General features: G+C 42.8%; 2 protein-coding genes across 2 annotated transcripts; both read right to left on the bottom strand.

Moving 5' to 3' along the window:
• Window positions 1-16,539: 16,539 nt before the first annotated feature.
• On the bottom strand, window positions 16,540-18,485 carry LOC117813348 (tripartite motif-containing protein 16-like). Its single transcript, XM_034684513.1, has one exon. It carries the CDS (start codon window positions 18,455-18,457, stop codon window positions 16,781-16,783), a length of 1,677 nt encoding a protein of 558 aa, XP_034540404.1. The 5' UTR covers window positions 18,458-18,485; the 3' UTR covers window positions 16,540-16,780.
• Window positions 18,486-19,102: 617 nt separating this feature from the next.
• Window positions 19,103-22,953, bottom strand: LOC117813347 (tripartite motif-containing protein 16-like). Its single transcript, XM_034684512.1, has one exon. The coding sequence runs from the start codon at window positions 22,730-22,732 to the stop codon at window positions 21,044-21,046; it is 1,689 nt and encodes a 562-aa protein (XP_034540403.1). The 5' UTR covers window positions 22,733-22,953; the 3' UTR covers window positions 19,103-21,043.
• Between the last annotated feature and the right edge of the window lie 49,136 nt (window positions 22,954-72,089).

A 72,089-nucleotide genomic window follows, 5' to 3' on the forward strand; every position in this document is an offset into this window, starting at 1 on the left:
CGGCTCCTGTAGGCGGCGGCCGCGGGTGTGCGAGGGCCCGTTCATCGCCGCTTGTGGCTTTAATTGTGCTTTGTTTTTTTGTGCACATGCGCCAACCATGCATTAGAGGGTGACACGGGAGCGGATGTTCACTCCTTAGACTTTATTTATTTGTTTTTCTCATATTCTTATTCACATATACTCAATTGAATGATCATGGAATAATTGGACACCCCCCCCCCTCCCCCTCCCTAGTCCCCCCCCCCTTCCCCCTCCCTAGTCCCCCCCCCCCCCCCCCCCCCATCAGGATGTAAAGTCAGGGTTCAAAATATATCACTGAAATCAAAAACAACAGTACCAACCTATCACAACCATTGAAAAGAAAAAAGAAAAGACTGCCTAGTTGACCAAAACCTCATCTAGAGGCAGGTACCCCCTTATCCGTGTCAACATATATCTGCCTGCACAGACATGCACAAGCACAGGCACGTCCACACAAGTGCACACATATACATGCCCCAGAGACACACAAGCATACATACATATACATCTACACGGGCGCACACATTGACCCACATGTCAAAATACACACCAACAATACAAAATTGACCAAACACAATTGGAGGGGAGCCGCTATACACAAACTTCTGTCGAGTCAACACAGCGTCATGAAAAGGTGAGCAAAATGTTACAGCACGCAGTCTCTTACTGTTACTGATGCAATACACAGCTACATAAGTACAAAAATAGCCACACCCCTTATGGTAGCACTACGCTTTGGACATGTGAAAGAAATAGTGACCAAGTTTTGTTGTATTTCTCAACTGACCCTCGTAGGGAGTGCCTCATTTTTTCTAGTTTTAGGAACATAATCAGGTCATGAATCCACCGAGATAAGGCCGGGGGGGTCTTACTCTTCCAATTGAGCAGAATGAGACGGCGGGCTTTCAGAGATGCAAAAGCAATTGCATCTCTGTAAGGCTGAAAGATCTTTATACCTGCTTCCACCACACCAAAAATCGCAGTTAGAAAGTTGGGGTGAATAGCTTCTCCACCAATTGCTGAGAGTGAACTGAAGACTGAAGTCCAAAAATTGGCTAATGATGGACATGACCAAAACATGTGGCCCAGGGTGACTGGAGAGAATTGACATCTGGGACACACTGGGTCCACGTTTGTATAAAACTTTGCAAGTTTATCATTTGAGTAGTGAAGCCGGTGCACTACTTTGAACTGTATTACTCCATGCCGGATACAGAAAGATGAGGTATGTATACGTGAAATTATGTCTCCCCAAGTTTTGTCCGAAATTAGTTCTCCAATGTCTGTCTCCCAGGCAGTTTTTGTTTTGGATGTTCACTCCTGTCCCATCCCACTCCCACAGAAAAAAATCTTGTCCAGTCCCACTCCCATTCAGAATGACTCCCGCTCCTGTACCGCTCCCTGTTTTTAAAAAATTAGTCTTTAGGCTATACATACCTCAACGAACAAAAGTGCATAAAGGCATTACCTTCACAGTTCACATACTGTACCTGAGTTTTGGAAACTAAGACCCGAGCTTAGGTGTACGCTCCACAATGATTTTTTTAAGTGGTGTTATTCAGAAACGACACAAAGTGAAAGTATGTGAAATGACGGGTTAATACATATCCCCCATGGTTTCATTTAAGCCAAATGACAAGCCTTTATTACAGCCTCTCTTTTAAATATTGGTTTCCATTTTTTATGTGCTCTATTATGCCCTACAGAAAAAAATCAACGGACGTAATGGGATTCTAGAAACTGCCAAAAGCATAAATATATAGCCTCTGAAAGAATCAGATGGAGTGGCAGCTGACTGAAAACTTGGAGAAACTAACCGACCAAAGAAAAGTATAGAAATTAAAGGAAAAAAGCAGGTGGTAGAAAAAGCTGTGTGGCTTACTTACTGACTCACAGAACTATTATTAAACTGTGGCGATGCTTTGTTGGACTTTCGTCCCCTCCCTCCTCGAGATGATGGAGGAGAAAAGCTCACTCTGAGGGAATTGTTGCCTTGGCACTCTTAGCCTCCATAATTACCTCCAGTAGCCACATATTCACCAGCTGATTGCACCTTAAGAGTCTTTGTGGAGGAGGTGTAGAAGTTGGTGAAGGCTCATTTTATCAAAGTGCAAGACTTAACTTTAACTTCTCAATACTCGAAGTCCCTGCAACATTTTTTACTACCTGGCTTTCTTACTGATCTTCCAGCTCTCTAAAATGCTTAATTCTGATTGGTCAAAACCCCTTGACAGCGGTTATTAACTTTCACCAACATTAGCAACGCCAGAGACAAACTGATCACACGTCATGTCAAATGAATCCACAGAAAAGAGTGGGAGAAACTTTAGGTTAGCGATCTCTACAGAGAAACTGAAACCGTGAGCGGTGGTGATGATAGCAGCAGGGTTCAAAGATGTGACATTAGTTTCTTTTTAAAGGTGTGTGAACCGCAGAGCTCAGAGAAGAAGGAGAGCTGGATGAGGACAGGCAGAGAAGAATCCATCACCATGGAACGCTGACTGACGAGGAATCACTGGGACCAGGACGTAGACGAGTCTGCTTACAGACAGGAGGTGGAACAGCTGGCTCTCTGGTGTAGTCAGAACCATCTGGAGCTGAACCCGCTCAAGACGGTAGAGATGACAGTGGACTTCAGGAGAAGCCCCCCCCCCACTCCCCCCCCTCACCATCCTGAACAGCACTGTGTCTACTGTGGACTCTTTCAGGTTCGGGATCCACTATTTCCCGGGACCTGAGGTGGACCTCCCACATAGACACAATCAGAAAAAAGGCCCAGCAGAGGATGTACTTCCTGCGTCAGCTCAGGAAGTTCAACCTGCCCCAGGAGCTGCTGATCATGTTCTACACCTCCATCATCCAGTCTGTTCTGTGTACCTCCATCACTGTCTGGTTTGGCTCTGCAACCAAACTAGACAAACACAGACTGCAACGGACTATAAGGACTGCAGAAAAAATCATCGGTGCCGACCTGCCCCCCATCCAGGACTTGTACCGGTCCCGGGCCAGGAAACGGGCAGGTAGCATCACCGCTGACCCCTCACACCCTGGACACAAATTCTTTAAACTCCCCCCCTCCGGCAGGCGCTACAGATCACTGTGCGCCAAAACAACCCGCCATAAGAACAGTTTCTTCCCCCAGGCTGTCACTCTGATGAACACTAAACCATAACAGTGTCATACCTGTCAGATAAATACTCTCTGTAAATATACATGTAGATACACAATGCAACAATTCTCAAAGCAGAATTCCATATTTCTATTTTTTGTATTATTTAACTTCTATTTTATAATGTAAAACTACCTCTGCAACTCACCACTGCACTATCATATTATTTTAGCCTGTACATATTAGTCAAGCCTATTTGTTGTTTCTTTGTATTTATAGCTAAGGTTATTGTTATTATATTTTTATTTTATTTTTTATTGTAGTTCTTATTCTTATTCCTATTCTTATGCCTTGTACAAAGAGAGCACAGTTTACTAAAGTCAAATTCCTTGTGTGTTCAAGCATACTTGGCGAATAAAGCTGATTCTGATTCTGATTCTATTTTTAAAAAACTGCAAACATAAATGATTGAAATCAATTAAATAATCTTTAATTAATGTTTTCGTCAACGTGTTTGTATCTTAAGTTAGTAGTAGTAGTAATGAGCGGGTTAATGTATGGTTAGCAGGTAGTTATGGGAAATAGAATCCCAACAGGGTGCGAGAAGACCCTGACGTGACGTAAATTGACATGGGAGGACTCAAAGAAAGATTTAAATCTGAAGCTACCAGAAGGAACGCATTGGTGCTGTAAACTCTGTACATCTGTTTATTCAAAGGGTTTAAGTTTCAATCACTTTCTGACCTTTAAATAATCTTTAATGCTGACAGTTGGATTCAGGACTTACTCACATAGTAGCGCCTGGACTCTGTGATCAGTCAGTGTTACACTACAGCAGCAATCACAACCAGTGCATGGTTTAATCTTTATTCTGTGTCAGTACTGCCCCTGACAGACACACCATTGATTGTATATTAGTATGGACGCCTCCACACGCCTCCATCTCCTCCCATTGTAAATAAGTGAAGCCAAAATGCTGCCTTGTTAAGCTCTGACTTATTACGCTGGTGACATATTTTTGATGTAGACTGTAAGAAACATGGTTGTAGTCCTCTTGATGAGTTTTGAAGCCTATTAACGGTGGTCGCCATATTGGAAATGCTGACTCAACCTAACTTTCGGTTGACCTAGCATGAGGCAAAGAGGTGGAGTCGAGGTGGGAAGTCAGCTTCCTTGCTAACAGCTACAGTACACCCGCCTGTCAGTCAAGTCACACCTTAATAATAAGAATTAGAATTTGCTGTAAAGATGGGCTCTTTTGAATGGGTGTGTATGTGGTTTCTGGTGCCAGCATCTAGTGGACAATTGAGGAACTGCAGTTTTACACACTTCTGCATTAGCTTCATATTTTATAACTGGAGGTTGCTGCTTAGATTTTGGAGCCAGCCAGTCACCAGGGGGAGCTCTCAAAGTTCTGCCTTCACTTGTAACAGTCGGAGTGTGAATATTGTAATGCTTGGTAGCGCCACAAGGTGACGCCACCTTTCTGTGACAGCCGGTTACATGCAGAGAAGTTGCTCCCCTCTGAGCCTGCAGAGTTTTTGTATTATATTCAGACCGAGACGCACCCTCTTACTGTCCTTCCCGTAACGAGTTGGTGTAGGTTATGCTACCCCATAGGAAAATACATTTAGAGAGGAGATCTCAAAAGTGTTTCATTTCTGTCTCCTATAGATAACAATGAGATCTGTTTGAAAGCAAAATGAGACTATAGCTTATGTCTCCTGTTTCTCATTCTGGCCTTCAGAAAAAAAGTTGTAAAAAGTCTCAGCTTAGTCTCCCTTTCAGTTCAAAAGGAGATCTGGTCCAAATCTGAAATGATTCTCAGGTATTTCTCAGGTGTTGTGACTCCTTTTGAGCTCAGGTGGAGAAATCAGGGAGCTCTCTCAATCTAACCTCATCCATTTGTTTTTGTCAGACTCAGTTTTTGTGTCTCAGGTTGAGCTCAGATGGAGCAAAGAAAGAGCCTGAGCTCATCTTTTCATGAACATTTATGGTGCCCTGCAAAATTAAGATTTCAATGTAATTGTCCACAAAGTTACAATTCTCATTAAAACATTTGAACCACTTCAAGATGAGATATTTAGATGTGAAATGATCTCTTCTTTGACTTCACAATATGGTCCTTCCTTTGGAACAAAACAACTTCACAAAGATTTAGTGGATTTGAGAGAAATTGCAACAGATAGAGATTTCATATCTCCAGGTATGACAGACCATTTATTTAAAATATGGGCCGCAAAAGGGCTGACCAGATTTATCCAGATTATTACAATTAAAGGGGTGGACTCTTTTGGGCGCTGGTGGCCTAGTGGTCTAAGCGCCCCACATACAGAGGCTACAGTTCTCGTAGCAGGGGTCGCCGGTTCAATTCCCGGCCGGTCGACCATTTCCTGCATGTCTTCCCCCGCTCACTACTCCCCATATTTCCTGTCTCTCTTCAGCTGTCCTGTCAAATAAAGGCAAAAAGGCCAAAAATATATTTAAAGAAAGAGAAGAAAATGAGCCATTAATGAGATCTCTCATTTAAGTCTCAAATAAGACTCATGTCATGGTCTCAACTATTTCTCCTAGTGAATTTTAGGAGAAACTAATGAGAACTATTTGAAACTTGAATGAGGCTGAAGTGAGAATCTCAATTTGGTCTCCAGAAACTTAGAAGAGAAAGCCTTGAGCAGTAAAATTTTCCTCTGGGACTGTTCATATTCTCCTGTAGGATTGTGCAACATGGCGCCGTCGAGACCGGGCATTGCATGGTCAATGTTTGGTAGAGCAAATAAAGATAACGTGGGAAACCTCCGTTCTTTTCTCTGTCGAGTCTCTGAGCTAACTGGCTATCCGGAGCAGCTAGCTCTCTCCACCTACACCTACAGGTTACACACTTTGTGGAAGCTGTTGTGCCGTCCATTGTTTTAAAAAGTGCATTCGCTCTACAGAAAAAAGTAGAGGTGGTAGGTCAAAGAAGAAGCCACAGCAACCTTACATTGAAGAAGTTCACACAGAACATTCTCTGGTACACGTGGGCTTAAAATATTCAAACATTTGCATTTCCCTGAGCCTTAATAGCCTTACACAGTTGTCTTACAGAGGAGGTGTGACACTGGCTGCTAAATGTGCTGATGGCTGGTACACAGCAGGTGTTCGCAGGCAGCCTTTTACCATCTGTATAACACATTAGAATCCATGGTGTTGTGTATTAGCTGGACAGAGACAGAACCCATCTTCCATTGGTGATTACCCAAACCATGCTCATGATATTTGATCTGCAGTACGAGGACTAAAACCACTTCCAGAGTCGTTGGAATTGGCTGGTGTTGTTGAAATTAAATATGTGTTTTATTTTAAGTGTACATGATTGAATACATGACGTTTCAGCACCGTATAAGCACTTTAATTCCAGCGGGAGCATTAGGGAGGAGCAGTGCAGAGTGAATAACAAGCCCTCGTGCTTTCTTATCAAAGCTGATTAATTAAATTAATGAACAAAAAAAGTTTGGCATCACAGGAGAGGAGAGGAGAGGAGAGGAGAGGAGAGGAGAGGAGAGGAGAGGAGAGGAGAGGAGAGGAGAGGAGAGGCAGAAAGACAGGAGGGAGGGAAAGAGAGAGAGGAAGATGCGGTGAAGCTTTCATTTAGTAGTTCCTTCTTCAAAGAATTGATTCCCCGCGGAGAACTAATCGCCGTAAGCTTCTGTAAAAATCAGGATACTGCAAGTGTTTTGATGACACACACAGCGGCCTGAGGTTAGACGACGAGAAGTAAGTAATTACACTCAACTGCAGAGAAGAAGAACATGTTAGGGCAAAGAGAATCACAAGATTCAGCAGCTTGTGTGCATGTTACTCTAATCCCAAGGTTTGCACACACATTTTAGGGCTATTTCATGATCTGTAAGGGACAAAAATACTGATCTTTTTTTTTGCAGAAACAGCCAAGGAACATTCAGGAGACAGAATAAGTGCAAGGTAGTAAGAAGAGGTCAGTCTAAACTCCTTTCAGTGCAGGTTTAGTTGAAGAGAAAGCTCCACTCCTCTGTTAATTAAACTGCTGAACACACAGTTTATAAATATCATAACAGCATCCTCCTACGGACTCGGAGTGCCTCCGCTAAGTGAGAGATATGTCCAAATACGCTAACAGACAAAAGTGTTGGTGAGTGCTTTTTCTGCCGGGTAAATGAGACTCATATTCTGAGCATATTAAATCAATTAAAGCTGGGGTTGGTAGTCTCGGAAAACTAGCATGAATTTGAATGTAGCATGTTTTCAGGACTCCGTCTAACCCCTACCCCCTCCCCTCGGAGCTCCTCCAAAACGACACCCCCGCTCACATGCATGAGCATCGCTGATTCATGACCATATGATGGTGACTGATTCCAAACCGGTCCTCACCAAAACATTCTCATTAAGTTAATCAGCTGTTCTTTCATTCCACTACATGGAAGTTACTATGTGACTTGGCACATTCACAAATAACTACTGTACCCATCTGAATCCTACTGTTCTTCATACTGTGTATGTTTGCTTTTAAATAACCTGGTGCAATTTTTATCGTGCAATAACTTACATATCTATTTATGTACATAGTGTGTGTATATATCTGTAATAGTTGCCATATTTTATTTAATTTTTTACTTTATTTTATTTTATTCCATTTTATTCTACTGTATCTTATTTTTATTTTATTTTTTACTTTATTTTATTCTATTTTATCTTATTTTTATTTTATTTTATTCTATTTTATCTTATTTTTTACTTTATTTTATTTTATTCTATTTTATTCTATTTTTTTATATTTGATCTTATTTTTATTTTATTTTTTACTTTATTTTATTTTATTTTATTTTATTCTATTTTATTCTATTTTATTCTATTTTATCTTATTTTTTATTTTATTTCATTTTATTTTATTTTACCCTTGTCATTGCTATTATTACTGTTATTATATTTTTTAACTATGTTAGTACATTGTTGTATTCCTCTGTCCCGTGTTGTAAGCTGCTGGAACAAAAGAAATTTCCCCCTGCCGGGCGACCAATAAAGTATATCTTATCTTATCTTAAAACACAAACAAACATGGCTGCTGTTAGCACTCACAACTGTCATGCTAGCATTATCCAGTTGTCCTGGTGACACGATATCAGGAGAAAAGTTATAACACATATATAACACTGTAACAGCTCTACTGTTTGTTAAACCTGTTCAGTGTAGATGGTCTTAATTCCTACAGTGTTGACGGTCAGTGAAGGCATCAGGAGAGGTGTAGAGTGTGTGAGCGGGAGAGAGGAGAGACAAGAGGAGAAGTTCTTCATTCATTCAAACATTGATTGTTGTTTTGTTGGTTGGCGTGATCACGGCCGACAGTGACCGGTTATTAAAGATCAACGTGTTCTGTAGGACTTACTAAATGTCATTAATTCTTCTGCTTGTCAGAGCCCCCGTGGTGAGAGCTTTTTAGACTCTGATCCGGACTACAGTCCTGAGCAAAGCCCCTCATCGGGTCAGAGGGGACAGGCCCGAGGTGGAGTGAGAGGGGCAGTCAGTAGAGTCAGGGGAAGCAGAGGCAGGAGACGGGGAGTGAACGCCGGGGTAATGTACGCTCTGCAGGAGGAGGGCAGAACGGCAGGACGGGATTTGATTGGTTTAAAATGTTGGGACCCAAAAACGGTGATTGGTTGGTGTTTTCCCAGGTTTACTCCGGCTGTAGATAGCAGCTTTTTTCCTCTTTTTTAAGAACACATTATGTATTGATTACCATCAGGACATAAAGATCATTTTAACCAGTATAACAAAAAGTGGATCTAAATCTGAACACCAACCCCAGCTCTAAGGAAATCTCTCTCCTGGTGTTGCTTATCAAAGATGAAGCTACATGTAACTCTGATGGCTGACCAGGTGAGCATTATTGTTGCGTTCTCACATTGAGAAGCAATAATTTACAACAACATACTAAAAAAAGAGGCTGTTCTTCTGTTATATAAATGCTTTGATGCAGTTAGAAAATAATAATTTACAAAGAACAATCAGGGGTATTTTTAAGGGAACTTTCTGTTTAGTTTTCTTTTAAAAAAAACCACAAAATAAAACAAGCATTTCACGACTTCCTGTGACTTAATGCAGTTGTCAACAGCACTTGATCTCTGTATGTAAATGAGACTCTCTGATGTCAGTGGATGGAGGAGAGCTCAGGGGAGACAGTGCCTTGATCAGGTTTGTTTTCTCATCTCAGCCTCGGGGCTCATGCTATGATACGCTGGAAGGCTGTTAGTGCACTTGACAGCTTACTTTGGAGAGCCAATGGCTCACTTTGGTTTTTATGACAAGTTGTCAGAGGTAAAATGTTGGCTGCTTGTAAGTCCATCATTGAAGAACTTCCACAATGCAACAACTGGAGTCAGTGTTGTAGTCCAGTCACCAAACCTTGAGTCTGAGCAGAGTCTTGAGACCCAGTTTGAGTCACCCATGAAGAGGCTAAGTGTGAGTCCTAGTGAAGTCCTCATTATCATTACTATTTCATAAAAGGAAGATGGCTGTTTGCACTCTAAACTCATTGTTTCTGGTGTGGCAGCAACCTCCATTCTTAAAATATGAAGCTTATGCTGAAGTGCTAAAAACTGCAGTTCATTGAGCGTCCACTAGAGGCTGGCTGCAGAAACACAGGAAACCACATACACACCCATTCAAAGAAGACAATCTTTGCAGCAGAAATAAACATGTTTACATTTCTCTTTTAACTCTGTATTTTCAAAGATATCAAGATTACAAGTTTTCCATAATAAGAGGCATAGCTGACTTGATTGGCAGGCTGTTAGCAAAGAGGCTAAAGGTCAAATTCAACCAGATCTGTGTCCGGTCCGCCTCTGATCCGTCATGGCACCAGATCTGATAGGTTTCCATTCAAGTCAATGTGTTAACTTCCACTGGATCCGCTCCGTTGCATTCCAGCTGCGTCTCTGATCCGGCAGGTCTGAGTCCTCCGGATCAGATACACAAGACTTCTATTGTTGCCGGATGCCGGAGCACGACGCATCAATCTCAACAGAGCAGATGGAGCGGGACAGGAAGTCGGGTTTCACCAAAACAAAATGAAAACATCCGGTTAATTTTCAGAATAAAACACTCTGTGTTATCACCAGATCGTATTTCACTTAACTACAACAACAAACCAAAGTCATGATGAGCGGAGCCAGGCCTGGAGTCAACAGGTCAGAGGTTTTCAGAGGACCAGAAAGACAACATTGATGAGGAGAGGAGGAGGAGGAGAATCCTTGATTCAGTGAGGGGAAACCTCGGTCACATGACTCCGTGCTGCGTTCTGAAAACTCATCCGTTGGGTGTTGACGGAGAGACACAGATCTGGTGGAAGTCCCGGGTTCTGCCTAATTTATACAGGGAGCATGTGCACCGTGGATTTGCTCTGCTCTGCTCTGAGCACTGATGCCTAACACCAGATGCTCCAAGTTGCAGATCCAGGCTCAAAAGCAGAGGGGAACTGAGCCTTTGTGGTGGCTGCTTCAAATCAGTGGAACAGTCTAACTTGACGTATTAGAATTGCTCGGTCCCTTGAAAGTGATCGCTTTTGCGTTGGCTTTCAAATCCAGTTGAATTTGGCATCCAGTTATGTGGCTACTTTAGCTCTTATTCCTTGCGTTTCATTCCTTGAGTGTTTTTATTCCTCATTTTACTCTGATTTGTTCGTGATATAATGTTCTCAGGCTCGCAAAGCACTTTTGTTAACTTTGGGTGTTTAAAATGTGATTTATAGATAATTCTGGAATGACTAGACTCTTAAAGAGACATTTTTTATGACCATCTATCACCTCAACATTTGTCCGGTCAACACAATCTGGACATAAATGACGGCTACATGTTGCTGTTATGTTTCTTATCAGGGAAAGTTCTTCACTGAATTTAAATTCAGGCAAAGGAAGCTCTGGGTTGTGAAAACTGAAGCAAATGGAGAAATAGTTTGTTAGAAAAAAAAACAGTCTTCTTTTGCACAGACTTAAAGGTGACATATCATGCAAAATCAACTTTTTAATGGTTCTCTACCTGAAATATGTGTCCCTGTCTACAAACCCCCTGAGAATGAAAAGAATCCATTCTGCCCCTGTTCTGATTTCTCCACCTTTCTGTAAATGTGTACTGAAACCAGCCGTTTCAGTTTTCAGTGTTTTCATACGTCACAACGCCATCCGGTCTGTAACAGGAAGTCAGAGCTCGGAGCTTGTTCAGCCCATAGACTGTATAAAATACAACTCAACCCCTCCTCCGTTTTTCATTCCCTGCACATGTGTGCTAACAAGGAGCTTAGGAGGGAGGCATGCTAGTTGTAGGCTGTCTTAAAGGTGACATATTACGCTCTTTTTCATCAATATATATTGGTCATAGAGGTCCCCAAAACATGTCTTTAAAGTTTATTGCTCATGAAAACACTTTGAAATCAGTTTTTGGTCTGCCTGTAAACCCCTCTTTTTCAGCCCTGCTCAGAACAGGCTGTTTTCTGTGTCTGTGCCTTTAAATGAGAATGAGCTCTCCGACCACGCCCCCTCAGGAAGTGGGTGTGGCCTCGGCTGTGATCTAATGTTTGCATGTTGACTGAATATGCACGGCTGCTCACAGACCCGCGTTACTTCAACCCTCTGAATCTGATCCAGAGTCTGATCCTGACGGAGAGGTGCCTGCAGCAGGACCTTTCTGAACCATTGGTCACAGATTTAGTGTTTCTTGTTGTTTTATTTGTTGGTTTAAAAGGTCGGTTTTACTCCCCACGTCTGCAGATTTGAAGATCTAGTGGATGATTTTTATTTATCATTGAAAAGTGCTAGCGCTAGTTAGCATGGCCTCATAGCTACATGTTCATAGCTGTGTACCAAGACACACGTCTACATACTGACAAATAAAACAACAAGAAACACTAAATCTGTGACCAATGGTTCAGAAAGGTCCTGCTGCAGGCGCCTCTCCGTCAGGATCACATTCTGGATCAGATTCAGAGGGTTGAAGTAACGCGGGTCTGTGAGCAGCCGTGTATATTCAGCCAACATGTAAACATTAGATCAACGTGCTGGACAGCCGAGGCCACACCCACTTCCTGAGGGGGGCGTGGTCAGAGAGCTCATTCTCATTTAAAGGCACAGACACAGAAAACAGCCTGTTCTGAGCAGGGCTGAAAAAGAGGGGTTTACAGGCAGACCAGAATCTGATTTCAAAGTGTTTTTATGAGCATAAACTTTAAAGACATGTTTTGAGGACCTCTTAGACCAATATATGTTGAAGAAAAAGAGCAGAATATGTCACCTTTAAGATCTCCAGCTCTGAGCCGTGAGCCTCAGTAACACTCACATTAACCTCTCTGCTATTAAAACACTAACATTACTCACACTGTGTAATGAACAAGGTCAGTGCCACATCAAAATGCTGCTTCCATATGACTCTGAATCAAAACGCTGAACATATCAGCTGCTCTACTGTCGCTGCACTGTCTCAGTACACCTCTGCTTTAATCAATCGCAGCACACAGCTTTAATAGCTGCAATCAGGTTTTTTTAAGAGGAGGTAAATTGGTTTGGAATCAATACGCAGCATGCTAGTTATTCTTTGGCAAGCATCGGGGACTTTTCAATCAGATCGATCAGGTTTGTCGCTCTCTCTTGGGCTCTCAAGTGCTCACAAAACGGAGGCTTGCTGAGAAGAAAGGGGCAGTGAAAAAATGTAATGACGAAGGGGGAAGAAGAAAACGGAGATAGATGGACGGATACATGCTGATAGGATGGAGGGTGGAGGAAGAAGGGAGAGAGGAGTCATGTGTTGAGTCGGGTCATTCAGAATAATTGGCTGTTGGAAGCTCTCATTAAAACATCTCATGTTTGATGCCTTTTGATCAGCTGATAGACCAAACCTATAGATGAGCAAACATATAGAAAGCAGAGAAATAAACAAGACATGTTTGTAATTTCATGTCTTGAGCTGCAACTTGATTTACTACGTGTTTGGATTCATGGTCAGATTGTTCCTGCAGTTTTTAAAAAGGTATGATATATATAAGTGCAGTTATTTTTTAACTTTCAATCCTTACTCTCAAGCAAAGAATTAAAGAGGCATATTTTGACATTAAGTCCTTTTTAGAAACATTTAAACAGCCTTCAAACTGACAGGAAGTTTGTTCCTCGCAGATTTAACAGCAGTCAAGCCCTCAGGTTGCTCGCAGGTGTTTACAGCATGTGTCTGCTGTTTGTGTGTTTATTTATTAAAAACACTTACTGTGCATGCTATGATTAATGGAGAGGTAGCTTCTGTTTTTCATGTAAGGTAATGAGCGCTTATGCTGCAACTACTAAATGAATCTAACTGGATACAAAAAACAATCCTTCAGCTGTCAGATGTCAGACTGTAAGATGCTGCTTATGTGCAGTTAGCATTAGCATATCCCCAGAGTTGATACAAACGATCTGCTCCAGCCTGTCATGTAGCACTGGAGTCCAGGACTCGAGTCCAACTCCTAACTGGACTTGGACTGTAGCACTGATGACTCAGACTTGGACTCCTGATGCACAGAAGGACTGTGCTGAAGACTGTTTCATTGGTTTTGTTAGTGTGTGTGTGTTATTTAAAGACCAAATAATTGGGTGACTCATCTTCACCTGCATGTACGATCATGTTTGCTGTGTTAATGTTTGTTGTCATAGGTTTTGCAGGAAATGCAAGCAAGAGCAGGGAGACATATTTGGTATCTAAAAAAATAACATTGAGGAGAAGACGAGGGGAAACCACAGACTGTGTATAAATGGACGTAGGTTCCGTGATGTCACCCATATGGTCCTGACGCCCTGTTTTGAAGCAGATTGTCGGTGGGTGCCTGATTGGAAATACTGAACTCAACCTAATGTCTGTCGAGCTAGTGTGAGATAGAGAGGCAGCCCTCAGATGGGACTTCCACCAGATCCGGGTCCAGTCGGTCTCTGATCCGCTGCGGTCCGGCTCGGTGCTCTCTCATCCGTCAACACCCAACCGAAAATTTTAAAAGAATCCATTCTGCCCCTGTTCTGATTTCTCCACCTTTCTGTAAATGTGTGCTGAAACGAGCCGTTTCAGTTTTCAGTGTTTTTCATACGTCACAACGCCATCCGGTCTGTAACAGGAAGTCAGAGCTCGGAGCTTGTTCAGCCCATAGACTGTATAAAATACAACTCAACCCCTCCTCCGTTTTTCATTCCCTGCACACATGTGTGCTAACAAGGAGCTTAGGAGGGAGGCATGCTAGTTGTAGGCTGTCTTAAAGGTGACATATTCTGCTATTTTCATCAACATATATTGGTCTAAGAGGTCCCCAAAACATGTCTTTAAAGTTTATGCTCATAAAAACACTTTGAAATCAGATTTTGTTCTGCCTGAAAACCACTCTTTTTCAGCCCTGCTCAGAACAGGCTGTTTTCTGTGTCTGTGCCTTTAAATGAGAATGAGCTCTCTGACCACGCCCCCTCAGGAAGTGTGTGTGGCCTCGGCTGTCCAGCGCGTTGATCTTATGTTTACATGTTGGCTGAATATTTTGTCGGTTTAAAAAGGTCTGTTTTACTCCCCACGTCTGCAGATTTGAAGATCTAGTGGATGATTTTTAGTTTTCATGGAAAAGTGCTAGCGCTAGTTAGCATAGCCACATAGCTACATGTTGGTAGCTGTGTACCAAGACGCACGTCGACATACTGACAAATAAAACAACAAGAAACACTAAATCTGTGACCAATGGTTCAGAAAGGTCCTGCTGCAGGCGCCTCTCCGTCAGGATCAGATTCTGGATCAGATTCAGAGGGTTGAAGTAACGCGGGTCTGTGAGCAGCCGTGTATATTCAGCGAACATGTAAACATTAGATCAACGTGCTGGAGAACCGAGGCCACACCCACTTCCGGAGGGGGCGTGGTCAGAGAGCTCATTCTCATTTAAAGGCACAGACAGAAAACAGCCTGTTCTGAGCAGGGCTGAAAAAGAGGGGTTTACAGGCAGACCAGAATCTGATTTCAAAGTGTTTTTATGAGCAATAAACTTTAAAGACATGTTTTGGGGACCTCTTAGACCAATATATGTTGATGAAAAAGAGCAGAATATGTCACCTTTAACACATATCACTTTCCTATGTCTTTAGTGAAGCACTTTGTGCTGCGTGCTTGAATGTATGAAAGGTGCTATATCAATTAAAATGAGTTGAGTATTTCCTTAGAGCTTGGAGCCAAAACCACAACGGAGCAACGACATGTGAACACGGATCTGTTGCAGGAGTTTGCTAACATAACCTGTTGGACTGGTTCCTGGTTCCTGGTGTTGAGAATTCTTCTTCCAGTGCCAACTAAAAGAAATGTGCTTCATTGAAAAACAAAGTAAACTACAGCAGCCTGTCACAACACAGTCTGAAAAGTTAAATGTAACATTAAATCCCACCTCTGACGAGCCACATGATCAACCATTGAGTAGGATTTTGAAGTTGCACCTCGGACTATCAGTTAGATTTAAAGAGGGGCCCCTGCGTCCCCCTCTGGACACGCCCCTGCTCTATTCACAGCAGCTGTACATTACCTGGACACTTTTCTTCTGACTGCTTTGACCCTTTAGTGTATTTATAAATAGATAAAGATGGACAATGCATCTCCTCCTCTTGTTCTGAATACCATCAAACACACATCTTACTCAGGTGACGTTTTTTATCTGCATTTATTAAAGCTTCACAAAAATTACAACAGTCTCAAATAATCCACCACCAAAATAAAAGAGCTTTTACAAATCCATGTGATTATTAATACACTTCTATCAAACCTCACTGAACCTCATCTGTACATCCATTTGTGGAAAAAACAACATTTGGATCACCACAAAAAAAAAGAGTGAGTGTAGACGTCTTTCCAAATCCACTGATCCAAAAGAAGCAGACAGGAATATCTGCTGCAGTTAGCTCAATCAGCAACAAACCTGAAGTCAGAAAGTTCATCTGTACAATCTAAGAGAAGTCCAACAATCCTAATTATTGATGTGAGTATTAAAGTCTTCATCAGTTGAACAAAGAATGAAAAGGACTTGTTTGATCAGCTGATTGGACTCAATAAAAACAGGATCCTGAATGTAGAAACATGAACATCATGACATGTTAGAGATGATATTTTCATCTGCAGACTTTACATCCTTTGATTCAGGATCAGAAAGAAGCTCCTGCTTTTCACTTTGTCATGTTTTCAAGTCTTTTCTAACGCTTCATACCAGCAAAACCTGCCCCACACACTGAAACCCTTTCAAAATAAAAGTCTCTACAAAATAAAACAAACATCATTTTAACCATTTTAACGAAATTCGTGAAGCATGATCAACAAGCAAACAACAAATAAAGATCTTCCCATCCTGTGGAACACAAACATTTCACACAGAGCTGTTTTTTTTCTCTTATTTTGAAGCTTCATCAAAAATAGAAACCCAACTGTTGCAAATAATCCAGCATCACTGTCCTCATCCCTTAAAGCGTCTACAAAAGCAGCAGCTCCAAAAAGACTCACAAAGCCGGCATGAAGACCTGAAGCACAGAGAGTCCTTGGAGGGAGAACCATCAGACCAGAACCATGCAGCTTTGAAATCCTCTTGTTGCTCACATTTGGTCTGAATGGACTTGAAGGTTTTTAGTGGAGTTCACAGAACTCAGCAGTGTCTTCAATACAGTACAACCTTAGTCCAGCATAGAGGGGCTGAGTGAATGTGGTCTGGACTCTGTGGAGGAGAGTCATGGTATCAGAGACGCTGTAGAAGGACAGAATACCTGCTCTGTGATCCAGGTACACTCCTAATCTGGAGGACCGAGGACCTGAGACAGGAGTCTCCACATTGTTGTACCAAAAGTTATAACTGTTGTTGTTACAAAATAAAGACCAAGATTTATCATTGAATCCAAATCTACAATCATCTGAGTCTCCTGCTCTGCTGATATTCTTGTATGCGACTGCTACCTCAACTCCGCCCCCTCTCCGCTCCACCTCCCAGTAACAACGTCCGCTCAGACTCTCTCTACTCAGGATCTGAAACCGACCTGTGCATCTGTCTGGGTGACTAGAATAAGACTGTTCTGGTTGTTTCAGTGTTGCTCTTCTGTTCCCATCAGATAATAACAGCCATGTGTGTGCTGTGTTTGGATCCAGTGTGACTCCACATGAGTATCTTAAGAACCCAGCTCTGGTCTTGGGCTCTGGTGGTTCTGACAGTAAAGCATCCACTTCAGTCGCAGCCTGTGAGACGTTAGTCCACTTCTCTCTCAGGACCTCCTGTAGTTGATCTCTGACTTCTGACACAGCTGCTGTCACATCCTCAAAGTACCTGAGAGGACGGGTCTTGATGCTGGATGAGTCTGCAGGTCCACTGAGTCCTGACAGTGAGGGGTAGTCCTGTAGAAACTGGTTGTGGTCCTCTGTGTGTGCCAGCTTCTGCAGCTCAGCGTCTCTCCTCTTCAGCTCAGTGATCTCCTGCTCCAGCTTCTCCTGAAGCTCTCTGACTCGACTCACTTCAGTTTCCTGCTGGGATCTGACCCGCTGCCTCACGTCAGAGCGTCGTTCCTCCATGAGACGGATCAGCTGGGTGAACATCTCCTCACTGTGCTCCACTGCTTTATCAGCGGAGCCGTTGATAGCCTCCACCTCCTGTTGAAGCTGCTCCACATCTTTCTCTCTGTCCTGGATTCTCTGCTGGATGTTCAGTCGACTCTCCTCCAGCTCTCTCTGCTTCTCAGTCCGCTCTGCTGCAGCTGAGACCGTGTCGTGGCCTTTGTGTTCGTCCACAGAGCAGAGATAACAGATAGACTGCTGATCAGTACGACAGAACATCTTCATCACCTCATCATGACGAGAGCAGACGTTCTCCTGGAGCTTCTTGGAGGGCTCCACCAGCTTGTGTTTCTTCAATGGAGCTGCTTCAAAATGAGGCTGAAGGTGTTTCTGGCAGTAAGAAGCCAGACACTGCAGACAGGACTTACTGGCTTTGAGTTTCCTCCCGGTGCAGATGTCACAGGCCACATCTTCAGGTCCAGCATAAGAGGGATCCTCACGAGCAGCTAGGAGTCCGGTCTTCTTCAGTTCCTGTAGTATCGTCTCCAGCATGGTGTTTCTCAGCAGGGCAGGCCTCGGGGTGAAGGTGTGCCTACACTGAGGGCAGCTGTAGCTCTCCTTCTCCTCCTCTGTATCCCAGTGGGCTTTAATACAGTCCATGCAGTAGCTGTGTCCACAGGGAACAGTCACCGGATCCTTCAGTAGATCCAAACAGACGGAACAAGAGAAGGATTCCCGGTCCAGCTGAACTCCTTTCTGCGCCATTTCAACACTCGCTGTCGACGACTGACTGAGGCTCACTACCTGAGAAGTGAAACTAGTCTGAGCTCTGATCTCAACAGCATGTGTTTAAGCAGGATCAGAGGCCTGTCAGCTCACCACCAGGATGGTTACACCCATCCTGCAACTATAGATCTGAAGGGGAGGGAACAAGAGTTCATGTGCAGAGTGGAGCTGGCTGTGTGAGAGACGAGGGAGGGGTTATCAAGCTTTTCTACATTCCAGGAAGAGGAGCAGCGCTGTAAACTTAAGGCTTTGTCTTTCACAGTGAACTGATATCAAACACTTTTTAACTACTTGTTGTTTATTATTTGTTGACTCAGTTTTTTTAATATTTGTATTGACTTTATTTGATCTTCAGTTTTGATCCTGACCCTTTTTTATGATTGATTTTAAATATTGATGTTCTTCTTGTTATTTTGATGCTGTCTCTTATTTTGAAGGACATATATTTGATTGTTGTGGGTGTGCATTAGCATTCCTGTTTTTGAAGATGTGGTATGTTTGGACATTTCTTTCCTTCTGCTTCTTGTTTTCAGCGGCTATAAAGAACTTTGATTCATTTGATTTGTATGAAAGGTGTTCTATAAATAAAGCTTGATGGATTGAAAGTGAGGACAGACACGGTGCTGTTAAAGACACACTTTGATTTATTGGATGATTTTTAGGTACAGGTTGATTTCACTTACACAATCAGTTCACTTCAGCAGAATCTCAGCTGAGTCCCCAAAAGAAAAGAGCTTTTACAAATCCATGTGATTATTTAATACACTTCTATCAAACCTCACTGAACCTCATCTGTACATCCATTTGTGGAAAACAACATTTGGATCACCACAAAAAAAAAGTGTGAGTGTAGACGTCTTTACAAATCCACTGATCCAAAAGAAGCAGACAGGAATATCTGCTGCAGTTAGCTCAATCAGCAACAAACCTGAAGTCAGAAAGTTCATCTGTACAATCTAAGAGAAGTCCAACAATCCTAATTATTGATGTGAGTATTAAAGTCTTCATCAGTTGAACAAAGAATGAAAAGGACTTGTTTGATCAGCTGATTGGACTCAATAAAAACAGGATCCTGAATGTAGAAACATGAACATCATGACATGTTAGAGATGATATTTTCATCTGCAGACTTTACATCCTTTGATTCAGGATCAGAAAGAAGCTCCTGCTTTTCACTTTGTCATGTTTTCAAGTCTTTTCTAACACTTCATACCTGCAAAACCTGCCCCACACACTGATGCCCTTTCAAAATAAAAGCCTCTACAAAATAAAACAAACATCATTGGCTCAAAATTTATGAAGCGTGATCAACAAGCAAACAACAAATAAAGATCTTCCCATCCTGTGGAACACAAACATTTCACACAGAGCTGTTTTTTTTCTTCTTATTTTGAAGCTTCATCAAAATTAGAAACCCAACTGTTGCAAATAATCCAGCATCACTGTCCTCATCCCTTAAAGCGTCTACAAAAGCAGCAGCTCCAAAAAGACTCACAAAGCCGGCAGGAAGACCTGAAGCACAGAGAGTTCTTGGAGGGAGAACCATCAGACCAGAACCATGCAGCTTTGAAATCCTCTTGTTGCTCATATTTGGTCTGAATGGACTTGATGGTTTTTAGTGGAGTTCACAGAACTCAGCAGTGTCTTCATTATTGACAAACCTTAGTCCAGCATAGAGGGGCTGAGTGAATGTGGTCTGGACTCTGTGGAGGAGAGTCATGGTTTCAGAGACGCTGTAGAAGGACAGAATACCTGCTCTGTGATCCAGGTACACTCCTACTCTGGAGGACCGAGGACCTGAGACAGGAGTGCTGACTTTGTTGTACCAAAAGTTATAACTGTTGTTGTAACAAAATAAAGACCAAGATTTATCATTGAATCCAAATACACAATCATGTGAGCCTCCTGCTCTGCTGATATTCTTGTATGCGACTGCTACCTCAACTCCTCTCCCTCTCCACTCCACCTCCCAGTAACAACGTCCGCTCAGACTCTCTCTACTCAGGACCTGACACCCACCTGTGAATCTGTCTGTGTGACTAGAATAAGACTGTTCTTGTATTGGATCCAGTGTTACACCCATCATGCAACTATAGATCTGAAGGGGAGGGAACAAGAGTTCATGTGCAGAGTGGAGCTGGCTGTGTGAGAGACGAGGGAGGGGTTATCAAGCTCTTCTACATTCCAGGAAGAGGAGCAGTGCTGTAAACTTTGTGCTTTGTCTGTCACAGTGGACTGATATCAAACACTTTTTAACTACTTGTTGTTTATTATTTGTTGCCTCAGTTGTTTTAATATTTGTATTGACTTTATTTTATCTTCAGTTTTGATCCTGACCCTATTTTATGATTGATTTTAAATATTGAGGTTCTTCTTGTTATTTTGATGCTGTCTCTTATTTTGAAGGACATATATTTGATTGTTGTGGGTGTGCATTAGCATTCCTGTTTTTGAAGATGTGGTATGTTTGGACATTTCTTTCCTTCTGCTTCTTGTTTTCAGCGGCTGTAAAGAACTTTGATTCATTTGATTTGTATGAAAGGTCTTGAATGGACTTGAAGGTTTTTAGTGGAGTTCACAAAACTCAGCAGTGTCTTCAGGGGCTGCAAAAATCGAGTTAAACCCAAGTCCAGCATAGAGGGGCTGAGTGAATGTGGTCTGGACTCTGTGGAGGAGAGTCATGGTATCAGAGACGCTGTAGAAGGACAGAATACCTGCTCTGTGATCCAGGTACACTCCTACTCTGGAGGACCGAGGACCTGAGACAGGAGTCTCCACATTGTTGTACCAAAAGTTATAACTGTTGTTGTCACAAAATAAAGACCAAGATTTATCATTGGATCCAAATCCACAATCATCTGAGTCTCCTGCTCTGCTGATATTCTTGTATGCGACTGCTACATCAACTCCTCTCCCTCTCCACTCCACCTCCCAGTAACAACGTCCGCTCAGACTCTCTCTACTCAGGACCTGACACCAACCTGTGAATCTGTCTGTGTGACTAGAATAAGACTGTTCTTGTTGTTTCCGTGTTGCTCTTCTGTTCCCATCAGATAATAACAGCCGTGTGTTTGCTGTGTTTGGATCCAGTGTGACTCCACGTGAGTATCTTAAGAACCCAGCTCTGGTCTTGGGCTCTGGTGGTTCTGACAGTAAAGCCTCCACTTCAGTCGTTGCCTGTGAGACGTTGGTCCACTTCTCTCTCAGAACCTCCTGTAGTTGATCTCTGACTTCTGACACAGCTGCTGTCACATCCTCAAAGTACCTGAGAGAACGGGTCTTGATCCTGGATGGGTCTGCAGGTCCACTGAGTCCTGACAGTGAGGGGTAGTCCTGTAGAAACTGGTTGTGGTCCTCTGTGTGTGCCAGCTTCTGCAGCTCAGCGTCTCTCCTCTTCAGCTCAGTGATCTCCTGCTCCAGCTTCTCCTGAAGCTCTCTGACTCGACTCACTTCAGTTTCCTGCTGGGATCTGACCCGCTGCCTCACGTCAGAGCGTCGTTCCTCCATGAGACGGATCAGCTGGGTGAACATCTCCTCACTGTGCTCCACTGCTTTATCAGCGGAGCCGTTGATAGCCTCCACCTCCTGTTGAAGCTGCTCCACATCTTTCTCTCTGTCCTGGATTCTCTGCTGGATGTTTAGTCGACTCTCCTCCAGCTCTCTCTGCTTCTCAGTCCACTCTGCTGCAGCTGAGACCGTGTCGTGGCCTTTGTGTTCGTCCACAGAGCAGAGATAACAGATAGACTGCTGATCAGTACGACAGAACATCTTCATCACCTCATCATGACGAGAGCAGACGTTCTCCTGGAGCTTCTTGGAGGGCTCCACCAGCTTGTGTTTCCTCAATGGAGCTGCTTCAAAATGAGGCTGAAGGTGTTTCTGGCAGTAAGAAGCCAGACACTGCAGACAGGACTTACTGGCTTTGAGTTTCCTCCCGGTGCAGATGTCACAGGCCACATCTTCAGGTCCAGCATAAGAGGGATCCTCAGGAGCAGCTAGGAGTCCGGTCTTCTTCAGTTCCTGCAGTATCGTCTCCAGCATGGTGTTTTTCAGCAGGGCAGGCCTCGGGGTGAAGGTGTGCCTACACTGAGGGCAGCTGTAGCTCTCCTTCTCCTCCTCTATATCCCAGTGGGCTTTAATACAGTCCATGCAGTAGCTGTGTCCACAGGGAACAGTCACCGGATCCTTCAGTAGATCCAAACAGACGGAACAAGAGAAGGATTCCCGGTCCAGCTGAACTCCTTTCTGCGCCATTTCAACACTCGCTGTCGACGACTGACTGAGGCTCACTTCCTGAGAAGTGAAACTAGTCTGAGCTCTGATCTCAACAGCATGTGTTTGAGCAGGATCAGAGGCCTGTCAGCTCACCACCATGTTGGTTACACCCATCCTGCAACTATAGATCTGAAGGGGAGGGAACAAGAGTTCATGTGCAGAGTGGAGCTGGCTGTGTGAGAGACGAGGGAGGGGTTATCAAGCTTTTCTACATTCCAGGAAGAGGAGCAGCGCTGTAAACTTTGTGCTCTGAATGAACGAGGAAGGAAAGGTTCAACTTTGATCACTGTGTGTAAACATTTAACTATTACACAAGTGTTGATCAATGTGTCATAGTTTTCCTTCTTTGCTTCAGTGAGCTTCAGCTGCATTACCAGAGAAACCTGCATCTCTGCCTTATTTCCTCTCTGTAAGACGAAGCGGCTCTGGTGACGTCTGGTCCATCCAGTCAGACTCATGCAGATTTGATCCCTTAAACTGTTTTCCCTTCACAAAACAAGCGCACAAAGAATGTCAACAGAAAGCACATGCTTTTACTGTAACAGCCACAGGTTCTCTCATTATTCCTCTTAGTGTGCAAAGTTAAATTCAAAATAAATGCTGCACATCTTCTAAATTATATTAAACTTCCACAAGATCCATGTTCAGTCCTGCTCCGTGTTTTCTCGCAGCACGGAGCAGGACCACCGGACAGCTGGAGTCATGTGATCGAGGTTTTCCTGCAGTAATCACTGAATCAAGGATTCTCCTCCTCCTCCTCTCCTCATCCATGTTGTCTTTCTGGTCCTCTGAAAACCTCTGACCTGTTGACTCCAGGCCTGGCTCCGCTCATCATGACTTTGGTTTGTTGTTGTAGTTAAGTGAAATACGATCTGGTGATAACACAGAGTGTTTTATTCTGAAAATTAACCGGATGTTTTCATTTTGTTTTTGGTGAAACCTGACTTCCTGTCCCGCTCCATCTGCTCTGTTGAGATTGATCAGTCCCTCCAGGATTTCGCTGGATTTTTTAATAATAATAATAATAATAATACCTAAGTTTTATATAGCGCTTTTAAATAACTCAAAGACGCTTTACAAATAAATAAATAAATACAAATAAAGACATACAAGACAAGCAGACGACAAGGGAAGAGGTGGAATAATTCATGTGAGGGGAATGCCTGTTTGAAAAGGTAAGTTTTTAACTGTTTCTTAAATGAATGAAGTGAGTCAGAAGCACGGATGTGTGGGGGGAGAGAGTTCCAGAGGGTGGGGGCGGCTATGGCAAAGGCCCGGTCCCCCAAGGTACGGTGCTTGGATTTAGTGATGGGAGTGAGGAGGTTGGAGTCAGAGGATCGGAGACGGCGGGAGGGGTGGTAGTACCGGAGAAGGTCAGTGAGGTATGGGGGGGGCCAGGTTATTGAGGGATTTGTACGTGGTGAGCAGGATCTTGAAATGGATGCGCTGTTTTACGGGGAGCCAGTGGAGCTGTTGAAGGACAGGGGTGATGTGGTCTCTGGAGCGGGAGTAGGTGAGTAGCCGGGCAGCAGAGTTCTGTACGTATTGTAGTTTTTGTAGATGGTAGGAGGGAAGACCATACAGGAGGCTATTGCAGTAGTCAAGTCGTGAGGATATAAAAGCATGAATTAGGGTTTCAGCAGCGGATTTGGAGAGAGTGGGACGGAGGCGGGCGATGTTGCGGAGGTGAAATAAGGCAGTTTTGGTGATGTGACGGATGTGGGGTTGGAAGGAGAGAGTCTGATCGAAGATGACGCCAAGGTTCTTGATCTGAGGGGAGGGGGTGACTGAGTGACCGTCTATGGAGAGCTTGAAGTCCTGGGCGGAGGGGAGGAGGGATTTGGGGCCGATGATGATGATTTCAGATTTGATACTATTGAGTTTTAGAAAATTGCCGGTCATCCATGATTTTATTGCAGATAGGCAGGTGGTGAGGGTGGAAACAGTGGCAGCGCTGATTGTTTTGGTGGAAAGGTAGAGTTGGGTGTCGTCGGCGTAACAGTGAAATTGGAGTCCATGATGGCGAATGATGTGACCAAGGGGTAGGATGTACAGAATGAAAAGGAGGGGACCAAGCACCGAGCCTTGAGGGTTAATGTGATTGTTGCGGCCCATAAAGCCTGATTTTGTGACAGCTTTTTGAAAAAATTGCGGTGAAGTTGCGTTTTGTTTTTTTTGTTTTTCCCCCCCCCAATAACATTTTAGGGCCAAGTAAATACGCTAAATTACAATTCTTACAAAACATTCTCTCTGTGACCACTGTGACTGTATTTTGATTCTCTTGATTCACAGTAAAATGCCATGAAAGGACTGTATTGCACATTTACAACGGTCCCTGAATGCACCTTGCAGTAACAGGCGCACTGGACAGACGGTCAGTTCACGGCACTCTGAAATGCATCTGCATCTTTCAACAAGGAGTTGATCCAAACTTACTAAATGTGTCTGATGTTTCACCAAACTGGATTAAATCAAGCTGTAGACGCCAAGCTTTTGACGGTAACCACGGCAACAACGTCAAACATCACATGTTAAACAGACGTCCCCCCGGTTGTGTCTTTGTCACTAGCGCACACCGGGGGGTAAAAATCCTCAATGAAGATGAGACAGATGCATGGAGGTGAGGAGAGCTGGTTCATAAAGCACACCTGCTGCAGGTAGAGACCAAGGAAGAGGTTCCGGTGGCTGGTGGTGAGGCTTTCAGCAGTGTGTCTGCCCCCTGGTGGCTGGCTGCAGTATAGGTCAAAAAATCCGTCTCCCCCATTCATTTGAATGGAGCTGCAGTCAAACTTTAAAAAATAAATACATGTCGTACGAATGTTTCTCTCATCCGTATGCTGTGGTGATATGTAGTTAGTATCTGAGTGTTTTGTGTTCAAGGCCTCTTTTTCCTGAAAAGTTTCTTCTTCGTTGGTTATTAGAGTTTAAAAAACGGGGTTTTACTTCCTGTTTCCTTTGATTCACAGCTGCTGTAGAGAGAAACTTCAAAGGACACACAGCGTCTTGTGACGTCACGCTGTAGGGCGGAGCTTATTACAGTGGCTTCACAGGCTCTGGCTGCACAATGGCGGCGCCCAGGAGGGGGATTTTTTGGCTTCAGAACCGTACAACGGGAAGAGGCGGAGCAACGCTGTCCATTTTTATTTACAGTCTATGGTAGAGACCAAGCTAACACTGAGCCCGTCAGATAATAACTCTAGTATCTATAAATAACAACGTTATCATGGTCACTCGTCCTGCCTGCTGTCCTCGCTCTTCACACGTTCTCCGTGCGTGTTTTTGAAAAGTGCCGATCAAGTGAGGACTTACGTTTATGTTCCAAGGAAGCCAAATTGATGAGGTTTAGGTGATTGGTCAAATTTGCGGGAAAGTTGCAGTGATCGTATAAAAATTGCAAGGCCGTGCAGAAATCACACTGATTGGTTGAATTTGCGTTGATAGTTGCGATCGCGAAATCGCAACTTCCTGGAGGGACTGATTGATGCGTCATGCTCCGGCATCCAGCAAAAGTAGAAGTCTTGTGTATCTGATCTGGAGGGCTCTGACCTGCCGGATCCAGTGGAAGTTAACACATTGACTAGAATAGAAACCTATCAGATCAGGTGCTGTGACGGATCGGAGATGGATCTTGTGGAACTTGGCTGTAATGGTCAGCTTTTTCCCACATGCACGAGCGCCGCTGACCTGCGACCATATGATCGTGACTGATTCAAAACCGGTCCTCACCAAAACATTCTCATAGTGAAAGTTAAAAACACAAACAAACATGGCTGCTGTTAGCACTCACAACTATCATGCTAGCATTATCCAGTTGTACTGGTGACACGATATCAGGAGAAAAGTTATAACACATGTATAACACTGTAACAACTCTACTGTTTGTTAAACCTGTTCAGTGTAGATGCTCTTAATTCCTACAGTGTTGACAGTCAGTGAAGGCATCAGGAGAGGTGTAGAGTGTGTGAGCGGGAGAGAGGAGAGACAAGAGGAGAAGTTCTTCATTCATTCAAACATTGATTGTTGCTTTATTGGTTGGCGTGGTAACGGCCAACAGTGACCGGTTATTAAAGATCAACGTGTTCACGACTCGGCTTGTCATCACTACAGCGTCCGGACGGACGCTACAGTACATCTACATTTTCTGTAGGACTTACTAAATGTCATTAATTCTTCTGCTTGTCAGAGCCCCCGTGGTGAGAGCTTTTTAGACTCTGATCCGGACTACAGTCCTGAGCAAAGCTCCTCATCGGGTCAGAGGGGACAGGCCCGAGGTGGAGCGAGAGGGGTAGTCAGTAGAGTCAGGAGAAGCAGAGGCAGGAGACAGGGAGTGAACGCAGGGAAAATGTACGCTCTGCAGGAGGCGGGCAGAACGGCAGGACGGGATTTGATTGGTTTAAAATTTTGGCACCCAAAAAATGGTGATTGGTTGGTGTTTTCCCAGGTTTACTCCGGCTGTAGATAGCAGCTTTTTTTTACCTCTTTTTTAAGAACACATTATGTAATGATTACCATCAGGACATAAAGATCATTTTAACCAGTGTAACAAAAAGTGGATCTAAATCTGAACACCAACCCCAGCTTTAAAGTGGATATAAACCACAAAGTGATACACCAAAAAATGAAGGCTTAAAGCTGTTCATCTAAAAAGCAACAACACCCTCAGACTAAAGTCAATTAAAGCCTGAAGTGAGTGAACACGTTTATACTTTAAACTGAATCAAAGTTAAACATCCTTTTAAGCGGTGCTGTTCCTCCTCTCTGACTTTATATTGTTTCTTTATACCGAGTGCTTCTTCAGGGAAAGTTAATAAAACTGCGTGAAGCTAATCCAGCTTTGTTTTCTAACTCTCCGAGCAGAACTTCCCCTCACATCGACCGCTCCATATTTAAGTGAAGCTGATGAAGAAGTCATCGAGCTCACAGCGCTGTTGCCTGTGAGGTTCCTCTCCAGTCACACATCATTGTCTTTTTTACCACAGGTAATTACTCCCATTGCTGCCTTTTATTCTGGTCTCAGAGTGATGGATGCCTCTCTTCTCCTCCTGATAACAGCTCTGTTTGGTTTCTCACTCTGAAGCATGGCGGCTATAATTCTTAAATCATGCGAGTGCGGCTCTGAAATAAAGAAGAGTGCATCTGTAATGGTGGCATGGGAAATGGCTTTGTGCATGAGAAACAGGGAATGCATCAAACCAGAGGGGAAAACAGTGTGTGTGTGGAAGCTGCTCTGTCTTTCTCTCTTGTCTTTACTGTATAAATAAACATGTGAGATATGTAAATGATCTCCATATGTATGCAACGCTCAGTCCAGCCATTTGTTTTCACCACCCGTGTTGCTTTGATAGCAGCAAAAAGCACCAAAGCCTTTTCTCCTGCTAACCATCCATACGTGTGCTAAATGATACCGCAGTGTCAGTGCCTGCGTGATGTGAGATTTATGTGTATGGGCGTGAATATGCATGTGGGGAAGGAGGTGTGTATCCGTGTGGGCATGTGAGAATATAGAAGTGTGTGAGAGAAAAGTGCCGGTGTGTAGAGGATCACGGTTTTGTGTGGAATGCTGTGATCTGATGTGTTTTAATGTCTAATGAGCCACCTGCCGCACAATCCGCTCCCCCGATAAACAATGTTCTGCAGAAACACTGACACTCAAACTACCTGGAAAGATGATTCCTTTCTTTGGTCTGACTGCTCATATATGGACTGCATTGTAATTCATTCCTACATGGATCTATAAGTCTTGTAAATGATGCTGTCATGTGTCAATGCATGAGAACAACATGTATGCACATGAGTAAAATATCAAATATTTCACCAAATCTCAACAAATGTTATCTGAAGACTCTCTCCAAACTGAGCAGGTCTAGACCGTACTCTATGTTCTATTATTAACAAAGACCCAACATCAAGACCGGATCGGATCCAGTCCCATCTTACATACAGGACTCAGTCTGATCTCATCTCAATCCACCATGAGCAGAGCACTTTGCAGCATTTAGCAAGTTACAGTGGCAAGGACAAACTTCCTTTAACAGGCAGAAACCTCCAGCAGGACCAGAAAAAAAGTCACACTCATGGTTTTAAAAAGTGCTGAGTCATTGTTACAAACCTCCTATATCATGTTACAGTACATGTTTTCCTTGTGTTTTATCTGTCACTGTTTCCTGTTGTTGGTCCTCTTGTTATTAGTGATCCATGTCTTGTGTTGTAGTCCAGTCTGTTGTGTTTCCTGTTGTATTTTGTAGTTCTTGATCCTTGTGTTTCCTGTTTAGTGTTACTTCCTACCCTTGTGTGTTTCCCTCCCTCTTTGTTTGACCTCATCTATTTCCCCTGTGTTGATTACTCTCTCTGTTTCCCTTCAATCAATCATCAATACATCTTTATTTGTGTTGCCCCAAATCACAACAATCTGAAGACTCTTTCCAAACTGAGCAGGTCTAGACCGTACTCTATGTTCTATTATTAACAAAGACCCAACATCAAGACCGGATCGGATCCAGTCCCATCTTACAGACAGGACTCAGTCTGATCTCATCTTAATCCACCATGAGCAGAGCACTTTGCAGCATTTAGCAAGTTACAGTGGCAAGGACAAACTTCCTTTAACAGGCAGAAACCTCCAGCAGGACCAGACAAAAAGTCATACTCATGGTTTTAAAAAGTGCTGAGTCATTGTTACAAACCTCCTATATCATGTTACAGTACATGTTTTCCTTGTGTTTTATCCGTCTCTGTTTCCTGTTGTTGGTCCTCTTGTTATTAGTGATCCATGTCTTGTGTTGTAGTCCAGTCTGTTGTGTTTCCTGTTGTATTTTGTAGTTCTTGATCCTTGTGTTTCCTGTTTAGTGTTACTTCCTACCCTTTTGTGTTTCCCTCCCTCTTTGTTTGACCTCATCTATTTCCCCTGTGTTGATTACTCTCTCTGTTTCCCTTCAATCAATCATCAATACATCTTTATTTGTGTTGCCCCAAATCACAACAATCTGAAGACTCTTTCCAAACAGAGCAGGTCTAGACCGTACTCTATGTTCTATTATTAACAAAGAACCAACTTCAAGACCGGATCAGACCCAGTCCCATCTCACAGACAGGACTCAGTCTGATCTCATCTTAATCCACCATGAGGAGAGCACTTTGCAGCATTTAGCAAGTTACAGTGGCAAGGACAAACTTCCTTTAACAGGCAGAAACCTCCAGCAGGACCAGACTCATGTTAGACACACATCTGCTGAGACCTACCGTGTTGGAGAGAGGGATAGAGGGAGCTGAAGAGAGAGAGGGAGATGAAGTGAGACGGATAGTAGTAGTCTACGGCAGAGATCCAGAGGAAGCTATGGGACAAGGGAGCTCAGGGACTCCAGAAAGGTCTATGGTTAGTAACTTAAATGGGACAGGCAGACCGAGGAGAGAGAGGGAAAGACAGGATCCTAGTGCGTCAGTCTAAGCCTATAGCAGCATAACTAAGAGCTGGTCCAAGCCTGATCCAGCTCTAACTATAAGCTTTATCAGAAAGGCAAGTTTGAAGCCTACTCTTAAAAGTAGAGAGGGTGTCTGCCTCCCAGACCCTGACTGGTAGATGATTCCAAAGGAGAGGGGCCTGTTATCTTTAACAGGCAGAAACCTCCAGCAGGACCAGACTCATGTTAGACACACATCTGCTGAGACCGTGTTGGAGAGAGGGATAGAGGGAGATGAAGAGAGAGAGAGAGATGATAGTGGGGAGACAGATAGTAGTAGTTGTAGCAGCTGGAGTCTGGCACGTCCACAGCAGCAGAGATCCAGAGGAACCTACGAGACAAGGGAGCTCATGGACTCCAGAAAGGTCTAAGAAAAGAGAGAAGAGAGGGAGACCAGAAGAAAGAAAAAGAGGAGAATAAATGGTGAAAGAATGACAGAAGGAAAGGATGGGATAAGAAACGGAGACATAAAGGATGAAGAAACATGGAAAGAATGAAAGAAAGAAAGAAGGAAAGAAAGAAAGCAGAAAGGAATGAAAAGAATATAAGAAAGAAAGAAAGAAAGGACAGCAGGAAAGAAGGAATACAATGAAATATAATGAAAGAGAGAAACAAAAAAGGAAAGAAAGAAAACAGAAAAGAATGAGAGGAAAAGAGAATTAAAGAAAGAAAGAAAGAAAGAAAGAAAGAAAGAAGGAAGGAAAGAAGGAAAGAAATGAGGAATGAAATAAAGAAGAAAAAAGAAAGACAAAAAAGAAGGAAAGAAAGAAAGAAAGCAAGAAAGAAAAGAAAGAAAGAAAGAAAGAAAGTTAGGAAAAAAGAAAGAAAGAAAGAAAGAAAGAAAGAAAGAAAGAAAGAAAGAAAGAAAGAAAGAAAGAAAGAAAGAAAGAAAGAAAGAAAGAAAGAAAGAAAGAAAGAAAGAAAGAAAGAAAGAAAGAAAGAAAGAAAGAAAGAAAGAAGGAAGGAAGGAAGGAAAGAAGGAATCTACAGCAGAGATCCAGAGGAACCTACGAGACAAGGGAGCTCAGGGACTCCAGAAAGGTCTATGGTTAGTAACTTGAATGGGACAGGAAGAGTTAAAGTAAGAGACAGGCAGAGAGAGGAGAGAGAGGGAAAGACAGGATCCCAGTGTGTCAGTCTAAGCCTATAGCAGCAAAACTAAGAGCTGGTCCAAGCCTGATCCAGCTCTAACTATAAGCTGTATCAAAAAGGAAAGTTTGAAGCCTAAAGTGATACCATGTACAACCTAAAGACACACATTTTATCAAGTCCATCTAAGAAAAAAGTAGTCCAGCACACTTCACTTTCACACTTATGAAGTTAGTTTAGTTTTTGTCTCAGGCTGGTCTTGAGAGTCCAGAAATGACGGTTATCAGGCACAAATGTGAGACTAGCTGGATGAGATCTCTGAAAGGGAAAAGTGGAGCAAGACCCTGTCCAGCAAACCAGGAAGAAGATTCATTCAGGGTCCATTTAGGGTGTTTTTGTTGCTGGGTTAAAGCAAGTCAGAGCAACAGCAACAAGTGCACATATCAGTATGTAACACAGACCGTGGAGCTGGCTCTGCTGTACTCTCATATTAGCATTGCCGTTTTGTTTTCCAGCAGATTTTAATGTGTTTATCATCTGCTGCTTCAGCCGGTGTTTTGGCTTTGTCAGACTCCAGCAGACTCGGCCCTCAGGCGAGGCAGTGTTTCGGCACAGACCGCTCCCCCAGATGTTGTTCAGTATGTGTGAGAGGAGCCTCCCGAGGAAGAGGAGCAGGCACGTCCTCTCTTCACTTTAAAGTTGCACAGTTAATAAGCATCTAATTAAACGTCGGTGGGAGGAACATTTTAACCAAAAGGAAAGCCTTTCATCCTGTATGATTGAATTTGAATTAAATTGTAGCTATGGGCGCTCTTCATCACATAATAATCTCTCCAAAAACGCAAGGTTAAGGTTTTCTGTGAGAGTTGCACTGACTCTTGTTGCAAATGCATGGCAGCTTTTCACCGCGTCAGCCGTGCTCACCTGAGAGTATATTTATCATTCTGAAATCACCATTTGCTGAGTTCTGCCACTACATGTCTTCACTCTCTGTGATGCTCTTCTGTTACAACCAAGTTCCCACCATGTCTTACTCCTAAAGCTTTTTCTTTAAAGGTGACATATCATGCAAAATGGACTTTTTAATGGTTCTCTTCCTGAAATATGTGTCCCTGTCTACAAACCCCCTGAAAATGAAAAGAATCCATTCTGCCCCTGTTCTGATTTCTCCACCTTTCTGTAAATGTGTGCTGAAACCAGCCGTTTCAGTTTACAGTGTTTTTCATACGTCACAACGCCATGCGGTCTGTAACAGGAAGTCAGAGCTCAGAGCTTGTTCAGCCCATAGACTGTATAAACTACAACTCAACCCCTCCTCCGTTTTTCATTCCCTGCACACATGTGTGTTTCAGTTATCAGGCCCCCTCTCCTTTGGAATCATCTACCAGTCAGGGTCCAGGAGGCAGACACCCTCTCCACTTTTAAGAGTAGACATAAAACTTTCCTTTTTGATAAAGCTTATAGTTAAGCTGGATCAGGCTTGGACCAGCTTTTGTCATGCTGCTATAGGCCTAGATTGCCGGGGGAACTGGCACACTGACACACTGGGATCCTAGCTCACCCCCTTCCCCCCAATCCCCTCATCACTTACTTTAACTCTGCCTGTCCCATTAAAGTTACTAACCATATACCTTTCTGGAGTCCCTGAGCTCCATTGTCTCGTAGATTCCTCTGAGCTGCCGTAGACGTCCTCCTGCTGCGGACGATCTGGACTCCAGCTGATACGGACGTGCTGGACTCCAGCGGCAACAGCGTCTACGACTCGTGTCATCACTATCACTTCTCTCTCTTACTCCCCTCTATCCGTCTTTCCAGACCCAACTCAGTCGAGGCATGATGGCTGTCTAACATGAGTCTGGTCCTGCCTGAGGTTTCTGCCTGTTAAAAGGAAGTTTTTCCTCACCACTGTAACTAGCTAAATACTGTGATGTGCAATGCTCATGATGGATTAAGGTGGGGTCAGACTGAGTCTTACCCTGTCATGAAGTTGGGTCTCTGTTCATAATTTGACATAGTGTGGTCTAGACCTCCTATGTTTGTAAAAGCGTCTTGAGATAACGTTTGTTGTGATTTGGCGCTCTACAAATAAAGATTGATTGATTGATTGATTGATTGATGTGTGCTAACAAGGAGCTTAGGAGGGAGGCATGCTAGTTGTAGGCTGTCTTAATAAACACAAAGGTCAGTTTGACTCCCCACGTCTGCAGATTTGAAGATCTAGTGGATGATTTTTATTTATAATGGATAAGTGCTCCTGTAGTTAGCATTGCCACATAGCTACATGTTCGTAGCTGTGTACCAAGACACACGTCGACATACTGATAAATAAAACAACAAGAAACACTAAATCTGTGACCAATCCTTCAGAAAGGTCCTGCTGCAGGCGCCTCTCCATCAGGATCAGATTCTGGATCAGATTCAGAGGGTTGAAGTAACGCGGGTCTGTGAGCAGCCGTGTATATTCAGCCAACATGTAAACATTAGATCAACGTGCTGGAGAGCCGAGGCCACTGGTTTTCTGTGAGAGTTGCACTGACTCTTGTTGCAAATGCATGGCAGCTTTTCACCGCGTCAGCCGTGCTCACCTGAGAGTATATTTATCATTCTGAAATCACCATTTGCTGAGTTCTGCCACTACATGTCTGCACTCTCTGTGATGCTCTTCTGTTACAACCAAGTTCCCACCATGTCTTACTCCTAAAGCTTTTTCTTTAAAGGTGACATATCATGCAAAATGGACTTTTTAATGGTTCTCTTCCTGAAATATGTGTCCCTGTCTACAAACCCCCCTCTCCGTCAGGATCAGATTCTGGATCAGATTCAGAGGGTTGAAGTAACGCGGGTCTGGGAGCAGCCGTGTATATTCAGCCAACATGTAAACATTAGATCAACGTGCTGGACAGACGAAGCCACACCCACTTCCTGAGGGGGCGTGGTCAGAGAGAAAACAGACCGTTCTGAGCAGGGCTGAAGAAGAGGTTTTTTCAGGCAGACCAAAATCTGATTTCAAAGTGTTTTTTTGAGCATAAACTTTAAAGACATGTTTTGGGGACCTCTTAGACCATTATATGTTGATGAAAAAAGCGTGATATGTCACCTTTAATGTGGTCTAATGAGCCACATTCTTAATATATGTCGTACGTGTTTGTATGGGTCTGGATCCAAGCTATATTTCAGATCTTTTAACACCCTATGAGCTGACCCTCAGTCTTAGATCCTCAGGTGGGAGCTAGGGATGGGCAATGATTTTCAAATATTCGTTCACTTTATAAAAATCGAAGAGTTACTTTGAATATTTACTGATTTTAAAAGTACAATTTTTCATTTTTTTAGCGGTGCCTGGTTGTAGTACATGAGTAGAGCACTTCGGCAAGGACAAACAAAACAACAAAGAGATGTTCCATTTAGATTGTTAATGTAGATTCTATACAATAAATATTTTGAAAATGATATGAAAAATGTAATTTTACTTTGCCTTTTTTAAGTGTAGTGTCTAAGTGTAGTAATAAACATATTTAGGGTGTTTTTAACCTTTTATTGTCTCCCTCAATGTTACACGTCTCTCCTGCAGCGTCCATTGCAACTCCAGTCATGTAAAGTAAATGATGACTTTATTTTGTGACTTCTGGCGACCTTTAGGACATCCAGTAGCTACTTACCTCACTGAGGAGTTGGCAACACTGGCCCTGATCCTCCTCCGTGCCAGGAACACCCCACAAGAGCTGCAGCTTCAGAGACGCTCTGATCCAGACGTCTAGCCTTAAAGCTGGGATTGGCAGTCTCGGAAAACTAGCATGAATTTCAATGTAGCATGTCCTCATGACTCTTCTAACCCCTCCCCTCCTCCCTCAGAGCTCCTCCAAAATGACGCCCCCCCCCCCCCGCGCTCACATGCACGAGCGCCGCTGACTTGCGACCATATGATGGTGACTGATTCAAAACCGGTCCTCACCAAAACATTCTCATAGTGAAAGTTAAAAACAAAAACAAACATGGCTGCTGTTAGCACTCACAACTGTCATGCTAGCATTATCCAGTTGTCATGGTGACACGATATCAGGAGAAAAGTTCTAACACATATAAAACTGTAACAGCTCTACTGTTTGTTAAACATGTTCAGTGTAGATGTTCTTAATTCCTACAGTGTTGACAGTCAGTGAAGGCATCAGGAGAGGTGTAGCGTGGAGGAGAGACAAGCAGGAGAAGTTCTTCATTCATTCAATGTGCGTCGGTGTGTCCGTGTCACGCAGCAATTCTCCGCCGAAACGCCTGAGGGCAGTGCGGTCTCTCTGATAGCCGGCCGCCTGCTTCCTGTCCCGCTACGATCTCTGTTTACTTTTCCACAGAGATTCAGAGCGTGTTATGTTAATCTACAGCTGATACATGTTGCTGTTTATCATACAGACATGATTACATGAAGAATAGAGAGGAGGAGATGAAATACACGGACGATGTGCGGCCGATGTCCGGGATCCCGGAAGTGTTGTAAATGCGGGAAAGACAAAGCCGCCGAGCGGACCAATCACAGAGCTTGCGGTCCGCGTCGGCTCTACGGGGAGTTACATTTTGGAGGAGGTGCACGTCAGCTACGTGCGTAGGCCACGGCGTAGGTACGGGAGCTACGCGGACCCCTGGCGTAGGGTACGCCGTTGATTCAACGCAGAAGTATAAATCAGCCTTTAGTAAATGTCATTAATTCTTCTGCTTGTCAGAGCCCCCGTTGTGAGCGCTTTTTAGACTCTGATCCGGACTACAGTCCTGAGCAAAGCCCCTCATCGGGTCAGAGGGGACAGGCCCGAGGTGTAGCGAGAGGGGCAGTCAGTAGAGTCAGGGGAGACGGATACTCGGAGTGAACGCCGGGGAAATGTATGTGCAGGAGGCGGGCAGAACGGCAGGACGGGATTTGAATGGTTTAAAATTTTGGGTCCCAAAAAACGGTGATTGGTTGGTGTTTTCCCAGGTTTACTCCGGCTGTAGATAGCAGCTTTTCTTCGCTCTTTTTTAAGAACACATTATGTAATGATTACCATCAGGACATAAAGATCATTTTAACCAGTATAACAAAAAGTGGATCTAAATCTGATTACCAACCCCAGCTTTAACACGATGCGTCTCATCATCAAAGCGTCTCTTGCACATTTATCCTTCTTCAAACACATTAACTCTGAAGACCCAACGTTAATTTACTGCCAATCATTCACCCCCAGCTGACGGCTGCGTTTGTGACGAGATAATCGATGACATTGACTTCACCTCTCAGTGGTCATAATGTGAGCCTGATCCGTGTTTGGACTGCGAGGAGCCGGGCTCATGAGTAATCCAGTCATGACCTCTTTCTTCAATTACAGTAATTAAATTAAGGCTTTCCACTTTTCCTCTCAATGACTGCTGATTGAATTTCAATATTTCTTCCAGTGTTACATTGAGAGCCCAACGATGGCAGATAAAAGACCTTTAATCAATCAACCCGCTATGACATATTTGGAGCTTTAATCTTTATTCAAGAGGAGATCAAACTGGACTAAGATGCAGAGAGGCTCTTACTTTACAATGTAGCAGCACTCGGTTCTGACTTATTTTACATAAAACTCGATTAGTAGGAGCTGTGATGAAGAGGAGGCAGATTTAAGAGATGAAAGCCTCCTTTTCCACCTCGGCTTCACTTAAAAAAAAAAATGGCGTGCAGCAGCATATGAATGACATCTGGCTATACTGCGACTGCTTTGTTAGCTCCGTGTCCAATCCGTAACCAGCTATCAGTCGTGAAGGAAATAACTTGTTAATTTTCTCTTAATGCAGCAGCCACAGTAATTCAGCATCTTCCTGTGACAGACAGACCCAATTCTCTCCCTCTGCTTCACCTCGCCTTTTCCACATTCTCAATATTCTCAAATGAGTCGTCCGCCTGGCCTGTTATGAAGCAGGAAATATGCATGAGTTTGACTTGATAGCTAATAAACATCCTCAAAACAGTGTGCACACAAATGCTGATAAAGGAGAGAGAGAGAGAGAGAGAGAGAGGGAGGGAGAGGAGAACAAGCGAGCAAACAGAAAGACATCAGCGAGGAAGAGAAATTCCATTATCTTCTCTTCTGGCAGAAAACAACATCACATCATTTCTGCAGAGAGAGAGGAGGAGGAGGAGGAGGAGGAGGAGGAGCACTTGCGAGCGCTGTGCTGTTCATTAGCATTTTCTCTCCCCACAGCCAAAGAGCATCGAAATGGACCAGCAAGTCACAGAGTCCCTCATGCACTGAGACACACAGAGCATCACCACAGCACACCGACAGAGAGAGAGGCTGAACTGGATCCATTACTTCTCCAAGATGAGAAAGGACAACAGAGCCACTGAGACACAAATATACACTGTGTGGGCTGGATGCAGTTAAATGCACATTTACACACTGTAATTTAGCCTGTGGATATTTATACTGTAGGTGCTTTTATGATGTGTGTACTATAGTCATTTTCTCTGCATGTCTTTTTAAAAACATGTTTTTATCAACATGCTTTTACAGGAGATGTCACCTGAGCATGTTTTTATCCAGAGGTTCTTTTTTTAGGAAGAATCACTGGCAGGATTGTATTACTTTAAATGTGTTGTTATACTTTTATATATATATATATAAATTTAATCAAATTTTTTTCTTTTAATTTGTTCTTTTATTTATTTTCATCCAGCATTGTTTTATTTCCTTTTGTCTTTCTCTATTTTCTCTTTTATTGTTTAAGTTTATTTCTTACTTGTAAAGCACTTTGCAACCCTGTTTTGAAAAGCGCAATATAAATACAGATGATTATTATGATATTATTCTTATTATTATTACTATTATAATTAATTCAAAAAAAATAAAATATAATAATAATAATAATAAATGTATTATTATTATAAATATGATTATAATTATTCCTACAATTATTTTTATTAGTATTTGTATTACTATTGTTATTATTATTTAATACAATTATTATAAATGTGATTTGTTTATTCTAATTTGTATAATAATTATAATTTTATCTACTTTATTTACTTTTATTTATATTATTAGTATTATTATTATTATTCTAATATTATTCTTATTATTTATGACAGTGATGATGATTATTGTTATTTATTTTTTTAAATTATTATTAGTATAAGAATAATAATAAAAAATGTATTTCTACTATTCTTATCATCATTGCTATTATTATTTTATTATCATTATTAATAATAGTACTACTTTCACTACTGTGAAAAAATATCAATACAGCAATATATATCGCAATACTTCGACCTCCAATATGATATCGATATTTCAACTCTTAATATCGATATTTTTGTAATAATTAAAATTCACATATTAGCCAAGTTGGAACTAAAATACAACTTGAGTATTTCAAAAACAATAAAGTGGAAAAGTTGTTTTCAATCAAATAGTTTTGACTTAATTTGTCCTTTCAATTTTGAGTAATATTGTGTGATTTACATATCCTTATTTTTTCTTAGTTTACTGTGTAGAATATCGCAATATATCACAATATACCGTGATGCGTATCGTGAGGTTCTTGGCAATACTCACCCCTACTATTATTATTATTATTATTATTATTATTATTTTTATTTTTTTATTCATGAAAACAGATTTAGAGAGAAAATTCCTTCCTCAGTTTATGATGCTAATGTTTAAATGTAATATGAGCTAGAGAGTTTGGACCCCATGAAAAGATCACTCAGCTCCCACAACTTTACTACTGACTATGTTTTCATATAGTTCAGGGCCCCTGTTAGTCCTAGGTCCTCGTTGTCTCCCCTTGGACGAAGCCAGAAACCTTGGTGTAGTCATAGACTCGGACCTTAATTTCAGCAGCCACATTAAGACCATTACAAAGTCAGCCTACTATCACCTTAAGAATATATCAAGGATTAAAGGACTTATGTCTCAGCAGGATGCAGAAAAACTCCTCCATGCATTTATCTTTAGCAGACTAGACTACTGTAACGGGGTCTTTACAGGACTCCCTAAAAAGTCCATCAGACGGCTGCAGCTCATACAGAATGCTGCTGCTCGAGTCCTAACAAGGACCAACAAAGTAGACCACATCACTCCAGTTCTTAGATCTCTACACTGGCTTCCTGTCGGTCAGAGAATAGACTTTAAAATCCTGCTGATGGTTTATAAAGCACTGAATGGTTTAGGCTGATCTGCTACTACTTTATGAACCACCTCGACCTCTGAGGTCATCAGATACTGGTCTGCTTTCAGTTCCTAGAGTCAGAAGGAAACATGGTGAAGCAGCGTTTAGTCATTATGCTCCACATATCTGGAACACACTCCCTGAAAGCTGCAGGTCTGCTCCAACTCTCACCTCTTTTAAATCAAAGACTAAGACTTTTTTATTTGCCACTGCCTTCCTATCTTAGATTATTTTAACCCACTTTAAATTAAAATTTTAATGTAATTTTTAATATATTTCTAATTTTCCTTTTCTTTTCTGTTTTATTATATTTGTCATTTTAATTGTGTTCTTTTATGCTTGTCTGAATGTCTCCAATGCTTTTAATGTTTTGATGTAAAGCACATTGAGTTGCCCTCGTGTATGAAATGCGCTATACAAATAAAGCTGCCTTGCCTTGCCTTGCCTTGGACCTGGGACTAAGGGGAGTGAATGAACATGTGAGCCCTGATATGAGAAGGGCTCCTAAACTTACTTCAATAATCTCAGCGGACACCAAGAGGGACCCATAAAGAATTCTTCAGTACCAGGTCCAGGATTTGGGGCTATGCTGCAGCTGGTTTGCAAGTCATTCCCCATCCCATGTGGCATAGTTTGCATCTGCAGATTTCTCCAAAGAAAGTTTTGTTATCAGCATTTATTTCAGGGACACTTAAATGTATACTGTCGATCACTGCATGTCCATCATTCTCTTCCCGTGTAATTACAGTTAAAATCCTCAGAATCTAGGTGCAATAAATTATACTTTTCCAGCTTTGACAGAAATTATTTTGAAAGTGAAGTCCCTAAATGTGCTTCATCAGTTTTAATTAGACACGCAGACAGACACTCAGCTGGAGTCTCAACTATTCCAGCAGATCTCTCTCCCCCTCTGTGACCACTTCTACTGCCACTAATGCTAATTATGCCATTCTTCAATTACTTCCATACTCTTTCTGTTTGCTCAGCTGCAATCATAGAGCCCGACTTCAAATGTCCCCTCTGTCCCTCTCCATCACATTAAATATGTGCCATTACCATGAATGTAGAAGCTGGACAACTGCAGAGAGACACATTGCATATCATTGAAAAGGACAAAATTGGAAATACTGTAGATAACTCAATGAAATAAATGGAGTTTTTTTATTTATTGCATTCCAACAGATGGACTAAAGTATTGACTAACTGGGGCTGTTCAGTTTTCAAATGCACTGTATGTCCATGGCTGATGCAGACTTAAAGGTGACATATCACGCTTTTTTCATCAATATATATTGGTCTAAGAGGTCCCCAAAACATGTCTTTAAAGTTTATGCTCAAAAAAACACTGAAATCAGATTTTGGTCTGCCTGAAAAGTCCTCTTCTTCATTCCTCATCAGAACACTCTGTTTTCCCTCTGACCACGCCCCCTCAGGAAATGGATGTGCCTCGGCTCTCCAGCACGTTGATCTAATGTTTACATGTTGGCTGAATATACACGGCTGCTCAGAGATCGCGTTACTTCAACCCTCTGAATCTGATCCTGACGGAGAGGCGCCTGTAGCAGGACCTTTCTGAAGGATTGGTCACAGATTTAGTGTTTCTTGTTGTTTTATTTATCAGTATGTAGACGTGTGTCTTGGTACACAGCTACGAACATGTAGCTATGTGGCTATGCTAACTAGCGCTAGCACTTATCCATGATAAATAAAAATCATCCACTAGATCTTCAAATCTGCAGACGTGGGGAGTAAAACCGACCTCTGCCAGAAAGGCAGCAGGACCTTTTATGAAGGATTGGTCACAGATTTAGTTTCTTGTTGTTTTATTTGTCAGTATGTCAACGTGTGTCTTGGTACACAGCTACAGCTACAGCTATGAACATGTAGCTATGTGGCTATGCTAATTAGCGCTAGCACTTATCCATGACAAATAAAAATCATCCACTAGATCTTCAAATCTGCAGACGTGGGGAGTAAAACCGACCTTTGTGTTTATTAAGACAGCCTACAACTAGCATGCCTCCCTCCTAAGCTCCTTGTTAGCACACATGTGTGCAGGTAATGAAAAACAGAGGAGGGGTTGAGTTGTATTTTATACAGTCTATGGGCTGAACAAGCTCCGAGCTCTGACTCCGTGACAGACCGGATATTGTTGTTACGTAACAAAAACATGGAAGTCTGAAACGGCTCGTTTCACACACATTTACAGAAAGGTGGAGAAATCAAAACAGGGGCAGAATGGATTTTTTTCATTCTCGGGGGGTTTGTAGACAGGGACACATATTTCAGGTAGAGAACCATTAAAAAGTCAATTTTGCATGATATGTCACCTTTAAGGTCCTTAACCTCAGACTTTAAATCTCTGTAAAATGCAGACAGTATGTTAGACCTGCAACTGACCACAAAGTAGAAACCATAAAAAGAAGACATAAAACACATGGTTTACACGTAATCTCTGTGCCGTCACCCATTGGTTTATGCAGAGGCGCCTTTTTGCAGCCAGCCTGTAAAAATCAGTTTGTTATTTTAGCTTTTTTACTATTTCTATGTTCAGAAGCTACTGTCATTTATCAGTATATATGGACAGGCATCATCAAACCCTTAGGACCTCTACTGGTCACCCTTGAACCCCCATTATAAATGTGCATAAAAAGCCCAAAAATATATACATATGGCTGCAATAAACTAGGCCAATTTATTCACACAAAAACCCCTTAACAAATCATAAAAATAGAAAGACAGGTGTCCACTTAAAGCTGGGGTTGGTAGTCAGATTTAGATACACTTTTTGTTATACTCAATCGGAAGGTTGGCGGTTCAATCCCAGCTCCTGCAGTCACAAGTGCCCTTGAGCAAGACACTGAACCCCAAATAGCTCCTGCTGATGTTCAGCGGTGTGTGAATGTGTACGAATGAGATCAGCTAACACTGATGGTCCCTCACTAGAATAGCAGCCTCTACCATCAGTGAGTGATTGGGTGAATGCGACGAGCAGTGTGTAAAAGTGCTTTGAGTGGTCAGACAGACTAGAAAAGCGCTATATAAGAACAAGTCCATTTACCATTTACTGGTTAAAATGATCTGGTAACACTTTACAATAAGGGTCCCTTAATTAGCGTTAGTTAATGCATTACTAAGCATTAATTAATAGTTTAATAATCGTTATAATGTATTACCTAACATTAACTAACACATTAGTTAGTGCATTAATAAGCAGTTAATTAATGTCCACTGCTCAGAGTTAATTAATACATTATTAAGCATTAATAAAAGTTACAAAACTTAATTAGTTAACCATTAGTGAATGCTTTCTGAACCCTTATTGTAAAGTGTAACACATGCATCACTTAAGTAACACATTATAAATGCTAAACTGCCCGCTTCCTGCACGTACATTTCATGTTTGTTTGTGGTTTGTTGGTTAGACAGAGTCCTGAGGAAATGCTAAATCCAATTCATGCTAGTTTTCATTGGCTACCAACCCTGGCTTTAAATACAGCAGCCTCCAAAAGTCCTCCTTGGCAAAAAATATCCTAAAGTCTGAACAGAAATGTCTTCAGAATACTCAAAAGTCGTTGATTCCCAAGCAAATGTTGTCCACACCCCAGCTACACTTTGGCTGACACACACTACAACACTGTTTAGGAAACAGGATGAATAAAAAAGATGGTTAACACATTGCAAGGATTTTTATTTGCATTAAACCACATTAGTATCTTCACTATATTTATCTTTCCCCTTTGTATCTGGGGCAGCGTCACAAGCCTCAAGTGGTCAATCACATTTTTTTGCACTTCTGCATTGGCTTCATTTTTAACACCAGAGGTTGTCACTTGTTAGGGACATGTTAACAAGCTAATGAACACGAGGAAAGTACCAATTACTATCTCAGAGGTAATGTAACAAGCACTTAATGCATTTACAAAGATTTATCCACAACTCAGAGAGAACGAACCCTGAGTGAGTCAAGGTTCAGTGTTTTGGTTGGTAACATTTTAGAACAGTTTCTCAATGTGGCTGAATTTTTGTGTTGTCTAGACGGAGAGAACTTTAGGTGGATTTAATCAAAGTAAAAGGGCAGCAGGAACGAGGTGTGAGATGGAGAGATATGCAGACACATATATCACAAAGAGAGACTAAGGAGAGCGAGACAGTGTGAGTGATCAGCACAGAAAGAAAGGAGGAAAGAAGGACGGACAGAGAGAACAATCGAAGGCCGGGATCTTTGGAGTAGTTGGGCGGCAGGTTGAGACAGAGGCAGCCTTCTGAGACTAAATGTGTTCTCCAGCCCCGGCGCCCTCTCTGCCCGCTGTGTCAGCCCACACAATGTCTGCCTGCCTGGTCAACCATGGCATTCTTCCTCTCTCTACACACACACACACACACACACACATTCACATACAAGGTGCACACACTTCCACAGAAAGACATCCCTTCTCCTCTAACTTGCCTCATGTTACCTCCAGCTTCCAACATGATGAAAACAAGTGTAGGCTTTTGTTCAGACCCAGGGGGGATTCACGCTCCTCTCCTGCACCCTTCCTTCTTTCCTTCCCTTACTTTCCCTCGTTAAATAAGCTCACAGTAAGCGCTTGCAGTCAGAATCTATACTTATTGTGTCTCATTGATTTCTCCCTATGACGCAGTCTCTCGTCATTACCCGCTTCTCCCTCGTTGCTGTCAATCACTGCTTCCTAAATTGAACCTTAGGGAGAAACAAAAAAACAGATTTTTTTATACATAAAACCCTGGAATTAACATATAATTACAAAACTGGGACCCTGAGGTGCAGATTTGGACGTACAATGCATGAAAGGTTAACCCATATGAGCTGCAGGAAGCAGACTCGGGGTTGAACCCAGAGCCCTCTTAATGTGAGCTGGCACTTCCAGCCCCTGGGAGAAGGTGGATATGAAGAAAATAGCAATATATACAGTTTGGGGTTTTATTTATTTGGCTTTTTTTTCAAACTACAGCAATGATTTTAAACAATTTCCATTTTCATCCCATGTGTCAAGACTAATTTAAATACCTAGCATCAGTTCTCTTTGTCCCATCTGACCCAGACATTAATTATGAATCTCCTTACAGAGGAGCTTTGCAACATTTTTCAAAGAGATCAACGTGAAATCTGTGCAACAACATGTGTGTCTGATTTTTTTCTTTGTTTGTAGGTGTGCATGCAAATATGTGTAGTTGTGTTTATTGTACTTTATATATGATGCTGCCTCAAAGGCTGTATAACAGATGTAGTCTCAGTGGCATCACCTACTGGGTTTTGAAGAGGCATTCTGAAGCCCATAGATGGAGGCCGCCATATTGGAAATGTTGACTCCAACTAGTAAAGCTTGCAAGTTAAATCAGCCACGCCCCTTAATTATGTGTAATCACCAAGCTGCAACCTCCAGTCTCAAAATATGGAGCCAATGCAGAAGTGCTAAAAACTGCAGTTCCTTGAGCGTCCACTAGAGGCTGGCTGCAGAAACACAGAAAACCACATACACACCCATTCAAAGAAGACGATCTTTACAGCAGAAATAAACATGTTTACAGCCTGGTTCAAAAAACGGTTTAGGTCTGAAGAGCTAAATTTTTATAACTTGTTCTTTTTGAAGATATAAAACTTACGAGTTCTGCCCAAATAAGGGAATGGCTGATTTGATTGACAGTCGGGCACCCTGTAGCTGTTCGAAAGGCCCGCCTCTTTACCTCACAATCGCTCCACAGAAGTTAGCTTGAGTTCAGCATTTCCAAAATGGCACCCGCCAACAATTAGCTTCAGAACAGGGCTTCAAAAAAACAGATGGGTGACGCCACGGAGACTACGTCCATTTATGATACAGACTATGGCAGGGGTTCCCAAACTTTTCAGGGCGGGACCCCCAAAATACAGGTGCCAAAGACTCATGACCCCCACTGTCCCCGGATGTAATTAAAATGTTGCTTCATACTTCATTTAGCTGTTCTGCAGAAAATTTGCCTAGCTACATGAACATGTCGCTGCTTCCTGAACCTGCTGCAACTGATGCTTTTGTCGTTATATTTACAACAATGGGTAAAATATGCAATTTCAGATTACTTGTAAAAATTAAAATTAAAATTTGGAAGACTTCTTGCGACATCATTTTAGTGTCTCCCCCTTTTATCAATCTTTATCAATCAATCAATCTTTATTTGTATCGCGCCGAATCACAACAAACGTTATCTGAAGACGCTTTTACAAACAGAGCAGGTCTAGACCACTCTATGTCAAATTATGAACAGAGACCCAACACCAAGACAGGGTAAGACTCGGTCTGACTCCACCTTAATCCATCATGAGCATTGCACATCGCAGTATTTAGCTAGTTACAGTGGTGAGGACAAACTTCCTTTTAACAGGCAGAAACCTCAGGCAGAACCAGACTCATGTTAGACAGCTGTGGGACCTATAATAATGTCAAGCATTGATAGGGACACTGACACCCCCCCACTCTAATGTTTATTTTTGTTATTTTGTCATTGTATACATAATCTGTCTTAATGAATAATTGTGCAGTAGTCAGGTACACAGGCATTTGCGTGTTATCCCTATGTGTAATGTGTAATAAGGAGGAGCAAGGCTCAAGCAGGCAGTTTGGGGCAGCTTTGGAGCAGTTTTGGGTCTTTTGGGGTGTGCAGGTTCACATGCGCAGTTGAGAGAACGGACCGAAATGTTTATGCTGTACGCAGCTAAGCTGCGCTGTTGTTCTTGTACCTGCTGAATAATTCCTGGAAGTAAATAAACTACAAAAAACAACCTATGCACGCCTGGAAAATCACTTTTTGTGTCCAAGTGTGTAACACAGCCATCATGCCTCGACCGAGTTGGGTCTGGAAAGACAGATAGAGGGGAGTAAGAGAGAGAAGTGATAGTGATGAGACGAGTCGTAGAAGCTGTTGCCGCTGGAGTCCAGCACGTCCGTATCAGCTGGAGTCCAGATCGTCCGCAGCAGGAGGACGTCTACGGCAGCTCAGAGGAATCTACGAGACAATGGAGCTCAGGGACTCCAGAAAGGTCTATGGTTAGTAACTTCAATGGGACAGGCAGAGTTAAAGTAAGTGATGAGGGGGTTGGGGGGAAGGGGGTGAGCTAGGATCCCAGTGTGTCAGTGTGCCAGTTCCCCCGGCAGTCTAGGCCTATAGCAGCATGACAAAAGCTGGTCCAAGCCTGATCCAGCTTAACTATAACTTTTAGTGTCCTCCCCTCTTTAGTTGCGACCCCCAGGAGGTCCCAACCCCCACTTTGGGAACCCCTGGTCTATAATCATGCATAACTGTTAGCCTTATGGGGCGTTTACACCAAACCCAAATCAAATCATTCCTATGAGTGAATTACATGTTAAGTCAATGTAAAGATGTGAGTAGATGCCAGTTCTTGTCAGGTGACGTGAATGAATTCGCGAGAGTTTAAAAATCTGAACTCCAGCGAATCCTTTGTGCCGCGATAGCCAATCAGCGAGCAGATCCTCCGGTGACGTACGGACCAGGAAAGCTTCCTTCATCTGGAATATCTGGGACACATTGATCGTATCTCTGAGCAGCTTCCCTGAACTCTGTGACTCTACCTGTTTTTATGGGATCAGGAATAAACAGGAGCTCACTGTGAGGACAGAGAGGGAGGAGGATTATCTGATTAGTTGTGGACACCTTTGTCGGTCACTTGATTCCAGCTATTGGTCGTACTAGGAGGTTAGCTCCGCCCCCTTTAGCATAACCAGCTTCACCATTCAATGTAGTCAAGATCAACCTTGTTTGATGACAACAGACTGATGCCGCATTTTAAGGGAACTCCTCTCGTGAACATGTACATCTTGGGCACTAACGTACATGCGATTTTGACACGCGAATCAAGGTAGTACACAAAACATTAATGTGTTTGTATTTGCACAAAAAACAACATTAGTATTAGCAAAATGGATACGTTTTTACCCCAACTACTACGAGAGAAATGACATGTAGTGACCAGAAGTGGATATATTTTTTGTACCAGGCTGTACAAATGGGCGTTCCAATATGGACTCCAATGGGGTTTCCTTAAGCCTGCCTCAAGTGGAAACTCATGGAACTGCAGTTTTTCTTCCACATTGTCTTCTTTTTTAAATATCGGGTCATTTCGCTTGTGCTGCATCTTTCCTCACAAGGTGATATCATGCAGCACTCTGTATCTCCATATGTGTCCGGCCTGCCCCAGAGAAACAAAGTGAAAGGGCCGGTGCGTATCAGCAGTTCGGTAAACAGCCTCCTAATTAGATGCATTGATTACAAACACCTGGCTCAGTCAAGCATGAGATAACTGTGTCTGAAAGGGTGGCCAACATCCTGTCGAAGCAAGAGGCTTTAACACTGCAGATACAGCTATGATGACACAAGTCTTAAAGAAAGAACGAGAGAGAGAGAGAGAGAGAGAGAGAGAGAGAGAGAGAGGGAGAGATGGTGCACACTGTGTCTGCATTGTGTTGCTGTAGGAGATAAATATGTGTTGCCTAAATCTCTCTTTGATCACAAAAACATTTATTCTCTGAAGGAAACCAAAAGGGAACAGCAGCAGCCCAACCTCCACTTAGATTTCCCACTGGAGATCTTAAAAACAGGCACAGCAATGCTAAACAAAAATATTCACAATGCATGTTGGGTACTTGGAAGCTCTGCAACAAATACTGCTTTTTTTTAAACTTGAAAACATGAACAACACACAAGCGGCAAACTGCAAGAGGTTGATTAAGTTCTCTATAAGCAGCACTCTAACCCTACTATACACTCAACACTTGTTAATTAGCATGCTCTTATATCATCTAAGCTCAATTATTGCAACTATCTACACTGTACTTTGGTAAACCATGCAGACCTCTATGCACCACCATCATCTTGTACAGTCCTGCTGTTCATTTTCCATGCACATGTTAAAAAAGGATCCAGTTCTTGCATCTCTGCTGAGCTCCTGCACTGCCCTGTTTAAGCTTTCCTCCAAGACTCCTTTTTTATGTTTAAAGCCCTCTCTCCCTGACTCACATTTCCAAACTTCTATCCCCATACAGTACAGCTAGGCCCCTCTGATCCTCAGATCAAGGCTAGTTAACCATCCCATAATTCAGGGGAGAACTTTCAGGAGACAGGGCCTTAATTCTCCTTTGGCCGGACTAAGACTCTGGAATATTCTCCCTAAAAATAAACCTCTAACAAACTTTAGAGACCCTTTCTTATGACCCTGGCTTCCTCTTTGAAGATAGCTTACATAATCTGCATGTCCTGATTCATGAGTGTGTATTTATTGCAGGGCAGGAGAGCCAACAAATGGAAGGTTACATAAAATAAAATGTGGGGTTGTGAGCAACACTCGGCAAAGAAAACTTGAGTCTGGGGATGCAGTCTTGTGCAGGATTTAGTTTTGAAAAAGACCATCAAAGCTCACTTACGCCAGACTTCCACCAGATCCGCTGCGGTCCGGCGCCGTGCTCTCTTGTCTATCAACACCCACCGGCTTCATTTTCAGAACGCAGCACAGAGCAGGACCGCCGGACAGCTGGAGTCATGTGACCGAGGTTTTCCCCCGGTAATCACTGAATCAAGGGTGCTCCTCCTCCTCTCGTCATCCATGTTTTCTTTCTGGTTGTGTGATTCAGAGGAGAAGAGTCTGACTGATGGCGTAGGGTTTTTAATTTGATGCGAGCGTCAGCTTGAAGCCAAAGGAGAGACATGAACAACAGAGTGACGGGCTGTTTCTAGTTGGTTGAATATGAGATGCGTTGCTGTGGAGCGTTAATGTGCATGCATAGGCCTGCAAGTAAGGAGTTGTAGTAGTATTACATGTGTGATATTACCAGAGGCTGTACCAGGAACTGTGTTCTATGCTCTGTCAGGTCGGGTCTGATCGCCCTTATATTATACAGAGCAAATCAGCATCCGTGTCCGATCCACCCACCGGCAGGGTTTCCAGAACGTACCATATGCTGGACAGCTGGAGTCATGTGACCGAGGTTTCCCTGCAGTAATCACTAAATCAAGGATTCTCCTCCTCCTCCTCTCCTCATCCATGTTGTCTTTCTGGTCCTCTGAAAACCTCTGACCTGTTGACTCCAGGCCTGGCTCCGCTCATCATGACTTTGGTTTGTTGTTGGAGTTAAGTGAAATACTTGTGAGCTATGTGATCTATTTAATAACATCAGGGAACAGGAAGTATTGACATGGGACTTCCACCAGATCTGTGTCCGGTCCATCTCTGATCCGCTGCAGTCTGTCTCCGTGCTCCCTCGTCCGTCAACACCCACCGGCTGCGTTTTCAGGACCTCCAGACCGCTGGAGTCATGTGACCGAGGTTGGATTCTCCTCCTCCTCTCCTCATCCATGTTGTCTTTCTGGTCCTCTGAAAACCTCTGACCTGTTGACTCCAGGCCTGGCTCTGCTCATCATGACTTTGGTTTGTTGTTGTAGTTAAGTGAAATACGATCTGGTGATAACACAGAGTGTTTTATTCTGAAAATTAACCGGATGTTTTCATTTTGTTTTGGTGACATCTGACTTCCTGTCCCGCTCCATCTGCTCTGTTGAGATTGATGCGTCGTGCTCAGGCATCCGGCAAAAACAGAAGTCTTGTGTATCTGATCCGGAGGACTCAGACCTGCTGGATCAGGGACGCAGCCGGACCGCAACGGAGCGGATCCAGTGGAAGTTAACACATTGACTAGAATAGAAACCTATCAGGTCTGGTGCTGGGATGGATCGGAGACAGACCGGACACGGATCTGGTGGAATTTGTCTGTTGCTGTGAAAACTGAATCCAAAAGGTAAAAACAAAACCCTCAATTTTTCACTGCATTTTGCCCTCATCAGATAGGACAGCTGAAGGGAGAAAAGACAGCACTGTGCATACGAAGACAAAGGGTTGAGGGTGGATGTCAAACCAGCAACCCCTGTGATGAAGACTGTAGCCTCTGTGCATGGGATGCACTTAAATCGTTAAGCCAAACCAGCACCCCGAACCTTGCAGCTTTATAAAACACACTGCTGAAGATGATAGTCGACGGTGCAGACATATACAGGGGGCAGGAAACAGGAAATAGTGGGTGGGGCAAGAAGCTGTGTGCAGGTAATGTAGGCTACCTGACCTAAACCTGCCCTGATGTATGCTTCTACCAAAATGTTTGATATATGCTAATAATTTATGATTAATAGAGGTTATGCATTGTGAATTATTATGGTTGCATGCACTGAGTGACAGGAAGCACGTATAGCTCTGAAAGCAGCGTCAGTGTTCAGCCTGAATACTGAAAGTACAAGGGAAGAGGGTGATTGTAAAGTCAGAGGTTTCAGTGTCATGACACTCTGTTAACTTGGCTAGATCATCATGCTAACTTACTTAGCAAAGCTGACCTGGTTATGTGCAGTTTTAGCCTTAAAGAAACTGAACAGTGTTCGTCTTTGCAGTGATAATGACCATGTTTGCTGTAGGCAGTCTGGTCCCTCAGCTGAAACAACATGCATATAGAAACTGCTGAAATTATAAAGTTGTGTCAATACAGCCGATGTGCAGTAACACACACAGTCGGTGATAAATATGTGTCTTTGGTAAACTGTAGGGATCTCTGATGAGTCACACACCCTTGATTGCAGCAGGTATGAGTCTGTTTTTAAAGGCAGTGTGTGTTTTGACACTCGGTTCAACCGGGGCGTGTCCTGGTGGAAAAGAGACGTCCGAGTCAGAGCATGAAAGAATACTTTTTTAAAAACACTTCACAGGACTCGTTTTTTAAATCCTCTTTGGAGCAAGCTGTTGTTCTTTTTGGCAGCTGTGTGTGTGTATTGATCTTTCAGTTGAATGGGTAAACTTTGGTTCTCTTTTGGGACAAAAAATAACAATTATTTTGGGTTACAAAGCAACTAAATGACTGCAGAGATGACTAACGAGCAACCTGCTGAGGACAGAGAGGAAACGATCGGTCGGACTGCTGGAAGTTCCTGCAGAACTCTGGAGATGCATAAAGGCAGAGGAGGCATAGAGCTGCAAGGGAGGAGAGCTGGTATAAGAAGACGGAGGTTTATGGAGAGGAGATAGAAGCCGTGTCTCTCGTCTCTCATCATGGGCAACGTGAGATCTCTCATAAGATAGACGAGCTAACAGGATTGTCAGACGGAGTTTCAGGAATGTAGCATGGTGTGCTTCACAGAAACGTGGCTGCATCAGGATATTCCAGACCACAATGTCTCCATTGACGGCTTCCAGACTGTCCGGGCAGACCGGGATAGCACCGAGAGCGCTGTGGACCTCCGACCATATCATCTGCACATGATGTCACATGTCAGACTGGTAGCTGTTTACATCCCCCCTCTGCCAACCCGACTACGGTGTCCAGCGTTCTCAACGCTGCCATAGCCAGACTCCAGATAGACCACCAGAGTGCCCTCTTCCTGATCTCTGAGGACTTCAACCATGTATTTATTTTCTACAGATCTTATTGTGTTTGTATAACTTCTTGTGTATAGAGCTCTGTAATGACTGAATTTCCCTCCCAGGGATAAATAAAGTATTTCTGATTCTGATATTACTAAAAGCACCTCGTGTCCTCGTCCTCACTGCGGGGCTCTGCGTTAATGAAACAGCATCATGATTCCTCTGCTTTTGTTCCTCATAGACATGAGTCACAATTCACACAGCTCCACAGAAGTAAACATTTCCTCAATTACATCCTCATGCATTATAAAACAGCTACAACATCATGGGGCTGTGCCGTTTGAGAGTAAGAGAAATAGAAAAATCCTGCAGGGAGAAGAGTTCAGAGAAGATGCGAGGCCTTCATATTGATTTCCAGCTAAGTGAGGATCGGTTAGAAATTAAGACGGACGTGGAGATGGAAGTTTGCTTGAAGCAGCCGGCCTGTTTTTGCAACAAACTTTGTGTTTAAATGTGTGCAGAAAATAAGCTCTGTGAGGTAGAATCATCTGGACATGTATGCATCTGTGTGGAGGTAATTGTGTGAGCATTTATGCATGAGTTTATTATCCAAATGTTGCTTTTGTGCATTATTACTTACGTGAGAGAGAGAGGCAGAGAGAAAAACAGAGTCTGTGTGTGTTTCAGACACTCAGGTAATTGGGACATTGTTGTTATGCAGATAGGTAGCGAGACTCCTGCCCTGAGGCCAGCCGCGGCGCAGAGAGTGTCACAGCAGGGAAGAATTACCCACATGAAACAAGGCGGCGTTATATTCAGACTGATGAATGCCAACGGGAACAACAAGACTTTGTTTCTGTGTCTCTCAGAGAGACGACAGTCCTCATTCTGGCAGAATATGGCAGCGCTCCAAATCTTCCCTGACATTCAGAGGAGGATTGCAGCGCCTGCAGAAAGACGACCAGCCTACCCTCCTTTTTACGGCCAATTGTAGTATTATGGGTATTTAGTGGATGGTAATGGCTGCAAGGTAAAACACTGGCTGGTAGTAATGTATGATAATTTGGCGAGGAAGGTTGCATTGATCTTCGGTTTTCCAAAACTATCCAGCAGATCGGGGCACCACAGAAAAAAACACCTCCAGCTACAAACTGAATCAGTTAATGTTCATTTAAAACACACAACACCTGAAGCAGTGTGTTTTTAAAGGAGGGCTTTAGAAAAGAGTTAAATATTTTTATGTTATATATATTTATTTTATTTATTTTATTTATTCTATTTATTTAATTTTATTTATTTTATTTATTTTATTTATTTTATTTATTTTATTTATTTTATTTTATTTATTTATTATTTATTTATTATTTATTTATTATTTATTTATTTATTTGATTTATTTGATTTATTTGATTTATTATTTATTATTTATTTATTTATTTATTTATTATTTATTATTTTTTTTATTTTTTTTATTTATTTTATTTATTATTTATTTATTATTTATTAATTTTATTAATTTTATTAATTTTATTAATTTTATTTATTTATTTTATTTATTATTTATTTATTATTTATTTATTATTATTTATTATCTAGTTCAAATTTTAATCACTTTTTATTCTTTTTATTTATGTATTATTATTTTAAGTATTAGCATCTTGTTTTATTTTAATGATTTAATATTCTAGTGTTTTATTATCTGTTTTATGTATTTTATTTTGGTGAGTTTAATTTCCTGTGTTGAGTTTTAACATCTTATTCTCCCTCCTCATTAGATATCAAGCGAGCGTTTCCTCAGTTTGTTCAGAAACTTCTTTTTTATTTTTCATGTATTTATTCATTTTATTTTTATTATCATTATTATTATTGTTGCATATTTTGTGTTCTTAACCTTAGGATTGTGGGGTGGGTTTGGAGTCGGGTCTGGGGTTGGGATTAGGATAGCAATATGGTCCTTGGACTCCCTCTGAAACGAGATGACACATCTCAAGAGGTTTATCCCAATAAAATACATTTCTTTCAATAGCAATTTTATTTATAAAGCACATTTCATTACACGTAAGCTCAATGTGCTTTACATGGAGAATTAAAAACATGAACACTTTTTTTTGTTAAATAAAAAGAATAAATAAAAACAGAAAAACAATAAATACACCCAACACACATCAGACACAGCAATCAAACAAACAGCAAGTGTTACTGCACATGCAGTCAGTCACATCAGTCATTACATCATTCATACACTTCAGAAAATCAATAAGTTGAGGGGGTCTTTTTATTTTTAAATATCTCTTTCTTTCTTTCTAATGTATTCTCTTTTAAGGTGTTTTATGTACAGAACTTTGTGTTACAATGTCATTGTATGAAAAGCGCTTTATAAATAAAGTCTGATTGATTGATATGCTGTATATATAAGTTATATGAAGAGAGACAGGAAATGTGGGGAGTAGAGAGCGGGGAAAGACATGCAGGAAATGGTCACGGCTGGGAATCGAACCGACGACCCCTGCAACAAGGACTGTAGCCTCTGTATGTGGGGCGCTTAGACCACTAGGCCACCAGTACCCCTCCTGCTACTTCTTGATACATTTAAGGAAGCTAACAACATTTATCCAATTACAGGATTAAGTTAGAATGGCTAATTGTGATCAATACAGCCACCTCAGGTGCTGTGAGTTTACTTCACGGTCTACGTCTGAGGTCTATAGGGACTAATCTGTTCCTCCCCCTCTGACATAAGGACATTAGAGCACAAGCTGCAGCACAAGCAGCCTGAAACATGTTGTTTTTCTCTGCTGCAAACTAGGGATGGGTAATGATTTTTAAATATTCAAATATTTTCTTATTTTAAAAGTACAAATTTTCATCGTTTATACCGGTGCCTGGTTGTAATACGCTGTAATACAGCGTCTTAAAGCTGTTTGCTAACCGCATTAAATAGCAGAAGAAGAAGAATATTAACTGCATTAAATAGCAGAAGAAGAAGAATGCTAACTGCATTAAATAGCAGAAGAAGAAGAATGCTAACTGCATTAAATAGCAGAAGAAGAAGAATGCTAACTCCATTAAATAGCAGAAGAATGCTAACTCCATTAAATAGCAGAAAAATGCTAACTCCATTAAATAGCAGAAGAAGAATGCTAACTCCATTAAATGGCAGAAGAAGAAGAATGCTAACTCCATTAAATAGCAGAAGAAGAATGCTAACTGCATTAAATAGCAGAAGAAGAAGAATGCTAACTGCATTAAATAGCAGAAGAAGAAGAATGCTAACTCCATTAAATAGCAGAAGAAGAAGAATGCTAACTCCATTAAATAGCAGAAGAATGCTAACTCCATTAAATTGCAGAAAAATGCTAACTCCATTAAATAGCAGAAGAAGAATGCTAACTCCATTAAATAGCAGAAGAAGAAGAATGCTAACTCCATTAAATAGCAGAAGAAGAATGCTAACTGCATTAAATAGCAGAAGAAGAAGAATGCTAACTGCATTAAATAGCAGAAGAAGAAGAATGCTAACTGCATTAAATAGCAAAAGAAGAAGAATGCTAACTGCATTAAATAGAAGAAGAAGAAGAATGCTAACTCCATTAAATAGCAGAAGAAGAAGAATGCTAACTCCATTAAATAGCAGAAGAAGAATGCTAACTCCATTAAATAGCAGAAGAAGAAGAATGCTAACTCCATTAAATAGCAGAAGTAGAAGAATGCTAACTGCATTAGATAGCAGAAGAAGAAGATTGCTAACTCTATTAAATAGCAGAAGAAGAAGAATGCTAACTCCATTAAATAGCAGAAGTAGAAGAATGCTAACTCCATTATAGCAGAAGAAGAAGAATGCTAACTCCATTAAATAGCAGAAGAAGAAGAATGCTAACTCCATTAAATAGCAGAAGAAGAAGAATGCTAACTGCATTAAATACCAAAAGAAGAAGAAAACATTAGCGACAGTCGCAGCGATTTTCTCCATTTCTGAATCTCACACTACCACACGCGTGTTTCCAGAGACTAAGCATGGCTGTAAAATGTAAACACACACACCACGCCACGTCACAGAAACACCGACATAAAGATGGAGGCAGTGCCCGCTACTAGCAGCACCTCATCCTGCTGCTGGTTAAAGAGACTGCCACACAAACGCACCTCAGTAAAAACACTTACAGCCACAAACTGAATCAGTTTTTGCTGATTTAAAACACACAACACCTCAAGCAGAGTGTTTCTTAAAAGAAGACTTTAGAAAAGAGTGATAAACTCTGTAAATATGAAGCCTCCTGCACCTTCTTGATACATTTAAGGAAGCCAACATTTATCCATTTACAGGATTAAGTTAGAATGGCTGATTGCGATCAATACAGCCACCTCAGGTGCTGTGTGTGTACTTCATGGTCTACGGCTGAGGTCTATAGGGACTAATCTGTTCCTCCCCCTCTGACATAAGGACATTAGAGCACAAGCTGCAGCACAAGCAGCCTGAAACATGTTGTTTTTCTCTCCTGCAAACTAAAGGCATTGAGTATGCAGCATAGGTTGCAAATCAAAGCATCCCCTTCATCTTGCAGCATTTTCCTCGTGTTAAAAGTCACATCTGCAACATTACACTGCTTCGTCCCTCTGTATCGCCCTGCCCTGCAGCCTCCTCCTCCTTCTCCTCGCGGCCATCTCATTATGAAAGCTAAATTAAGCATGGCGCGTACCTTCGGAGCGTGCAGCGGCTTTACAGCGCCATCGGTCTCGCCTCACAAATACTCCATCATGTAATTGAATATCAAGTCTACCGGGGCCCTTCATAAGTGACCGACCCTCTGCAGGAACATAATGGCACACAAGGATGCTTTTTCTTTTGCAGATGTTCACATGCAGATTAATTTTACTTGAATGACTGTTCTTATAGTGAGAGTGTGCACTTCACAGCGCTGCACACGCCTGCTGCTATTTTTCCCCATAGGAGGATTGGATGCATGCAATCAAGAACAGATGAGAGCGAGAGAGCTGAGTTGAGTTGAGTTCTTTCACAGAAAATTTCTACAGAAACATTCAATTATAAAAAAGAATGTTAAGTTCCCGCCATGTGAAAAGGTGCATTTCGACCAAGAGTTCTGGGGTCTTTTAGCCCCACAGAACTACTTTACCCTGAACTAAAAGCTTCCTGTACCCCCATTGTTCTCTGCGTTTCGACCACAGGCTGAAGTCCCGGGTAGATTGTGCAAATCAGGCCAGTGACGTATGGAGGGAAAAAAGGGACTGCACTACACCACCAGACCAGTAGAGGGCAGTAAAACAAAGAGGAATGCCATTAATCACAGATGACACCATAGAAGCAGACGGACAGGCAGGTATCATTATGAGCAACACAACAGTTAGCCTGTTAGCATGAAGAGACTCAGCTGGCGCTGTTTTAGATGGTGCTATATTTCATCACAGATGGATTCACTGAATCAACACGTGAGAGGAGATAAGCGCGAGTTGCAAAGACGTTTCAACACGTCTTTAAAATCCTTTAGAACTCAAAAAGCCGTGGCAGAGATCGACCGATGTTTTGGTTTAAACAGCGACCCTGTTAACTGGAGACTCTCAGCCGGATGCATCCCTCATAAACGTCTTTAGACGATCATTAAATATCTGATGAGGATATTTTGAAATCTTAATAAAAACTAAACTAGTTTGCATTCCCAGGAACTCCCTCTGTGTTTCAACAGCTGTGTAAACTCCACAAACACTGACACGTTCAGCTGAAGGTCTCCAGTTTACAGGGTCACTTTTAAAACCGGAACACCGGGAGAGACGCATGCATGGCCTTGAACAAATGTTCCCTCTTGTTGGACTTTAACCACATTTAACTGACCGTGCTACAAGCCAGAATTACAACAGACATGGGCTTTTTTCCCCATAACCACCTGCTAACCGTACATTACCACTTACATTGACAGAACCAGCAATGTCAGGCTGCAGATAAACATGCTGTTTAACCTTGCGTTCATGTACACAACCAGCTGCATCATGAACATAATTGTATACATGCTTGACCATGCATGCAAGTGCTGGAATCAAGGGGTGTGAACAAGCGACATGGGAGGAGATACAGAGGTTATGGTTAGGTTAATTCTGGGTCTAAGGGGCAAAGTTCTCAAGTCAATATGCAGCTTGTCTTTAAAACCTTCTGCCATGTTGTCCCTGCTGCAGTGTTGACTGTCTCATCCCCTCTGCCTCTACACCACCCCTACTGTTCACATGCATACTACATTGCATTAAACTTTGACAACGCACCAAACCAATGCATAGTTAACAGGAAGTATATCTCTAGCTGAACTTGCCAATGATGCCTCAGCATGCACACCTGTTGGAACTTTGCATTAGCTTTGCAGAATTAATTGCAACCCTGGATTGCCTGTCCATCCATCCATCCATCCATCCATCTTCCTCGGCTTATCAAGGTCCGGGTTGCAGGGGCAGCAGCCTCAGCAGGGAAGCCCAGACACTCCTCTCCCCGGCCACTTCCACCAGCTCTTCTGGGAGGATACTGAGGCGTTCCCAGGCCAGCTGAGAGATATAATCTCACCAGCGTGTCCTGGGTCTTCCCAGACAGACATGCCCGGGTGTGGGAAGCATCCTTACTAGATGCCCAAACCACCTCAACTGGCTCCTCTTGATGTGGTAGAAAGCTCATTTCGGCCGCTTGTATTCGCAATCTTGTTCCTTCGGTCCCTACCCACAGCTCGTGACCATAGGTGAGGGTTGGAACGTAGATTGACCAGTAACTTGAGAGCTTTGTCTTCTGGCTCAGCTCTCTCTTCCCCATGACAAACTGGTACAGCGTCCTCATCACTGCAGACGCCGCCCCGATCCATCTGTCAATCTCACGCTCCCTCTTCCCCTCGCTCGTGAACAAGACCTCGAGTTTGCTGTATTGCTTATCTTAGCTATAAAGCTAAAACACTGCTGTTCTGTTAGGTCTTGCAAACATCACAAAGCCCTGTGTACCTTACAGCTTCCTGTTTCCTGAGGTTTGTTTTATTTCAGTCTTTAAAGGATTCTATCATCACAGATTTTAATCCACCATATGATGCCGTCAGCTCTTTAATTTTCATGGTTACTGAATTTGGGCCATCTCAACTTCACCAAGTGCCATACACTGCCCCCTATGTTCAGCCTCCAGTAGTGCGGTCTGCACAGCCAGCTGTAGTGTAATTAATTTCTCATTAGTCTAAGCAATAATGACTATCCCACAATCTTGCTCTCCCTTTCTCTTTCTCGCTGCTTGTTGCTCGTGTGTCTCTTTTGTATCCCCCCCCCCTCCTTCCCTCCTCATCTCCCCCTCCTCGCCATCATTACCCTGCTGCAGGGAAGTGTTCACATCCCAGAGAGAAAAAAAAAAAGAACACAACAAACAACAATTAGCTTCCTGTTGACAGGGAGAATTGTAGACTCATCTCCTGCAAATTACCCCACGCTGAGGAATGGGCAACTGAGACCGTCACTTTAGGTGTTCTTTAATGAACCGTCTTCATCGGAGCTAATCACAGACTGGCACGTGTGAGCGAAGACACACACACTCACACACATACACACACAGAGTCTCATGTCAAACACTCAGGACAAAGAACAATCATATGCAATTCCTGCAAGTTCAATTCTTGCTTTTTTTGCAGCTACATAATTAAACTATGAGCTGATTCATCCATCCATCCATCCATCTTCCTCCGCTTATCCGGGTCCGGGTCGCGGGGGCAGCAGTCTCAGCAGGGAAGCCCAGACACTCCTCTCCCTGGCCACTTCCACCAGCTCTTCTGGGAGGATACCGAGGCGCTCCCAGGCCAGCTGAGAGACATAGTCTCGCCAGCGTGTCCTGGGCCTTCCCCGTGGCCTCCTCCCAGTCGGACATGCCTGAAACACCTCCCCAGGGAGACGCCCGGGAGGCATCCTAACCAGATGCCCGAACCACCTCATCTGGCTCCTCTCGATCCGGAGGAGCAGCGGCTCTACTTTGAGCCTCTCCCGGATGTCTGAGCTCCTGACCCTCTCTCTAAGGCTGAGCCCAGACACCCTGCGGAGAAAGCTCATTTCGGCCGCTTGTATTCGCGATCTCGTTCTTTCGGTCACTACCCACAGCTCGTGACCATAGGTGAGGGTCGGAACGTAGATTGACCGGTAAATTGAGAGCTTTGCCTTCTGGCTCAGCTCTCTCTTCACCACGACAGACCGGTACAGCGCCCGCATCACTGCAGACGCCGCCCCGATCCGTCTGTTAATCTCCCGCTCCCTTTTCTCCTCACTCGTGAACAAGACCCCGAGATACTTGAACTCCTCCACCTGGGGCAAAGACTCCCCTCCGACCCGGAGAGGGCAGGCCACCCTTTTCCGACTGAGCACCATGGCCTCGGACTTGGAGGTGCTGATCCCCATCCCCCGCTGCAGCTGAGTGTGAGCTGATTCACGTCTTCTTTATCCTTTTGGATGAAAACATGATTTGCATGAAGTTTTAACTTCAGATGTTTTTGTATTCGCATAGAGCTACAAGGAGGAGAGCTGGTCTAAGAAGACAGAGTGTAGAAGTCATTTAACCTGAAGTTGGGAATTTGCATGCTGGATTTGGGTTATAGGCAGGGCTAGAAATTATATAAAGTCAGAGGGCACAGGTGTGTGTAAACTTTCTTTTGTTTGGGTTAGTTGGATCGTCACCACTAATGTTTTTTGACCATGACCTATTTTGAGTCTGTGTTTGACTTATTTTCAGTGGAAGAAATTAAAAAAACTCTCATGGAATAAACAGAGATTGAACTGCAGACCTGTGAGTAAATTGATTCCTTTCTCTTCTTATGAATGACGGTGGACAACTGTCAGAACTAAAGAGTAGCTCCAACTAGCCAAGTGACATTTCAAACTGAATCAAGAGATCTCCCACTTCACGGATGTTTATGGAGAGGAGACAGAAGCCGTGTCTCTCCTCTCTCATCATGGGCAACGTGAGATCTCTGGATAACAAGATGGACGAGCTAACAGGACTGTCAGACGGAGTTTCAGGAATGTAGCATGGTGTGCTTTACAGAAACGTGGCTGCATCGGGATATTCCCCGACCACAACGTCTCCATTGACGACTTCCTGACTGTCCGATGGACCAGGATAGCACAGAGAGCGCTGTGGGCCTCCAACCATATTATCTGCACAGGGAGATCTCACACGTCAGACTGGTAGCTGTTTACATCCCCCCTCTGCCAACCAGACTACGGCGTCCAACGTTCTCAACGCTGCCATAGCCAGACTCCAGACAGACCACCAGAGGGCCCTCTTCTTGATCTCCGGGGACTTCAACCATGTATTTATTTCCAACAGAGCTAATTATTGTGTTTGTTTAAAGGTGACATATCATGCAAAATTGACTTTTTAATGGTTCTCTACCTGAAATATGTGTCCCCGTCTACAAACCCCCCGAGAATGAAAAAAATCCTTTCTGCCCCTGTTCTGATTTCTCCACCTTTCTGTAAATGTGTGCTGAAACGAGCCGTTTCAGACTTCAGTGTTTTTGTTACGTAACAACAATATCCAGTCTGTCACGGAATCAGAGCTCAGAGCTTGTTCAGCCCATAGACTGTATAAAATACAACTCAACCCCTCCTCCGTTTTTCATTCCCTGCACACATGTGTGCTAACAAGGAGCTTAGGAGGGAGGCATGCTAGTTGTAGGCTGTCTTAATAAACACAAAGGTCGGTTTGACTCCCCACGTCTGCAGATTTGAAGATCTAGTGGATGATTTTTATTTATCATGGATAAGTGCTAGCACTAATTAGCATAGCCACATAGCTATATGTTCATAGCTGTAGCTGTAGCTCTGTACCAAGACGCACGTCGACATACTGACAAATAAAACAACAAGAAACACTAAATCTGTGACCAATCCTTCAGAAAAGGTCCTGCTGCCTTTCTGGCAGAGGTCGGTTTTACTCCCCACGTCTGCAGATTTGAAGATCTAGTGGATGATTTCTATTTATCATGGATAAGTGCTAGCGCTAGTTAGCATAGCCACATAGCTACATATTTGTAGCTTTGTACCAAGACACACATCGACATACTGACAAATAAAACAACAAGAAACACTAAATCTGTGACCAATCCTTCAGAAAGGTCCTGCTGCAGGCGCCTCTCCATCAGGATCAGATTCTGGATCAGATTCAGAGGGTTGAAGTAACGTGATCTCTGAGCAGCCGTGTATATTCATGTAAACATTAGATCAACGTGCTGGACAGCCGAGGCACATCCACTTCCTGAGGGGGCGTGGTCAGAGAGAAAACAGCCTGTTCTGAGGAGGACTGAAGAAGAGGGTTTTCAGGCAGACCAAAATCTGATTTCAAAGTGTTTTTTTGAGCATAAACTTTAAAGACATGTTTTGGGGACCTCTTAGACCAATATATGTTGATGGAAAAAGTGTGATATGTCACCTTTAACTTATTGTGCATAGAGCAACTGTAATGACTGAATTTCCCCCCGTGGGATAAATAAAGTATCTCTGATTCTGATTCTCCTAACAGCTGCTCTAAAGAGTTTTCAAGGTGTTTTAGTTCTCTACAGTGTCGCGAGTCACGTAAACATCAGCAAACTTTAACTTCTTGTGAAGGAAAATGATCTTCATGAGAGGTGGGCAATAGTGGAAAAATATCACTGAATGTTGTTTCATCATGTTGTTTTTAAGACTTTTTTGAGCAGTAGACAACAATTTTAGAGTGAAATATCTATTTTCCTGCATTCTGAACCACTTTGAATCCTCAATTTTTTTTTTGCCTTTTCTGCAACATTTCATCATTTTGATCTCATCTTGTGTCCTCTTTTGAATCTTTTGAACTTTTAGTGTTCATCAAGAATATTCTCACATCATGATAAAAACATTAATTTGAAAACTTGTCAACTTTAGAGTTCTTGTGGTCTATTTTCATCATGCAGAATTCCCAGAGCTTTGTCTTTATAGGAGTACTCCATATGAAGCTTCATGAGACGTTTCTGGATTGACTAAGAGCAGCTGTAATGACTGAGTTTCCTCCTCTGGGATAAATAAAGTATTTCTGATTCTGATTCTGAAATCTAGCTCTCACTAAAAGCCTTTTCTTTGAGTATAAGGAATAGAAACAGCATGCCAGTGCATTTCACATTTCACACATTGATTTTCAGTGAGTGAAAATCCAATAACAAGAAGAACAATTTCCTCCTTTAAGTGCTAAATTTGACGAATAAACAGAAAGATGACGCAGCACTTTCTCCTCAAAGTTTGGGGAGCAGTCTGCCGTCAATCTAAAAGTCTCAGATTGTGTAATGAAAGAAAAGCGATGTCATAATTGAGCGAGAGAGTTTGATGTTGTTGTTTTCTTTACATATTTATTGAGACACACGCCTCTTACGCCCTGACATTTGGAGCACAAGAGCATGAAATCACCTGGACTCCCCCAGGACCTATGCTATGATCCTGTTTGTGGACTTCAGCTCTGCGTTCTGCACCAGAAACTCACCCAGCTCACAGTGCCGGCCTCCATCTGTCAGTGGATCACCAACTTCCTGACGGACAGGAGACAGCAGGTGAGGCTGGGGAGCATCAAATCCAGCACCCGGACCATCAGCACTGGCGCCCCACAGGGATGTGTTCTCTCCCCACTGCTCTTCTCCCTCTACACCAATGACTGCACCTCAGGAGACCCCTCGGTGAAACTCCTGAAGTTCGCAGACGACACCACCGTCATCGGTCTCATCCAGGACGGAGACGAGTCTGCTTACAGACAGGAGGTGGAACAGCTGGCTCTCTGGTGTAGTCAGAACCATCTGGAGCTGAACCCGCTCAAGACGGTAGAGATGACAGTGGACTTCAGGAGAAGCCCCCCCCCCACTCCCCCCCCCCTCACCATCCTGAACAGCACTGTGTCTACTGTGGACTCTTTCAGGTTCCTGGGATCCACTATTTCCCGGGACCTGAGGTGGACCTCCCACATAGACACAATCAGAAAAAAGGCCCAGCAGAGGATGTACTTCCTGCGTCAGCTCAGGAAGTTCAACCTGCCCCAGGAGCTGCTGATCATGTTCTACACCTCCATCATCCAGTCTGTTCTGTGTACCTCCATCACTGTCTGGTTTGGCTCTGCAACCAAACTAGACAAACACAGACTGCAACGGACTATAAGGACTGCAGAAAAAATCATCGGTGTCGACCTGCCCCCCATCCAGGACTTGTACCGGTCCCGGGCCAGGAAACGGGCAGGTAGCATCACCGCTGACCCCTCACACCCTGGACACAAATTCTTCAAACTCCTCCCCTCTGGCAGGCGCTACAGATCACTGTGCGCCAAAACAACCCGCCATAAGAACAGCTTCTTCCCCCAGGCTGTCACTCTGATGAACACTAAACCATAACAGTGTCATACCTGTCAGATAAACACTCTCTGTAAATATACATGTAGATACATAATGCAACAATTCTCAAAGCAGAATTCCATATTTCTATTTTTTGTATTATTTAACTTCTATTTTATAATGTAAAACTACCTCTGCTACTCACCACTGCACTATCATATTATTTTAGCCTGTACATATTAGTCAAGCCTATTTGTTGTTTCTTTGTATTTATAGCTAAGGTTATTGTTATTATATTTTTATTTTATTTTTTATTGTAGTTCTTATTCTTATTCCTATTCTTATGCCTTGTACAAAGAGAGCACAGTTTACTAAAGTTAAATTCCTTGTGTGTTCAAGCATACTTGGCGAATAAAGCTGATTCTGATTCTGATTCTGATGAAAGTCTCTCCACCCTGAGTTTCCTGAGTTAATGTGCCTCTCGCGCTCTCACGGCACCACATCCATCTACTGCATATTTTATCTCTTTCTCTCTTCCCTCGCTTTTCCTTCACTCCTTCCCCCTCATCTATCTTTGGTACGAGTCCTTCTCTCTATCACTCAAACTTCAGTAATGTTCCAGATAAGAAGTTTGACTTTGATCGCTTTCTGACTTGGAGCACAGCTCTGCTCCTCACTTCTCATCTCATTTGCCATTTCAGCCGGCTTTGGCACAGTCTAATTTCAGATCAGCTCAGAGCGTCTCTTCCACACGTTCATTATGCATCACGGAGAGCTGATGAGAACTTTACGGGCTTCCTCTTTGATATAAAGTCGCATTACATTAAGTCGACTCAGACAAATAGTTCAACCGTATTCAACACTGCTGCTTTGTCCTGAAATCATGCTTCAGTTACTAATTAGCATATGCTGCTTTTGACCCCATTCACCATCAAACTGCATATTTATGTCATGAATTGAAATCCAGACATCCATCAAACATCAAACATACTTTGGACCAGGTGTGGGTAACACGACACGATATGATACACATCTCCCTCTCACATTTAAAATCCTTCTTCTGACCAAAAGAGCTTTTAATGGTCAGACACCTTCATATCTTAAAGAGCTCATAGTGCCCCATTACACCTCTAGAACACGACGCTCCCAACATGCAGGCCTGCTCATCGTACATAAAGTCTCTAAAAGTAGTATGGGAGGTCGAGCCTTCAGTTATCAGGCCACTCTCCTTTGGAATCATCTACCAGTCAGGGTCCGGGAGGCAGACACCCTCTCTACTTTTAAGAGTGGGCTTCAAACTTTCCTTTTTGATAAAGCTTATAGTTAGAGCTGGATCAGGCTTGGACCAGCTCTTAGTTATGCTGCTATAGGCTTAGACTGACACACTGGGATCCTGTCTTTCCCTCTCTCTCCTCTCTCTGCCTGTCTCTTACTTTAACTCTTCCTGTCCCATTAAAGTTACTAACCATAGACCTTTCTGGAGTCCCTGAGCTCCCTTGTCTCGTAGGTTCCTCTGCTGTAGATTCGTTTTTGGGGTCTGTCATTCATTCTTTCTTTTCTTCTTGATTTCTGTGTTTCTTTGTTTTTTTATTTCCTCTCATTCCATCCTTAATTCATGTCCTTTATTTTCTTTCTTTCTCTCTTTTATTCCTTCTCTCTTTCTTTCTTTCTTTCTTTCTTTCTTTCTTTCTTCACTTCTCTCTCTTATTCTGTCTTACTTTTTATTTCATTCCTTTTTCCTGCTTCTTTCTTTCTTTCTTTCTTTCTTTCTTTCCATGTTTCTTCATTATGTATGTCTCCTTTTCTTATCCCATCCTTTCCTTCTGTCATTCTTTCACCATGTATTCTCCTCTTTTTCTTTCTTCTTGTCTTCCTCCCTTTTCTCTTTTCTTAGACCTTTCTGGAGTCCCTGAGCTCCCTTGTCTCGTAGGTTCCTCTGGATCTCTGCTGCTGTGGACGTGCCAGACTCCAGCTGCTACAACTACTACTATCCGTCTCCCCACTATCATCTCTATGTCTCTTCATCTCCCTCTATCCCTCTCTCCAAAACGGTAGGTCTCAGCAGATGTGTGTCTTACATGAGTCTGGTCCTGCTGGAGGTTTCTGCCTGTTAAAGGAAGTTTGTCCTTGCCACTGTAACTTGCTAAATGCTGCAAAGTGCTCTGCTCATGGTGGATTAAGATGAGATCAGACTGAGTCCTGTCTGTAAGATGGGACTGGATCTGATCCGGTCTTGATGTTGGGTCTTTGTTAATAATGGAACATAGAGTACGGTCTACACGGTGAAGGAAATCTCTTCAAAGCACCTCACTATACTAAAACACTGACATTAGGTACCAGCGGTAAAACAACTGCATTGGCTCACTGAAAACATCACAGAGACCACCTTGAGACCAGACATTGTGCTGCTCTAAGGATCCTGAAAGAAAGCAGTCATGCTAGAGCTCACCATGTCCTGAGAGGACTGAATGGAGGAGGCCACCAAGTGTAAAACGTGCAGAGTTTGCCCTTTTAAAAGTGTGTGTGTGAGGAGGGGGGTGCTTTGCATGGGGGAGTCTCTTTACCTCAAGCCACCAGGAGAGCTTTAGAGTCTGCAGAGAGAGCCTCATGATGGGAGTGGATCAGGTGTGACAAGCTGTGGCGCAACACTAATTGGAGACTGATCAACGCTGGACAGGTCACCACGGCTAGAGGGTCTGAAGTTGAAAGACCCAAAACTTCTGGTACTTTCTGATGATGTGTCAAAGTGCATCTATGGATGTATGCATCAACTAGTGCAAGCCACACGACGACTGTATCTCAGAAGCCGTGAAGACGATATATGATATTTGTTCCACCCCTTCTTTAGACTCTATATATAAAAGTAGAAGAATTTATGTAACACCAAATCACAACAAATGTTCTCCTCAGACGCTTTCCAAACAGAGCAGGTCTAGACCGTACTCTATGTTCTATTATTAGCAAAGACCCAACATCAAGACCGGATCAGATCCAGTCCCATCTTACAGACAGGACTCAGTCTGATCTCATCTTAATCCACCATGAGCAGAGCACTTTGCAGCATTTAGCAAGTTACAGTGGCAAGGACAAACTTCCTTTAACAGGCAGAAACCTCCAGCAGGACCAGACAGACATCTGTTGAGACTGAGTTCATGTTATTCTGACCGCTATATGCTCGGGGTATCAGGGTCCTACAAAGTTTGACTGCTACCACCACATGTTTTTGGAGTATCCCCCAAACAGCCAATTTGAAGGTTTCAGTCTTGCAGGAGTAAAATGGTAGAGTGTACAGAAGGTATAAATTTGCAATTTTAATCCACTGTGATGGACTTGTTTCTTTTGATCTGCCTCTTTTTGAAACCTTGAATAGAGCGGCTGCATTAGCTGAGTCACATCAGGTGTTTTATTCATGCTCCACCATCAGTGGTTCGTACTCAGCTCTCCCAGCAGCTGAGAACCATCATCCAAACAGGTTTCATACCTGGTGCATTACGCCTTTAAAGTACTGTTAATGTGCTCAAATTACAGGAAAGGAAACAAAAAAACACTGAACACTTAGAATAGAATGATTCTAGTCTCAACAGTTGTTGAAACCACACCAGATTACTTTAGTCTGCAGAAGAAGAAGCAGGCGTTGTCTGAGGGATCCGACCCAGCCGAGTCTGAATGATATATAATACAATTAAAAGCCGAGCTAGCATGCAATCCTTTCTTTCAATATCCAGGAAGCTAAATAATTTAACACCTGTCTTATTATGAATAATTCATCTATTAAATGCAAACCCATCCCTTCTTACATAATGGAGCCTTTGATATTACATGGAGACACTTTCGATCACTAAATGCTCTCCCTAATTGGGTAAACAGTGTCGGGGCTCTTTACAAGATGGATCAACCCATTAGAGGGTCAAATCTGGAGCTCAGGCCGTTACTGTTTGCACACAGTGATATCATTTATTAATGTCCTGCATGGGATTAAGGGCTCTTTTTATGTAGTTAAAGGTGCCAAAGTGCGTATAAATAAGAAATACAAACAATACCGGGTCTGTTGTTGCAAACTGGGTTCAGGTTTTGAGGGGGAAGCAGAACTTTTCAGCTCTTAAGTCAACAGCAGAAACATTTGACAAGCTTTTAGAAGTGCTGTTGACTCATGCGGGACTTCCACCAGATCTGTGTCCAGTCTCTCTCCAATCTGCTGCAGTCTGGCTCCGTGCTCTCTCGTCCCTCAACACCCATCAGTTGTGTTTTCTGAACGCAGCACGGAGCAGGACCACCGTACAGCTGGAGTCAAGAGGTTTTTCCCACGGTAACAGCCAAATCCTACCAGATCTGTGTCCGGTTCGTCTCCAATCCGTCACAGCACCGGATCTGATCGGTTTCTATTCTAGTCAATGTGTTAACTTCCACTGGATCCGCTCCGTTGTGTTCCGGCTGCGTCTCTGATCCGGTAGATCAGAGTCCTCCGGATCAGATACACAAGACTTCTATGTTTGCCGGATGCCGGAGCACGACGCATCAAACTCAACAGAGCAGATGGAGCGGGACAGGAAGTCAGGTTTCACCAAAACAGAAAGGAAAACATCGGGTTAATTTTCAGAATAAAACACTCTGTGTTATCACCAGATCGTATTTCACTTAACTACAACAACAAACCAAAGTCATGATGAGCGGAGCCAGGCCTGGAGTCAACAGGTCAGAGGTTTTCAGAGGACCAGAAAGACAACATGGATGAGGAGAGGAGGAGGAGGAGAATCCTTGATTCAGTGATTACAGCAGGAAAACCTCGATCACATGACTCCAGCTGTCCGGTGGTCCTGCTCCGTGCTGCGAGAAAACACGGAGCAGGACTGAACATGGATCTTGTGGAAGTCTAATATAATTTAGAAGATGTGCAGCATTTATGTTGAATTTAACTTTGCACACTAAGAGGAATAATGAGGGAACCTGTGGCTGTTACAGTAAAAGCATGTGCTTTCTGTTGACATTCTTTGTGCGCTTGTTTTGTGAAGGGAAAACAGTTTAAGGGATCAAATCTGCATGAGTCTGACTGGATGGACCAGACGTCACCAGAGCCGCTTCGTCTTACAGAGAGGAAATAAGGCAGAGATGCAGGTTTCTCTGGTAATGCAGCTGAAGCTCACTGAAGCAAAGAAGGAAAACTATGACACATTGATCAACACTTGTGTAAAAGTTAAATGTTTACACACAGCGACCAAAGTTGAACCTTTCTTCCTCGTTCATTCAGAGCACAAAGTTTACAGCGCTGCTCCTGGATGAGGAGAGGAGGAGGAGGAGAATCCTTGATTCAGTGATTACCGCGGGAAAACCTCGGTCATATGACTCCAGCTGTCCGGAGGTCCTGCTCCGTGCTGCGTTCCGAAAACGCAATCGGTAGGTGTTGACATATGAGAGAGCACGGAGCCGGACTGCAGCGAATCCAAGACTGACCAGACATGGATCTGGTGGAAGTCCCATGTAATCGCTGAATCAAGGATTCTCCTCCTCCTCCTCTCCTCATCCATGTTGTCTTTCTGGTCCTCTGAAAACCTCTGACCTGTTGACTCCAGGCCTGGCTCCGCTCATCATGACTTTGGTTTGTTGTTGTAGTTAAGTGAAATACGATCTGGTGATAACACAGAGTGTTTTATTCTGAAAATCAACAGGATGTTTTCATTTTATTTTGGTGAAACCTGACTTCCTGTCCCGCTCCATCTGCTCTGTTGAGATTGATGCGTCGTGCTCCGGCATCCAGCAGAAATAGAAGTCTTGTGTATCTGATCCGGAGGGCTCCGACCTGCCTGATCAGAGATGCAGCTGGGACGCAACGGAGTGGATCCAGTGGAAGTTAACACATTGACTAAAATAGAAATCTATCAGATGGATCAGAGTTGGACCGGACACAGATCTGGTGGAATTGTTTGCAGTGTTGAGAGAGTGAGCAAGAAGGTTCACCCATCACACCTTTGAGATCAGTCAGCACTAAAGTAATGACTTGACTCAACTGTTAAGCAGCTTAATATACAGAGAGGCCCCTCCACTCGTCTGCTGCTGTATTCTGAAGAAGAGCTACAGTGAATATCATCATCCAGAGCGTCAGCACTCTGCTCCTTCAGCTCTTCATTACAGCAATTCAAATATCGCACGACGAGTCGACTGCAAATTACTGAGGCATTATCATTTCTGTGGAGGGATTTATCATCAGCAGAGTTGTGCTGTGAAATGAGAACTGATTGGGGGGTCCAAGGTTCTGTCAAATAATGGGAAAGAGAAACTAATCGTGTAGTCTTTCAGCTGAAGGGGCGAAAAATTATGTATACATGAAGGACCAGCATCCCAAGACATTTAACCACTTCAGTCGATAACACTCATAACACTCGTGCATGACAATCCATTCTTCCCGGCATGTAAGTCAACAGCAATGCACATCACGTGTGAGCTCAACACACAGCTACAGGGAGGAATTAATTCACTCTCTATATTAATACAGACATGATCAGTAAGAGCAGCTTCAACCAGACGCTCTGTTTCTCTTTAAACCACAAGTTTACATCAGCCAACCAAGACGTTTAACATGATGTCACTCATTTCTTTAACTTTGAGTGTTTTTTTATTCTCCTTTAAACCAGACGAATGTTTTACTATATGGAAGTAAATAAAGCTCCTCTCCTTTGGAATCATCTACCAGTCAGGGTCCAGGAGGCAGACACCCTCTCTACTTTTAAGAGTAGGCTTCAAACTTTCCTTTTTAATAAAGCTTATAGTTAGAGCTGGATCAGGCTTGGACCAGGTCTTAGTTATGCTGCTATAGGCTTAGACTGACACACTGGGATCCTGTCTTTCCCTCTCTCTCCTCTCTCTGCCTGTCTCTCACTTTAACTCTTCCTGTCCCATTAAAGTTACTAACCATAGACCTTTCTGGAGTCCCTGAGCTCCCTTGTCTCTTAGGTTCCTCTGGATCTCTGCTGTAGATTCGTTTTTGGGGTGTGTCATTTATTTTTCTTTCTTTCTTTCTTTCTTTCTTTCTTTCTTTCTTTCTTCCCCTTTTCCTTTCTATTCCTTTTCCCTCTCATTCTCTTCTGTTTTCTTTATTTCCTTCTTTGTTTCTCTATTTAATTCCTTTTTCCTTGTGTTCCTTATATCCTGCTGTCCTTTCTTTATTTCTTTTATTCTTTTTGCCTCTCATTCCTTTCTGCTTTCTTTCTTTCCCCTTGTTTCCTTCTTTTCTGCTCTTCTTTCTTTCATTTCGTTTTCCTTTCATTCTTTCTTTCTATTCCTTTTTCCTCTCATTCTTTTCTGTTTTCTTTCTTTCCTTTGTTGTTTCTCTCTTTCATTCCTTTTTCCTTTCGTTCCTTCTTTCCTGCTGTCCTTTACTTCTTTCTCTTTATTTCCTTCCTTCCATGTTTCTTCGTCCTTTATGTCTCCTTTTCTTATCCTGTCCTTTCCTTCTGTCATTCCTTCACCATTTCTTCTCCACTTTTCTTTCTTCTCCTCTTCCCTCTCTTCTCTCTTTTCTCAGACCTTTCTGGAGTCCCTGAGCTCCCTTGTCTCGTAGGTTCCTCTGGATCTCTGCAGTAGATTCTTTTTTTTGGGGTCTGTTATTCCTTTCTTTTTCTTTCTTTCCTCCTTTTTTTCCTTCTCTCTTTCTTTCTGTTCCCTTTTCCTCTCATTCTTTTCTGTTTTCTTTCTTTCCTTCTTTGTTTCTCTCTTTCATACCTTTTTCCTTTTGTTCCTTATATCCTGCTGTCCTTCTATCTTTCTTTTATTCCTTGTGCCTCTCATTCCTTTCTTTCTTTCTTTCTTTCTTTCCTCCTTTTTTCCCTTCTTCTCTGCTCTTCTTTCTTTCATCCCTTTTTCCTTTCATTCCTTCATTCCTGCTGTCC

Source organism: Notolabrus celidotus, chromosome 5 (assembly GCF_009762535.1).
Source record: "Notolabrus celidotus isolate fNotCel1 chromosome 5, fNotCel1.pri, whole genome shotgun sequence".
In the NCBI taxonomy this organism is placed as follows: Eukaryota; Metazoa; Chordata; class Actinopteri; order Labriformes; family Labridae; genus Notolabrus; species Notolabrus celidotus.

Excerpts from the sequence above, each read along its gene's own strand:
- LOC117813348 (XM_034684513.1), bottom strand. The coding sequence starts at position 18,457 with ATGGCGCAGAAAGGAGTTCAGCTGGACCGGGAATCCTTCTCTTGTTCC.
- LOC117813347 (XM_034684512.1), bottom strand. The coding sequence starts at position 22,732 with ATGGCGCAGAAAGGAGTTCAGCTGGACCGGGAATCCTTCTCTTGTTCC.